At 32.8% G+C, this 72,089-nt stretch overlaps 1 protein-coding gene, 1 long non-coding RNA gene, 1 other non-coding gene and 1 pseudogene across 4 annotated transcripts; all 4 read left to right on the forward strand.

The window, feature by feature from the left end:
* The first annotated feature begins 26,786 nt into the window (after positions 1–26,786).
* LOC107023865 (protein NRT1/ PTR FAMILY 5.1) lies at positions 26,787–32,954 on the forward strand. Of its 2 annotated transcripts, none has more exons than XM_015224682.2 (4): positions 26,787–26,967; positions 27,656–27,873; positions 30,202–30,758; positions 31,950–32,954. In XM_015224682.2, exons 1-4 carry the CDS (start codon positions 26,862–26,864, stop codon positions 32,812–32,814), a joined length of 1,746 nt encoding a protein of 581 aa, XP_015080168.1. In that variant the 5' UTR covers positions 26,787–26,861; the 3' UTR covers positions 32,815–32,954. The 2 variants fall into 2 exon arrangements, with proteins under 2 accessions (XP_015080168.1, XP_015080169.1); XM_015224683.2 differs by lacking the exon at positions 26,787–26,967 and adding an exon at positions 27,026–27,264.
* LOC114077737 lies at positions 27,532–27,632 on the forward strand. The gene has a single exon (XR_003579105.1). It is a non-coding gene; the product is annotated as a U6 spliceosomal RNA (small nuclear RNA).
* Positions 32,955–33,631: 677 nt separating the features above from the next.
* On the forward strand, positions 33,632–35,929 carry LOC107021893. The gene is made up of 2 exons (XR_003578841.1): positions 33,632–33,701; positions 33,897–35,929. It is a non-coding gene; the product is annotated as an uncharacterized LOC107021893 (long non-coding RNA).
* Positions 35,930–43,192: 7,263 nt separating this feature from the next.
* On the forward strand, positions 43,193–43,500 carry LOC107022808 (annotated as a pseudogene).
* The last annotated feature ends 28,589 nt before the right edge of the window (positions 43,501–72,089 follow it).

Here is a 72,089-nt window from a genome sequence, read left to right on the forward strand (position 1 = left end):
AGTTGTTTTAGAGGTTTCATAGACAGTTACTATTAGTTCTTTAGTCTTTTCATTGTTGTTATCTTATGTTGAGACTTGAATTTGCCTTAATGGTCAGTTGAATGTTCATTTACAACTTTCTAGTTAATTATATAGATTTATCTTTGTTGAGTTAAGTCTTCAGTTGAGAAAGTAAGTCAGACTAAGGGTTCTCTTGGGGCAAACAATGGTTATTGAGTGTCAGTCTCGTCCAGGGTGTAGGTTCCGGCGTGACAGACTTGTCGTGTTGCGGAGAACGATGTTTTCAACAAAGAAGATCTCAAACACGCCTCCGCTTCATGCCCTTGGTGGCCAGATTGGGCCATTTCAACTTTATTATAAATAGGCTCCAATTTTATTTTATTAAATATTCTTTTTCTGGATTCGAAGAACGGCGACTTGGATAGATCATCATTTTTTAGGGTTCTTTCCTAAACTCTTTTACTTTTAATCTCTTTATGATAATTAAACATTGTTTGATTAAAAGTATTGTTATGAGTATCTAAATACCCTAGTTCTAGGGTTGCGGCTACCAGATGATTATAATCTATTGAGTTTTCATTGGATTAATATTGATTATCATGTGAATCTTTCTTAAGTTCTTATTTTTCGTATTTCGTACCTGATCACCATAGAAATAAACACATCTTACAAATTTAAATTAGGAGAGGAATTAGAGGATAGAACGTGGTAGGGGTGGGCATAAATATTGAAAAATCAAAAAACCGAACCAAACTGAAAAATTTTTGGTTCTTTGGTTTCGGTTCTTCGGTGTTTCGATTCGGTGTCGATTTTTTTAAAAAAACTTCGATTCTTCAGTTCAGAGTTTGATGCAAGGATTGTGAAACTATGGTGCACCAAAGAACTGAAGTTTTATTTACTAAATTTTGAAATATTTAAATTATATTGCTTAATTAATAATAGTTATACACTTTTAATTTTGACTCAAAATATTTACATGACCCATTTAAATTTTAAATTTTTAAATGAAAACACATATAATGTCAATAAAGTGTTGAACTATTGTTATTTATGAACAATTGTATATTGTGAGTCCTTATATTTTTGTTGTTCAAAAGTTCATCATGGAATCGTGCTTGCTAGGCTGCTTACTCTCTTCTTTATTCATTCAGCATTTCGGTATGAGAGAAAGCCTTTAGGCTTTAGCAAAATGGCAGCCATCTATGCTAAGAAACAGAAACAACTCCTTTGCCATCTTTGCTAAAAAATCATCTATGCCCTTTTTATTTTTATTAAATACATGATGAAACTCTTAATACTTTATCATATTTGCACTTTACTTTTATTCACACCAAACCGACTTAAAAACACTGAACTTGTAACAACCCTAAAAATGGATATGCTAAGGGCCCGTTTGGATGAGCTTAATAAAAGCAGCTTTAAAAAAGTACTTTTGAAAGTGCTGAAACTTATTTTTAAAATAAGCAGTTATGCGTTTGGATAAAAGTGCTGAAATTAAAAAAAAGTTAATGATGTGTTTGGCAAATAAGTGCTGATAAACAGCTTTTTAAATCAAAATGTCTGAAATACCCTTAAAAGTTGTTAACATAATAAAAGTTAATTAATTTATATTTTACAGCCATAAATAATTATATTTTACTATCATTCACATATTTCTTTCTCATCACAAATTATTTATAAGAGGAATATAAACTTATTATAGATTTTAAAGATATATAATTTGAATAGATCAAAGAACGATTTAACATTTTATTTTAATTTCATCCATAGGTAATAATAATTGTCTATCATTCACATATTTCTTTACTATCACAAATTATTTATAAGAGGAATATAAATTTTTATTTAAGTTATATGTGCAACTTATTTTACATTTTAATAATATATAATTTGAATAAATCACTTGAAAGATTTAAGATTATTTTATTTTCATTCATTAGTAATAGTAATTGTCTATCATCCACACGTGAAAAGGGAAAAATGAAGAAAGAGATGTTAGGGTTATGTGGGTAATTTAGAGATTGTATAAAAATATTATGGGCAAAAAGGTAAAAATGTGGTCAACTTAAAACTGCTTATAAGCTATAAAAAAAAAAGCACCCCTACCCCAGCTTTTAACTTTTGGCTTAAAATAAGTTTTTTTTAACTTAAAATAAGTTATTTTGAGTATTGCCAAACAGCTAAATAAGTCAAAAACCAGCTTTTAAGCTAAGCCAAACAGGCTCTAAGTAATGCTTACTGTGTCTAGAATGCCTACGATTAGACCGGGTTCACATGGAATTGATGCACGTAGAACCAGACCTCTAAACCCTTGCGACATCCAAGCCAACTAACTTGGGCAGTTAGTTGATCTAGGAAAGGTTGAGTCCAGCCAGGTAGGGCTCCTGGATATGAATATTCACTCGGAGGGTCTAGGGGTAAAATGATCTTTTTTCAGGCTAAGGGTAGTATCATAATTACACTAAATATGTAATTAATATTTAATTAAGAAGGTGGAGGGGTATTTTGGGGAGAGAGGGCCGAAATTGCCTTTTAGCAAAATCTGGCTCCACCCTGATTCGAACCTAGGTGGAAGCAATGATTCAAATTGTTTTATTTAAATTGGTAAATTAATATTTAAATAATTAATATTTATTAACTGATTTAAGAAAAAGGAAAATCATATTTTTAAAGGTTTGAAAGAGTCCTAGTTGACTAAGTCTAAACTACTCCACCTAATCCTAAACTACCTTTCACATTTTAACTCTCTCTCTCTCTCACGTCAATATCTCTCTTTTCTTTTTACGTTCTCTCTGCCTAAACACAAGAACTGATTAGCAACCAAAAGTTCTTAACACTTGAAGAACTTTCATGTTAAAAACATATACAAAACATAACCAAAAACGTTAGGAAAAAGGGAGGGGTTTTTCCGTCGAGTTGGTGTTGAAGCTTTCGAACTTAGACGTGATTTTGGAGAGGGTCTTTGGGCAGAAAGTTCAAGGTTTGAACGTCAAAATAAGTATGGGTTTTCTTACTCTTGGACCCTTTCCCAAGAGACCCTTAGGACTCATATGAATCTATTCCAAAAACTAGGGTTGTTCCCCGTTGCATGTCCCTTTCACTAGCTCCCATCGATTTGTAGGTTGGGTATGTTTGCTGGTAGAAATTAGGGATGTAATGTGTTTTAGTGATGATTACGTTCATGTATGTATGTTCGGAGTTATGTGAATATTAAGCATGTTGTCCGAAACTATGTGTTTATGTGTGTGCAATGTGTAGCCGTGACATATACTCTTGGTTTGAAGTTTTAAAATGACATGTTATGGTTGTATTCTTACGTACACAAACTTGTATAAATCGTGATGTTCATATGAAGTATAATGTGGCTGATTTGAATGGAAATTATTAGCTAAATGAATCCATGAAAATTCACCTAAAGATGTACTAAATGATCCATGAATTACCCTAAAAACTAACATGTAAACCTTGATGAAAATGAGCTGAAAAACGTACATAATTTCCAGCATCTTGTTGATGAGTTTCGGCAAAGCTAAATGGTGTATCATGCTATGTAAAATGAATTAAAAATAAGTGAGTCACTGAGAATTGAAACTGTGACCTCACCATGTTAAAAATCTTAGAAATAAAGTGATATAAAAAGAATGTGGCATGTGCGATTCGAACTCGTGTGCCTTGACCAAAACATGAAAAAGATGATGAAAAAATAAAAATGAGAGGTGTGTGGTTCAAACCGATAACCTCTTGGTCAGACTTAAGGAAGAATTAAAAGAAAAATAAAAGTTGAGACATGTGAGAATCGAACCCACGACATCTCGACTAAATAAAGGAAATTAAGCTGAAAAATAAAGTGGGGCTGTGGGGGTTCGATCCCACACCCTCTCGGTCAAACTAAAATGGTTTAAGGAAAAAGAGAATAAAAGAAAATGAGGTTGTGGGGTTTCGATACCACATTCTCTTGGTCCCAAATGAACGATAAATAAATAAATTAAGGGAAAATGAAGAGAAGGCGTTGGGGCTGGATCTTGGGTTTCCAAGCCGAGTGGATCAAACTAAAACAAATAAAAATGTAAGTGTAGTCCAAGTAATTCGAAATCGGATTCCCTTGACTAATTTCCGTATTGATACATAAGTCATACGTGAATAAATGTTGAAAATAATACTGCCTACATAGATCAAAATCGATGATCTTGGCATACATACAAGATGCATAAGTCTCGTATAATAAAATCTTAAGAAGATACGAATCACTTAAACGAAATATGAATGAAGCCTCATGGCTTGTATGTATAGACCCATAAGTCTAGCATACGTTTAAAAGTAAGTGAACCTAAGATGTATGTAATGAAAGGATATCACCCTAGAAGGGCTAAGTGAGAGTGTGAAACACACTAAATGGCCAAGTGCATTGGCATATGATGAAAAGAACATTCACAAAAAAAGGGTGAGTAATTATGAAAAGCAAATGGGCTAAAGTTAATGAATGTGGTGACAACATGATAAGAGGCTTATGTGAAATATGAGAGCAATCTCAAATGAGCCTAAGTAAATGTTACCAAAACGTACTCACCTATGAGAGTGTAAAGTTAATGAAAAGACCAATCTCTATGAACACTTTAATGAAAGTATTGAGATTAATGTATACTTAATACTAATGATGAGATGAGAAATCATCTAATGAGCTATGATGTCCTCATACTAGAAGCCAGCTTCCATGACGTATGAATTGAATGTAATGGAACTCTATAATGAGCACCAATAGGCTAGTTATGAGTGGTGATGCCTTCTTTCGGGAAGGGCGGAGGTTCACGTAACTCTTATGAGATGAGGCTGTCCGGCATGTCGGGTATGGGTCTCCTCATATCTCCTAGTCTTTGAACCTATACTGCCAATATACGGATCTATGTCAGTTAAGGTTAAAGTTCCCAAAGAAAGCATGAGGTCAGCCTCAAATGATGCACATAATGAAATGAATGATACCAAAAGGTGTTAGGATAGGATAATCAAGAGGTGAGCTAGACTCAAGTGATAACACTAGGTTATTCTTGATTATTGCACAGCAAACCCGATAAGAATCTTAAAACTACATCCTAGGTATGACTACTGGTTGCACTAGTATATGTTTGAATGAAATAGAGTACGTATGAATGAATGAAGCAGGCTCTGTGTTTGCTATAGAAGGCTCCCTAGTTGAGGTCCCATATATTGAGCCCTCATTTTGGGAAGTCTTAATGTCAAGTCCATCATTCAAAGGTCTCATGGCATATGATCGAATGATATGAAATATGTTATGTGCTATATGTGATATGTTATGTGCTATATGTAATATGTTTGTGTTGTGTGCAATATGATACTTATGATGATGCATGCATGACTTTCCTAATCCAAATTTGGCAAGTCCACTAACTTGACTTTTCATAAACCATGTTGTTAGGAAAGAGCTATTCATACTCATGCATGTCCTTGGTGTGTGCTTGCATATGACCATACTTAGTACAAGTGTGTACTAATCCCACACAATATCTACTTTTAGGTGCAGGCACAGGTGGACGTTAAAGCTTACAGTACAACGTTGCAGCTATCCAGACGTTAAGATTTCATCCGAATTTGGTAGGACCTCATGCTTTCAAGGATGTCTACTGTTATTTTCTAGATTAGATGTAGGCTTTAGCTAGTGGAGCATGTTCCACTAGTGTTTCATTTCCACTTTTATTTCAGACTTTGTATTGGTGCCGTTTTGGCAAAAATACGTTTAATGCAATTATGAACTATTTCTTTCATTTGATGATCTTAATATTAGATGGTTGATTGTGAACATTTATGAGTGTAAGTAGAATGACTTACATGAATGTTAAGTAACAAAAAGTTCAAATTTTCCGCTAAAATTAACCTAGATGAAGTAACAATGACGCATGTAGGCTTGTCTGCGACCTTTGAGAGCTCAACGACGGTCTTGTATGGGGTCTAGATTCCGCTCGTGACAGAACTAAACCGAACCGACGTAGAAAAAACCAAACCGAACTGATCTAGTATGGTACGAACTATGGCACACTTTTCTAAAACCAAACACCGAAGAACCAAACCAAAATTTAATTAAACCGAATCGAAGAACCGAACGCCCACCCCTAGAATATGGGGAATAATGAGCATGATTTTATTTTAACAATTAGGGTTAATTTATATGTAGGATAGGTATATACCTATAGACCATGCTTGGTCACTATACAGGGAGAAATCATATTGTTCTGTACTTGGTCCAGCCTAATCCCGCTCAACGATGTAGTTAGGTTATCATTTATCGTAGGTGATTAGAGGTCGGAATACCATAATCATATATTTAACCTTGTGATCATTGATCCCATAGTTGATTATCACTCATTTAAACAATATAATTGCATGAATCATTATAAGAGTTGCAGCCCTAAACTTTACCTAATCATTGTTTAAAACCCTTGAAATTGAATCGCACTTGTTTAATTATGTTTAAATTTTAGATTATAAAATAAATCACTCTTGAAATCTTGACTTGTTCTTAGCTAAAAATATTGGAACAATCAAGTTGTTCTAATCGTAAGCCTCTGTGGGTACGATATTCGACCCTTTATAATAGTCACTTTAATACTTGAACGACCACGTACACTTACGTGTGCGATTTGGGTGCAACACCTACACTAGGGCAGTTTAGGACAGGTACTAAAGAGATGAAATGCGGGTAATAATGGTGGGAGGAGACTCGAAAGCACTTCCTTGTGAAGACGTGACAACACTAGGGGTGAACTCTTACTCCATTTATATTTTACTTAGTGATGGATGTTTTGACACAATACTATCAAGATTAGTTATTGTGGTGTATGTTATTTGCAATGTTATAATACTAACTGATGAGTTGCACAATTCTAAGGTTTGAGGTTGAATCGAAACAACACAGAATATGTGGAGTGCAAATTCAATGATGTTATGCACAAGGTATGTGTGGAGGTGAGGCTTGATACAAAAAATATCCCCAAGAGAGATAAATTCATGTATCGCAAGTCTATAACATAAGGGAGTGGAGACAACAATGATGATATCACATACCATATTTGTACGTGTGGATAAAGTAGAGGCTTGCCTCTATAGTCTTGTGATAAGAAGGTACCATCAAAATTCAGATGTAAGTTCTACAGAGTGATGGATCAACCAACGTTTTTGTATGAGACATGTTCAAAAGATATATACTGCCAAAATGGGGATGATGAATTAGATGTGTGATTATAGTAACTAGGAGAAATAAAATTAGAAACAGGGATATCAATGATAAGGTGGGAGTGGCCTCCATAGTGGATAAGATGAGGGAAAGGAGACTAGTATATATGATTTGGACATGTGAAGAGGAGATGCATAAACGCATCAGTGAAGAGGTGTCAGAGGTTGGGTATAGAGGGTACGAGTAGAGGCAGAGATAAGTCGAAAAAGTATTAATTGATGTGATAAGACAAGATGTGGCGCAAATTCAGGTTATTGAGGGTATGACATTGCTTCACGTTACGGAGGATGTGAACCTAGATAAGAGAGTGTGAAGTGCATAAATTAGGTTAGAAAGTTTGAAGGTACTGTAGTGTATTTGCATAGGGTGGTCGGGGTTTGCGATGGTACTACATCTATTATTGTAGTTCTTATTTTTTTAAATTTTTATCATTGTTGATTCTTTATTTATGGAGTTTCGATTATCACATGGTTTTATTGTTGTTTGGGCTCCTCTTTGGTAGACTTTTTCATTGTTTTCTTGTTATTTGTTATATTTTTTTCATTGTTGATTATTTGTTATGGAGTTTCGACTATCACATCATTTTGTTGTTGTATGAGGTCCTCTTTGATTGATTTTTGCACTATTTTCTTGTTATTTTTTTCACTTTCTCCTTTTTCTTTATAATAGTATTTGTTACAATTGAGCCAAGGGTCTTTCGAAAATAGTTAATCTACCTCCACGAGATAGTGCTAAGGTCTACATGCATCCTACTATCCCAAACTTCACTTCTAAAATTTCACTGAATATGTTGTTATGTCGTGTGAAAAAAAGGTCATTCATAAAGAAGATAATTGTAAATTGTAATTTTGTGTTTAGTATCTTCAATTTTCTTATCCAAACATAAAAAGGAGCAAAATAGATATAACTAATATTGAAATTTGATCTTTAAAAACATTGTAGGGTAATAAATTTGAAAATAATTTATTGTAATGAAATGAAAGAGGGTAGAATGTCCCCCGAAATTGAACTAGCAACTTTCTTTAGGTGGTAGCTTTAAGGTGACTCAACAATACAACTATACTACTTGTCTTTTTCTTTAGAAAGATAGCATTGAAATCCTCCTAAATTATATTATGTTTGATATTTTCATATTTAAACTAATAAAATTATATTTAATAGCAAATTATTAATTCAAATTAAATGTTATAACCACAGTTTGGTTTAATTGTACCCCGTAGCAAACTATTGCTATTTCACCTCTCCTTGGTGATCTCGCTCACCACTCTCGGAAGTTTCTCCCTCGCCTCTCTCACTTTTATACAAACGCAAATGTATAAAATGTATTTATTTTTGTAGAAAGCGAGAGAAATTGTATATATACACATATTTTTGTCCCCTCTCTCCACTCTCCTAGATCTTGCTCGGCACTCTCCCAGATCTCATCAGTCTCTCCCTCGCCTCTCTCGCTTACACAAACAGAAATGTATAAATTGTGTTTCTATTTGTATATAGCCAGAGAATATTGTATATACACATGCAAATACATATATATCCGTCCTATACACTTATAATTATACAATACAAATATTCTCTGTCCAATTCTCTTTTGTCTTTCTCTAGTTCTTACTTTTTACAAACACAGATTATACAATAGATTTTTTGTATATGTATAGCGAATTATACAATTGCTTTCTTTTGTATATGTATGGAGAAATATACATATTTATGTTTGTTATGGAGTGTAATTATGCAAACTATAGTTATAGCATACAAACATGATTTTTATGTTTGCTATATATGGCAGTTGCTCTTTAAACTACCTACATTTTAGACATTTGCTTAGTAGGCATTTACATATGCAATTCTGTTTCATGATTTGTAATGGGAATCAGCGCTTAATTTAGACATGTAATTTTATTTCATAATTTCAAATTATGAGATGAAAATTTTAAATTATCAAAGAATTTGATTTGAAAATTTCATATCATGATTTCATTTTTTTCAAATATCAAAATTGAACCACAAGCTTATATTTTATTCAAAAATATCATTTTTAACCTACAAAATACCGATCATTTATTTCATATATGTAAACAAATTTTATATTCCTAGTTAATATTATTATTCTAACCAACTTTTAAACCATTTCTATTGTATATAACGATTACTTTCACTAACCAAATTTATAATTACTAATATTATTACTCTTAACCTTTGTACTATTTATATAGTATATAACCAGACAAATTGGCTTGAGCCATTGAACAAATAATACTCGTCTGTGCTGATCTAGTTATAGAATAGTATTATGCTAAGGCAGCATTGATCCTATATAAATATCAATTTTGATGGTGTAAATATACCACAAATACAAAATATTACAGCTGAAGATAAAACGACAAAATTAATAGGTAAATCTTTAGGCTGAGGTGTGGATATCGTGCTCTCTTTAGGGAGATTCAAGTCCACTATAGCATAATTTATACCGATCCAGCAGTATATCTCTTGACTTGTCTCCTCCAGCATATAACAGTCCAACAACGTCGTACAACTCAAGCGACTCTGAATTAGTTCAAGAGTCTAAAGCTCCACATAAAAAACCTTCCTTCAACATATACATATTCTCTTTTGTAAAGTGAATATAGTTGAAGATTTGAATATTTTCTTTGTCTCAACTCTCACTTTCACTACACTTACTCAATATAAACAATATATTAATTCTCATCTTTTCTTCCGCTGTCTCTCTTGTATATTTCTTACTCTACTCAACCCAACATAAGACCACACTATATATCGATGAGAAATTCTTCCTTGCAATGAATAGGAAGATAATGGGTAGTAAGTTGAATAAATGAATGGTCAATAGGTTGCATAAGCTACTAGAATAAAGAAAATATTGGGTGAAATGAAGTGTTGGTGGTTACAAAAGTTACTATAACTAATGACCACTTTCTTCCACAATGAATGAGAGTAAAGAGGCACAAATATAATCTCCATCATTGGACATAACATGATATACATAATGTAACATGTAATATATTTTTACTAATGTTAAAATATTACACCAACAGTCTCCTATTCGGAGATTTTTGTTAAAAGTATCGTATTGTCGAATATCACTAGAGGTAATTAAATAGCTAGTGTTCCTTTATTTCATAGTTTATCATCCTTCACTTGTTCTTCGAGCTATAATAAACATAGTTGATCAAATTTTCCTCGAGAACAGATATATTAATCCAACATTTTAATGTCTCGTGAGCAATTAAAAGCACGGGTGTTGTCGAAACAGGGGTAAGTGATGATCATGTCCATATCTGTGTTGTTCTTGTCAATAGAGTGCTAGCATGTGGTACTTCAATATCCTTTCTAGGTAAGGTGTTATCTCCATTTTGCTTTTTCTCATATCATTCTTTCAATGAATTATTTGGGGTCTATTGGTACAAAGATCAATAATGTAGGGATTAGTAACGCAGAAATCATTTTAATCAAGTGTTAAGTTAATTGTTTTTTATAGCTTTGTGTGGTTTAAAACTCTACAAAAAAAAATTCTGACCATTTATATCCTTGAGTTATTATGAAATTTTCTATTTCATGTAATCGGGTCAAGGTAGATAAATGATGGATAATGTTATTTTTAACTAGCTAGGAGAATAAAAATTTTACTGTCATGTTCACTATTTTCTCACTTATATTATTTGAGAGTAATAATTGTCATCTTAATAAATTGGAGTTGATATCTCAAAAGGTCACACAACTATAATAATTTATAGATAAAATTTATTGAACTTTGTTCTTTATCAATAAATTAAAAAAAAACTTTATCATAAATTAAAATAAAATAAAAATTAAAAATAAATATAGCAAAATGAATCAAAGTATTTTTATATTCGAGATTTTTTTTTGTGTGTGCGCGCGCGTGTGTACGTGTGTGCGCGCGCGTGCTCGTGTGTGTTAGCATATTAGTCAAATTATAATATTTTATATTAATAATAAGTAGGTTAAATAACTCATATTTTAGAAACAAAAAATTATACCTAAATAATAAAATTTGTAAGCTAATTTATTTAAATAAATTTATTAATATAAATATTAAATATAAAATCAAGAAAAATAAACAAAAGGAATAAAAGGATTTGAGTGGGTATTTTGTCTTTACTGAGATTAGTCTCGTGGTATTAGAGCTAATATCACCTAATGGAAGGTATTATTTATATGCCCTCTGAGACCATGTAGGGTGTATAACCATGGATTGATCATACATAGACCCAAAATTCCTACCAAACATAGTACTAAATAATACCACACATAATAGTTGGACTAATTCTCGTAATACGCCCTACCAAACGACCCCTTAGTGGTATATATGCTTATAATATTTGCAAAAGTTAGATTTAAAATATTAGCCTCCTCATGTGTGGGCTTGATTCTTTTTCAAAATATTTCGAGGAATGAATCTGTTACTCTCTCTCTATTTTAGAAAGAATGACATCTTTTTTATTTGGTCAGTTTTAAAAAGAATGTTTTCTTTCTTTTTTTTAGTAACATTTTAATTTCAATTTTTCATGTGACATGTTTTAGGCCATAAGATTAAAGGGCAATTTTGTACATTTTACATAACTTTAAATTAGAACCACAAAATTTAAGAGTCTTCTTTAGTTTCTTAAATTTCGTGTTAAATCAAACTAGACCATTCTTTTTGAAACAGGGAGTATGTTATATTACTCCATCCGTTTCAAAAAGGATGACCTAGTTTGACTTGGAATAGAATTTAAGAAAAGAAAAAAGACATTTTAATTTTGTGGTTCTAAATTAAAGTTATGTCAAATGTACCAAAATGTCATTTAATCTTGTGGTTTTAAACATGTCATGTGGAAAGTTAAAGTGTTATCATAGAAGGAAAAAATTTATTCTTTTTTAAACAAACTAAAAAGAAAATAGAGACATTCTTTTTTAAACGAAGGGAGTATATGTTTAGTATAGCAACATTTACGATATCAATAAAAAAATTGTTGAAACAAACAATGTTATTATCGAAAGATTTGATTATTGTACCAAATATCATATAAATATCTAATCAGCTTGCATCATGATGTGATCTTTTCCAATTCAACTGAAGCATCTTTGTCAGTTTCAAGTTCCAATCTTTTTTTGTGACCACAAAATCTTAGGCCCGGATTCTGTGTTTATTTCGTCAAGACTCACAATCATTGTGTATCACTCTTCTTTTTTCCTCTTTCAACCAATACAAACTTTAATTTTGCATAGGTGGTTGCAAGTTAGGAGTATAAAAGAGTAATCACGTGTGGTGCACTGGATGTGACTATTTCTTCTTTATTTAAGGATCTTAAGTTCAACTTCTGACCTTTGGGTTCGATTTGTTCTCTATAATAGTATTTCACTCGAAACCACCACATTAAGAACATATATATATATATATGTTGTAGTGGATGAGATTGTTTCTTTTTTAATCAGAGTTTGAGTCCTACCGTCATGACTGATGACATCAGTAAGTCATGACGGCAGGACTCAAACTCTGATTAAAAAAAACAATCTCATTCACTACACCACATATTTTATCAAAGTATCACGAGTGTAACTAATGTCAACAAGCGTGTTTCCTGTTCCTACATGCATATGCCCAGCCTACTACTCTTTCAACAAGATGTCAAATTCCAGTGCTGGAAATATCTTTTCGATGAGTTCTATTTTCTAGACAACTAATGCAAAGTTCTACGATTGTAACAAAACAAAAGCTTTGTTTGATCGATGACTTTGTTGATGCAAAAGGTAACTTAAATTTAGAGCAACCAAACAATAATTATGACTATTTTTTATGATAAAATCACCGTGTGTGAAATCGATCAATCCAATAAGCAAATACCACGTCATCAAAATACCATATCCACATTAAATAGAATTGCTGATAGCCTAAACATACTCTATAACGATGGAAATTTCTAGCATAATGTTCCTAACTATAGTTGCATGATGTGCTAAACACCTGCAACTATAGTTTATAGAGGGGACCTAGAATGGTTGTAGGTATCACTACGTACAACAAAAACAACTGTTAGCGGCATTAATATTGACACTAATAAAGAGTGTTAAAGTCTTTACCGGCATTAGTTAAGTGTCATTAGAACCAATGTCGCTAAAGGTTTTAGGGACATATACAAAGAGTAACAATTGCCGCTAAAAATACATATTTAGCGGCAATTAAAAATTAAATGCCGCTAATGATCATTTTTGTTGTAGTATATGGCCTATGGGATATGATACTTTTATAGTGTGACGGTATTTATTTGATCATTTTATTTTATGTAAAGCAAGTGTTTGTATTTTGATGTTTTGATGAATTAACGACTTATGGAGCAATGGGATCTCTGGCAGAGGGATTTGATTTTTCGAGCGGTAACCATGCATCCGAGATAAGTTTGCAGTTGTAAAGGTGGCAACCCTGTTGTGGTAGGTGGACACGATAATAGAGGGGCAGAGCTCTCATCCAATGGCGTGTTACTAGGTTAATCTAGTTGATCATATATATAGATTGCAGTTGTAGGTGATCTTTGCAAAGTCGAGTCCATCGCTAGAGTTAGTTGTATTGTGTTTGGTTGAAATCTATGTTAACTACAGGTAATTGATATAGTGGACAATAGGGTTACTGCTTTGAGTTTTTTAATAGAATTGTTACAAGGTGTAGGGTTAAGAGTTTAATTATTTGTGATTACTGAAATCTATATTCACATGTTCCTTGATGTTAGTGAAGTTGTTGAGCAATCTTGTAGCCATTGAGAGATGAGCTAGGTTTTCACGTAAATTTCAGTGTTCCTTTACTTCAAGTATTTAATGTTCTTCCGATTATTTATATAGTCAAGGGATCAGGTCTCTTTACTCGTGATCGTGATGGACTCATATAAGCTAACACCATTATTTTTACCATCGGGTGGATGAATTTTCTTCAACTTCCATTTTACGGTAAATATCATGAGGGATGGTAAAATAATCCCATGAAATATGACTTGCTCAACGGTTCGTTTATTTATTAGTCAATTCATTTTAACCAAATCATTTTTAATTTAAAGTTAGTTTAACCCGCTCATTTTGACAACCCTGCAAACTATTAAAAAAAAATTAGTTGAGGTTATGTTCTAATTACAAGTTTTCACTACCTTAGCTTATTGGGTATTATTATTACGATGTAAGGACTAATTAAGTCGTTCTAATTACCCAACAGAGAAGTCAAGTTGCAATATGTATACGAAACTGCTGGGGAGTGAGGGAGAGCAGAATAATGTTAAATGTCAAAAGTGAATTTATGATGTCTTACCTAAAAAGGTATGTATGGGGAGAGAAAGCTATGTCTCTCACTCAAGAAAAAATCTATATCTATCCTTTTCTTCAACTCCACCAAACAATGCTACTTAATTAGCTATTGGATCATTTCTATAAAAATAAAATTATACAATCACTTCACTATCAAGACACCCATAAAGTGTGATATTTTCTTTCGTTTTAATTTGTTATTCTTACTTGTTCTTTATAGTTCATTTAGTCAAGCTTTTAAAATAATTTTACATGATAATTGAATAAACATGTGCTATGTATTTACTATACACAACTATAATTTTAAAAAAAGTTATTTTTTTTTGTTAATAACTGTGAATATTACCATTGACAATCGAAATATTTACAACTCTAAAACAAAACACAGAAATGAGCACCCTAGTATTACAACCACCTTTCCGAATAGTATTGCAATCACCTAGGTCTCCCACAGAAAAAGAAACCAAAGCCTACAACTAGTTATACAATTGTTTTTTTAGATATTGGCTATGTAAGACTCTCTTAGAACTACTCAACCCATCTGTTCTATTCCTCATCTCTTGTTGAATCTTCCTAATAACAAAGATAGTATTTACACTTTTGTTCCTAAAAATTGTCCAGATCCTGGCTTGCCAAGTATGATATATCATAGCCCCCCACACTGCAGTAAGTAGCTCCTTCTTCATTTGACTCCAACGTTGTCTTTTCACCCACCTTATGCTCTGTGATACTCCTTGTTGCTTGTACTGAAACTTGTCCAATTTGATAACCCATTTCTAACCTTAGCTATCCAGGAACATTCGGCAAACAGATGAGTCGGGGTCTCCAGTTGACCCCTGGGACGCATACCACATATGAGATTGTTTACTGGAATGTTTATCCCATCTCGTAACTTATTAGATAAACATATATTGATTGATGCATTTGATACAAAGTGAATAAATAAAGAATTGATACACGTGATACTCATTGATAATACAATTGTATTCATTGATAAAAATTGTATTCGATAATACACTTGATACAATTGTATTCGTTGATACAAATTAATTGCTTTCATGTTAAAACTTGATAAAATGAATACATCATGTATTTATCCTCTCGCCCCTCTCTCTCCAATCTCGTGTGTGTCTCTTCTCTGTCTCTCTCTCTCAATCTTGTTCTTCTCCCTCCTCCTTCTAATATGTAATTATGATTCCTAGTTAAACAAATTATAGTTATAGATCTCTAATTAAATCCAAGCTATAGTCATTTTTCTGAAAGTTGCTCCTCTAAAAAAACGTTTTTTTAAAAAAAGAAATTGATGAAAGTAATTTTTATTTGACTAATAAATTTTAAAAGCATTGAGCATCGATTAATGTTAGACCAAGCTTTGTCAAAGTGTAATTTTTCTCAGTAATACTCTTGGGAAAAACTATTTTTTTAGCTTTTGAAAAAAAAAAAAAAACTTTCCCTGATCCCAAATACACTTATTTTCTATCACAAACTTGGTCAAGTAGCTATTAAACGTGATACGAAATTTCATACCAGCATAATTCACCTCTAAATCAGATACCAAAGGTTATATATATATATATATATATATATATATGTATATATATATATATATATATAATTTTTATAACTTACATCCGACAATAAAATATAGGAATTGAATTAGGATATGATAGTCGGAAAGAGTACCGATAATGTTGCTATTGCCCTCTTCGCGATGCAACAGTATCAATTTCGACAGCAACTTTAATTGGAGGTACCATTATATATATCACTAATGCCTTTGTCCCATTTTCTTTAAAGATGTTATAATGAATCCAAAAATCAATAGTCCTTTCATAGAAAACATCATGTCAATGTTTAAAATGTGAATGGTTAAATAAATTTGAATACCTAAAAGAATTGCAAAAATAGTACGAAGTAAATGCTTTTAATGGACTAGTTCAAATATTTCGGCACGTACCAAAAAAATGCACGTCATTAGTCCAGCTATATTTGGTTAGCAAGTCTCATAGTTTCGTTCTGGAATGACTCAGTTGATTTGGAGTACTCACCCGAAAGGCAGAGTTGAGGTGGTAGCCGCTGTAAAAAAAAAAAAGTCTCATAGTCTCAATTCTATGTGTGTTCAACGAATTCAACCAACACACATTGGCAATAATCTTTTTTTTCCCTTTGATTTTTTTGAATTTTATTCATAATTGGCAACCTTTAGATAATAGAGGCGGAGCCAAGATTAAAAGTTTAAGAGTTTTAAATTTTAGGACACCTTTTTAGAAGGTTCACAAGTTAACATACATATATATTAATGTAATATCCTAATACAAATACATAATCTATCAAAAAGTTATTGGGTTTGTCCGAACCCACAAATCTCTACTTAGCTCTGCCCCAACCTTTAATTGGCAAAAATAGTTAAATTGCTATTGGTTGTGAACTCTTTATATTTTTTTGTGCCACTCCTGAAGTTCTCCTAGAAAATAGATCATTGTCAATCTTGTCAAAGTTATTTGTCTGAAATGGACTAATTAGTTGAGACAAACTAAACAATAGTTAAGAGTTTAATTCGTTCAACTAATATCAATTGATCAGTGGCGTTTGACAATGACATTTTTTTACATTTTTTCCTTGGAATTCGACTTTGAAAAAATATGTTTGATCTTAAAATTTTGAAAATTTAATTTCAAAGTTGAATTTGAAAATTTTCATAAATTTAAAAAATACCCAAAAAATGTTTTCACCTTTTTCACGTGATGTTATTTGTGAGACATTGTTTTGTACTATGGCAAAGTTGCAAAGAACAGGTTACTTAGAATAGGTGTGAAAAAGTGTCAATAAGTTTTAGCGAAGAATTCGAGTCTGTATAGGAATATATATTTTCAAGAAATTCGAGTCTAAATGGGAATCGTATGTTAGTTCAACAAAGAAGTTATTACGTAACAAAGTTTTCTTATTTAATTAAGAAAATTTTTGTGGAAGGTTTTCTTATTTAATTAAGAAAATTTTGTGAAAGTTTTCTTATTTAATTAAGGAAAATTGAGTGTAAGTTTTCCTGGCAACTTATTTAAGGAAAACTAAGTATAAGTTTTTCTTGAGGCGGCAGCAAGTTTATAAGTGGTTGCGGCAAAGACAATAAAGAATCCAAGTTGAACTTAACAAGATTTTGTAGAGGCAAAGAAAAAGTTGATTCAGACAAGGAGTTATTGAATATGCGACGAAGACAAGTTTGAGTTGAATTAAGTGTTTCACACAAAAAGAGAAGTCCTACATGGAGTAGGATTTCTAGTTGAAATAGGTTTTGGATTCAAGTCCAAAATCTATAAAGGGCGATAGTTTCGTTTTAGAAAAATTGCGCACTTACATAGAGAGAAGATCAAAACACAATCAAGAGGTTTGAGAGAGTTTTGAGAGTTACTTGGGAGTGTTGCCAGTTTATGAGGAAAACGTTGTAAGATTGTAATTAAGAATTTTGATTACAATCTAGTTTGTGTGTAGGATTCGTCTAACAAGTTTGAGAAACTTGATGGACGGTAAAAGACTTAAATGTGGGGTTTTTTATCTTGGGTAGCTAGGAATCAGAGTTTATAATTTATTAGCTAGGAATTAGAGTTTATAATTCCTTAGTTTACATAGGTTTGTAATCTTGTGTTGAGATTGGAGTTTAATAAAGTGAAGTTAAATCCTACAGAGGTGTAGGTCGTGATTTTTACCCTTATGAGTTAGGGTTTTCCGCGATAAAATATTGTGTTATTATTTTATTTGCTTCACAAAACGTAACTGCTGTAATCTGCAAATGAACATATAAAATATACTTGTTCCTTAGGCGAATTTGAGGATCAGAATTCCAACATTACTCACAAAAATTGAAAAACAATTCCAAATTAGCATTCATGCATGGCCAACACAATTTGGTTCAAATTCCAAACATGATCAAACGGCTACGTAATTTCTTTAGGCATAAGACATAAACATAACCCTTAATTTGGTTTCAGCAGATAACTATACCCTCCAACTTTGAGTATGCACAAGTAGACATTTAAACTTGATAAATTGAATAAGTAGACACATGTGTCCATGACATAATACATGTATACAAACGCCACATTGAAAATAAAATTTCCATGTAGGGTGCCATGTAGAACGGATGTATCTATTTGTTCAATTTTATACAAGTTTAAGTGTCTAGTTGTGCACATCCAAAGTTAAAGGTCATAGTTGTCAACTGACGCCAAGTTAAGGATCATGTTTATGTATTACCAAACAAAAAAAAAACTAATAAAAGTTTTTTTCTTTTTCTTTATAATAGTTAATATATAATATATCAAACAATAAAATCATAAATCAAATATTCTTTTAACAAAGTTTCTCATGAGTTAGTTTAGTTTACATATCCTAAATACACATAAATTTCAAATAAACTGAATTCAATACATCAAGATGAATTGAGCTATTAAATGCACCGATTATAAATCAATCCAAGCTTAAACAAATTGAATGAGTCATATTGTCATAAAGTAATTTTGAGTCAGGAGCCTAAAGGGTGAAAAATGTTAATAAAAATTCTAAAACGGTATATAATTTATTTATTTTTAACTAAAACGGCAAAATCGCTCACTAAGTAGCGATTTTATCTGTCGAAAAAGTAAAATCGCTGCTACAAGAGCGATTTGTTAAATTTGACTTTTTTTAAAAAAAAAAAAAATTTAAACAAAATCGCCTCCGAAGGAGCGATTTTACTTTTTCGACAGATAAAATCGCTACTTAGTGAGCGATTTTGCCGTTTTAGTGTTAAAAAGAATTATATACTGTTTTAGAATTTTTGTTAATATTTTTCACCCTTTAGGCTCCGAACTCAAGTAATTTTATCACATCTAATAAGTGAGAAGGGGAAAATAGCTAACTAGGCGTTTGTTTGAATTAAACAAAGATGCGAAAAAGATCACCATCCATTATTGATGATTTTTGTACGTCTTGCTAGTTGGTTGAAGAGATATTGGTGGTCCATTCGAGTTAATGTATAGCTTTATGCTGGGGAAGTTTCTAACTAGTTCAGCTCGCACTTGATAAAAAAATGAATTTTTAATCTAATTATATAGTCTTAACAATTAGTTCATAAGATGATATTTACTCAATAATGTAATATACAAATACAATCAGTTTTGGACACCTAACTTTTCTAGTCGTTCGATACTAGACATTTAAAGGGCAGATGTTGTCCTTTGACTATCTGAACATAATTTTTGACAGAGTATGAATATGTATAAAAATTTGCAAAAGTTTTGATAAATATTACATAAAAAATTAAAATGATAAATTTAATATTATTACTATGAATAACAATATTGTTCCTCCGATATATTTCTTTTCCCTATTTATAATTCTTTGCATTATTTTGGTCCGTTGGAGTGTGAACAAAAGAAAGGTAAAGGGAAAATAGGCAGGTGACCTAGATTTTGGGTTAGGGAGATAGGAGGTCTAAAGTCAAACTTCACAGCGAGGCCTAAAGTCTTTTTTTTTTTGACTAACATATAAATATTGAATAACATATCGTTAAAACTTATTGTATATATATTTATTTTAACATGTTATAAATCCAAATTCCTGAATTACCAAATCTTATTCGGTCCCATATCATATATGGTTCACGTTTCGATTATTCACTTCTAAGCTACATGAGATATCAAGTGTCCAACATTAATAGTTGAAGGCATGAGTTACGTTATCGTCTTCTTATTTGTCTTGGACAAATTCTCATTTCATAAACTTATTACTTATGAGAGTGAATTAGTTGAATGGAGGATGTAGCCTTTCGACTACAGCTTTATTTGAATCAATGACTTTTTATATAGCAGGGAGTATAAATGTGTAAAACATTACTAAAATTTTATTCCATTTGTCCTATTTATGTAATACATTTAGGATTTCGAGATCCAAACAAATTTATTTTTTATCGAAAAATTGTCATATATCTTTTAAATATTTTTGAATTGTCAACTATTGTGATTTATAATAATATATTTTTTACATAGTTTACAAATATATTAACTTCCTTTCTAAAAAAATTAAAGATCGATTTAATGAGCAAATTCTCAATCAAACTTAAACTGTTTAATTGTCGAAAAATGAAATGTGTCACATAAATTGAGATAGAAGGAGTATATTAGATCAAAATTGTAACAATAAATATCTTAAATGAGAATGAATATTATATCATAAAAATAGGAGGACATGAATTGCACAAGCTTATTGTGATTTATAATAATATATTTTTTACATAGTTTACAAATATATAAACTTCCTTTCTAAAAAAATTAAAGATTGATTTAATGAGCAAATTCTCAATCAAACTTAAAATGTTTGATTGTCGAAAAATGAAATGTGTCACATAAATTGAGATAGAGGGAGTATATTAGATCAAAATTGTAATAATAAATATCTTAAATGAGAATGAATATTATATCATAAAAATAGAAGGACATGAATTGCACAAGCTCTTTCTATATCTATACTATGTAATATGTATGTATGTATATGGTGGGGCTTAAATATGAGGTTTCCCTCTTTGGCTTAGAAGAATTTACTCATTACTATCAATAATGTTGTGCAACTTTTATGTGTTGCTGTTTCCAGCTTCACGGGAAGATAAGGTGCATTTATATTATTAGGACTTAGGACCAATGATTTTCCATGTCACCAATTAGTAGTGGAGAAAATAGTAGTCTCCATTTTGAATGTACTTGCTTACTTTTCTTTTCTTTTTTTCTTCACATTAATTATATACTTGGATATTTCTCTGTCGTTTTTCATTAATAATTCATAGGATTAGAAGTAAGTTTATTAGTTACTCCTATGTGGTTATGCAAATAGAAAACATCAAATTCAATTGATGGTCTGCTTATATGGACTTGAATAATTTTCTTCTCATGAGTTAGTTTTTAAGGTTGAGTTATGCATATATATATATATATGTCATATCTTTACAATTATTTGCAATGGACATTGCTAGCGTTACTTGCCAAGTGAATGTTTGTCAAAAAGAAAAGTTATATTACAAATGTGCACAATAGCAAGAGCTAAGGAAGGGCCTCGAGAGTAGTGTGTCTTGTTGCTTGGTATTGCCTATTTGATTGTGAATTTGTGATCTACCACACACATGTATTCATTAACAACCACTAATATTAGTAGTTATTCCCTTGTTGGAGGGATATATTGTGGCATAACTAGTCATTGAGACGATATGATTGAGATTAAATCTTGTTAAATTGACAACAGGGTTATTCTTGTAGTGGAATAGATAAGATTTCTTCACCCTTAATCAAATGTCTGGAGTTTAAGTTTGAGAATATTGGAAAAACTACAACTTAATATGAAGATGTTCATCTTAACTAGGTCCTAAGCGAGGCGAAAGATCTAAATTAATTAAATCGGTAAATTTTGAAATCATACAAGGGAAAGGGTTATCCTCTTGTCTCTTCCTCCTCTTTTTTCTTCTTGCAGTAAATTATAAGCACACAACTAGAATTGAAAACAAAAGAAATTTATTGAGTTTTTTAAATATAGAATATTGAAGGCCCACTGTTTTATTGGCTAGAATTGGGTGGGTAATGTTGAATTGAGCTTATATAGTATGCTCCTATAATGATTTAAATAATGGTATAATTGAAAATATTTGAAGATAGCATTAACTTTTTTTTTTTTGAGTTTGAAATAAACCTATTGAAGAAAGACAAAGTCATCAACCTATTAATTATTAAGGCTTGAATTGTTTTTGACAATGGAGAATTGTTGAATTTGATATCAGAACGGTGAAGATTAAATTTGGAGTCATTTAAAATTGATTGGAATCATTTTTTTAAAGTAAAAAATGATGCCAAAATTTGTACAACCAACAATTATGATGATCAACAAGGATTTGGAGCCAAATTGTGACGATTCATTTGGATTAATTGCCAAATTATAGATCCATTACAAGCTTTGCGATCTTGACGAATTTTAAAATTTGTGATAAAACAAGTTTCATCAACTATTAACCATCGTGTCTAATTTGTTGTTATGTTCTAACCACGAATGAAATAATTTAACAGACATTAAAATTTGAAAGATCCACTTAATCAACATACTTTGTGGTGGTGCAGTTGCTGAACAGTTACAATCTTAATTAGAGATTTCGAATTTAAATTTTGGAGAAGAAAAATTTTTTGTTGAAAATATTATCATCAAATAAACCCTATAATGTACGATTTAAATTTAATACACAATTCAAAATTTAATTAAAGCTTTTATATGAAATATTCACCGAACGAGAAACAAATAAAACTCCACTATGTACAAGTCATCGCACAACTTCAACAAAGACGGAAATTAAAGTTTCTCAGCCAGTGGTTTGTAGTTATAATCTATATTATTATTAAGAAAAGGGAAAAGAACACTTATACTTAAAGAGTAAAATATTAATTGCTCTTAAATCAGTGATGCAAGTAAAATTTTTGTGTAAACTATATTGCCTTTTTAATTATCAATATATAACACAATTCACGTATATTATTATATCTTTTTCAAAAAGTAATAAAAAATTTAAGCTTTTGATAAATTTTTAGTTTGAAAATAATCTCATCATTAAATATAATAGTATTACATATTTATTTTATAATAGTGCTACATATTTATTTTTATATAAAATATCAAAAACCAAAAAAAGAAGGAAGAACACAAAGAAGAAAAACGAAGAAATTCTACATATTTATTTTATATGATAAAATACCAACCAAAATAAAAAAGCAAAGAGAACAGAAAAATGAAAAACGAAGAAATGCTACATATTTATTTTTATATAAAATACCAAAAAAAGAGAAAAAAAAAAGAATAACAATTAAAAAAAAAAAAAGAAGAAGGAAATCAAGGTTGGTCCAGGTTCAAACTCACGACCATCATAATAATTGAGGTACGTAACCAACTGACTTGTGCGACAGTTTATATTAATTTAAATATTATTATGATATTATTTAGGTATATTTTAATTTTTTAATATTTTAATTTTAAAAAAATATAAAAATATATTTTTACTAATTTAAAGTTTAATTTGATAAAATTGTGACTTTGATAATTTTCTATATATATCATGTCATATAGCACCAATGGAGTATCATAGATGATTAATTCATAGTAGTGATGTTGACATCATGCACAGAATAAGAAAGAAGAAAATGAGGTATTCAAGTAAATAATTTGGGTCATGAGTCCATTAAGAATAACTAATTTTGATTAAACCGAATTTGAATGTATAATTTCACAATTAAATCTATTTTGTGTAGTTTTTACTCGAAGAAAAAAACTATCATTTCATGTTCATACAATTAAGCTTTAATTTTTTGTTAACATACTATTCACTCGTAAAATGCGTATATTTTATTTAGCAGCTTAATTAATTCTATCTAAAGTATAATCTAGAATTTTGTGTAGTTTTCTCTTGAAGAAAAAAACTATCATTTCATGTTTCATGCAATTAAACTTTAATTTTTGTTCACCTACCACTCACTCGTAAAATATGTATATTTTATTTAGCAGCTTAATTAGTTTTATCTAAAATATAATTTAGGTTTTTTCACTTCGTTCGGTTATATTAGGATTTATGTAATTTTATCTAATTTTCTTAAATTTATCAAATAAAATTGACATAGAATTATGTTATTCTTAATAGTAAACTTGATTGATGTGATAATGTCGAAATGAAAAATAACTTGTTATAATTGATTAAAATAAATTGTTATTTTTGTAACTAGTAAAACAACTAATTCATATATTAAACTTTGTATAAGCTTACAACGTTGGATAGTTATATAGTTTGAAATAAGTTATTCATGTACAGTATTTACATATGTTTAGTTTATAATATACAATCTTACTGAACTAATATATAAAAAAAATTATGTATATCTTATGCGACGTAAAAGATAAATGGCTAATAGCCACGTAATATATATACTTATAATTAATTAATTACTAACATTTGCCTAATTTAATGCAGACGGTCAAAATAACTCTGATGTATATTGCTTAAAATCTTTATTTAATTATAATTCTACTTAATTAGACATCAAAAAGAGAAATGAGATCTATTGGTTTGTCGTATATACGTATATAATAATATTCAAGTATGGTTTACGCTGTTGTAGTGGGATTTAAAAGAGATATACCAATTAGAATGGAGATAAGTTGCTATATTTAATTTGTGTGGCCAACTACAACTATATACATGATGAAATTATTGTTGGGCTTCCTATGTATATTTTGATTCTTTTTGCATTTCCTCATTTTTCCCATCATACTTCTTGGTCAATAACTCATGATTGAATCTATGGAATCTGAGTGAATTAATGGTGGGGATATTCTTTTAGAGTAACATCATTTGGATTCAGAAATTTATGTCTGAGTGATCACTTTTCTTATTATTTATATATTTGAATACCAAAATTAAGGGAAAAGAAATGAATCGAACTCATAGATATTCAGATTGACTTTTTAAAAATAATTTATAAGCTAAAAGTCATATATTGACTCGTAAATACTTAAAATAAGTCTATTTAAATATCTTTTTACACATCTTTCCGATCATTTAATCTTAATTGTCTTGTTCCTACGTATGTAGGTGGTGTCGATGATGTTTCAATATTAATGATGAGTCCGGAGCTTAAAGGTATAAAATATTAACAAAATTTTCAAAACGGTATATAAAATTTTATTTTAACCAAAACGGCAAAATCGCTGGAACAACAGCGATTTACTCCACCGGAAAAAGCAAAATCGCTGCTACTGCAGCGATTTTACAAAATGTGAATTTTTTTTTTAAAAAAAATTCAAATCGCTACTTAGGCAGCGATTTTCAATTTTGTTTTTTTTAAAAAAAATTTTTTTTTTTTAAAAAAAAATTGAAAAAATGTAAATCGCTGCCCAAGGCAGCGATTTTCAAACAAGAATTTTTTTTTTTAAAATGAAAATCGCTGCCTAAGCAGCGATTTTCAAAAAAAAAAAAATAAAAATAAAATAAAATTGAAAATCGCTTTCTAGGTAGCGATTTGAATTTTTTTTTAAAAAAAATCACATTTTGTAAAATCGCTGCAGTAGCAACGATTTTGCTTTTTCCGATGGAGTAAATCGCTGTTGTTCCAGCAATTTTGCCCTTTTGGTTAATATAAAATGTTATATACCGTTTTGAAATTTTTATTAATATTTTATACCCTTTAGGCTCCGAACTCTATTAATGAATATTGTTTATGGGTTAATTTGCATAGATTGGATTTATTTATCCATATTGGTTCAATCCATGTCTCGTCCAAAGTAACAATTTACTAGTTGGTCAATATTTTAGCTTGTTCAAACCATCCATTTAACACCTCGTATCATAAATTTAATCTAAACACGAATTTTAAAATTGTGTTGAGCTAACTAAAAACATACCTATATAAGGTGTGGTAGAATACTCATGAATTATGACAGAGTATACCTAACGTGGTTGCATCTTTCACCTCATATCTCTAGGATGACATATCTTCCAACCAACTGTTTCAATTTTAAATGACTATCACAAATTAAACATGCATCTATCTTTACTTGCAACATTTTAAATAAGCTCATTATTCTATAAAGAATTGATAAACAATACTCAATATTAATTATAGAATAAAACTTTGTAGCTTGTCAAAAGTAAAATAAAGACCAGAGTTACCCTATAATGATCGTAAGACACTAAAGTTTGATGAGATCAACACTTGTTGGGTTGTTTGCCCCAAAATTGTCTCTATGCTCTTGGGACATTTATTTATTTTTTAATATTTTACTTGATGGTAAACTATACTTAAAATTACATTATTATATATATAGTGAACAAAAGTGATTTTAGTAGTATATTGCATTATTGTTTTAAAATGAAATAAAGTGACTTTGATAGAATATTCTCATGACTTTCTTATCCTAAAAACAACTTTAGTAGAATATCCTGATGGACCATTCAAAGAAATATGTAACGTAACTAAAAGAATTTTACATTAGAGGGATAATACAATATTAGTATAATACTAAGATATGACATATGAGCCTAACTCAATTCCAATAATGTTAGCTCATGCGAAGAGATTTGTCCAAGTCAGACCAAATTTCCATCTCTCTATCAATGTGGGACATCTTAACAAAAAATAATAGGGACAAGTATATATATATGGTCCATGTCATTGACATCTAGCTGTACAGTAGCACCATTATATTGCCTACATATAGCCACCTCCTTAACTTCATTTCTTCAACAATTCCTTAATAGTATATTTATGTAATGGAAGCTAACAATGATTACACACAAGATGGCACCGTTGATCTTCGTGGTCACCCTGTCTTAGCCAACAAAACTGGCAAATGGAAAGCTTGTTCTTTCCTTGTAGGTAATTAAACCTCCTTCTCTATCATTATTAATTATTAGCTATCTCATAAAAATATATATATGTTGTTAGTTCTTGTATCTCGACCGGTGCCATAGCCATAAAATAACACAACACTAAAAGTTTTTTTTCACCCGATGTTCGGAGTCCACATTGGAGGTCCGACTAGATTCAAATCGCGCTTTGCAAGGCCCATTCGGGGTGGAGCTCCCAACAAGATTTTATGCATACCCAAGGCTCGAAAACGAAAGCTCTGATTAAGGGTGAAACACTTTCATCAGTGTATCACAAGTCATGTTGGTCAGTCAAAGTTTTCTTTATGTAAAGGGGATTCAACATGTTACATATAATTTCTTCATCAATATTATACCGTATAATTTTCTGATATAGAGAATACTACTCCACCACTAATCTCGATTGGCTAATTAAGGACCAACTCAACTTGTCCAATGTTTCTTTATGAAAAACACATATGGAAGGATGACATATTGATTCTTAGAAAGAGGATAATGATATTAAGTAAAAGGTTTTGGAACATAAGATTTATTATAAGTCAAATCCATGTACTAGATTTTTCCCATCTGATAAAATTGGAACGATATAGAAAAGATTAGCATGGTTGTTACGCAATGATGACAGAATTGGTCCGATCCATGTATCAGATTTTAATTGTATGAATAATGAAGTGCAGGTTATGAAGCATTTGAGAGGATGGCTTTTTATGGAATAGCTTCAAACTTAGTGGTGTATTTAACAAGCCAACTACATGAAGACACAGTTTCATCAGTTAGAAATGTGAATAATTGGTCTGGATCTGTTTGGATTACACCACTTCTTGGTGCTTATGTTGCTGATACTTACTTGGGCCGCTTCTGGACCTTCACATTCTCTTCACTTATTTACGTCATGGTACGCAAACACATACCCCCTCTTTCATTTTATGTGACGTCCTTTAACTAGACACGTACAATGTGTAAAAGAATTTTTTAAAATAATTTATGATCTAAAATATTTTTTAGATATTTAATTTGTGTTGTTGAGAATTATTTCATTAAAAATAAAAGGAAAATTTTTAAAATTAAATTGTTTTTAATTATAATAAATTAACGAGATGAACTAGAAAGAAAAAAGTATCACACCAATGAAAATCATACTTATGAACTTAATATAATTAGATAATCTACCATAATGGAGTAGGATTTCGAAAAAATCTCCACCAGCTACTATAGATCCGCCCCTGGCTAAGCTACTATAGATCCGCCCCTGGCTATGAGTATCTCCTTTCGGTCACGTGAGTGATAGATACACTTTTTAATTTGTAAATCTTATAGTTAAGAAGCTACAAAAGGAACCTTTCAGACGATTTAGTCCAATTGCACATAATTAACTATATCGCACCACTAACGTCTATCTTTATTGGCCTACAATGCACTATAATTACCAATTAATTATTTAGACGATTTCTTTTACTTTTTTAAGTAGGGCCTGTAAACATTAATTCCATTTTTCCCTGGCTAGAAAATGACCTGTGTCTAAGTTAAGCCACATATATATTTGGTGGTTTGCCCTAGCCGTACACCACTAACTATTTTGTATATATATATATATATATATATATATATATATATAATTTTAGAATAATTTAATATGAGCGTTGAATGTATTTTAAATGCTCACTTGAATTTTAATTAATTGATAATGAGATATATGCTGCAATGATACAGCCAGTTGACAAAACAATGAGACGGATCCACTAATTCTCCTTGCTCTTAACAACCTTTTCTCTCCCTTTTAAGAGACTTTTAGACTAATATTGTGTTGTTATTTATCGTGATACAAATCTTAATTAAAAAAGAATTTTTTTTGAAATTTATGGTTTGAAACAAGTCACAAATGTTTGTGTGACTATAAATTAATTCGGAGAGAATTTTTCAATTGTAATCAAATTTCGAAATGTATTATTCTTTTAGGATCGACGAAAAAGAAAAGTATATCAAATAAATTAGAACGTGAATACTACCCTATTTAATTTGTAAACTGAGAACAGTACTATACATAAATAATAGTATAAGCTTTGGTTTCTAATATGAATTTCATATAACTAATGCAGTATTTGGTATCTGCTAATAACCTCTATATTAATTTTTTTTAATTCATTTTAAAAAAAAAATTGGGGTAGAAGAATGGAAATTGAGAGGGGTTTAGACATCTGTCAAGTAGTCAATCAATTAAGCTATTAAGATTTTTCATAATTTATTTATTTTAATATGCTCAGAAAGTGAAATAAGAAACTATATGTTATTATCTTAAAAATAAAGTATCTTTGTAGTAGACTATCTCGATACTATAGTCCACATATTATTGTTAATTGAATGAAAATCCTTGCATTTTTAATACTCAAATAATTCAAGTATAACTAGTATGTGAATCACATAGGAGGATTTAATTTTATAATTCTCTACAATTTTTTTTTTAATTATAAGTCTTTTTAAAGATAAATTAACATAAAATATCTAAAGTATTTTATTTTTTATTTAATTTATAAATTTCATAAAAGATCAGTTTCTCGAACATATTATGCGTAAGTGCTAGAACTTATTTGAAATTTAAATTAATTGCCACCTGTATTTTTGTGTTAATTTAGTGATCAATTTTAGAGGAGATTTATGAGCGCTCTGCTGGTATGAAAATGAGATAGCTTTTTACTTCATTTTCAGAGTTTCGGTTTCATCACCAGTCAAATTTTGTCCCTTTTTAGTGCGATAGTGACTTAATTCTTTTTTTTTTCCATTTTATTTCTTTTTGTCATTTGGTTAGTACTACTCAGTTTCATATTAATCTATCATCTTAAGAAAAATATATATCCTAAATTACTTATACTTATCAAAATAAAGTTAATTTAAAATTTTCCATTTTATAATCCAACAACTAATACCCTTTGAAATTGCAAAAATTTCTTTTTTCGAGAGTTCACTAATACTTTATATATATTCCAATGATATATATATATATTCATGGCTTGTGCTATTGAGCATTTGTTCACAAATTATCTTGATATATATCAATATGGATATAAAAGGTAAATTAATTGGTGAAATTAATGATCCTTAGTTATATACTTTAAGTAGCGTGTAAAATGAAAAATAATCAACGGAGAGAATTAATATTTTACTACACTTACTTATTTTCTGATTAATTATAAGAAAATGGACTGATGGAACTATAATTTTCCACCAGGGAATGGTTCTTTTGACAATGGCCGTATCAATTAAAATTTTGAAGCCAAGTTGTGAAAATGGAGTATGCAACAAAGCTTCAACATCTCAAATTGGTTTCTTCTATGCATCGTTGTACATAATAGCCATTGGTGCTGGTGGAACTAAGCCTAATATATCAACATTTGGTGCTGACCAATTCGACGATTTTAATCCACATGAAAAAAAACTTAAAGTTTCCTTCTTCAATTGGTGGATGTTTAGTACATTTGGTGGTGCTTTACTTGCCACAATTGGACTTGTTTACATTCAAGAAAACATGAGTTGGGGATTAGGTTATGGAATTCCAACTGTTGGATTAATATTTTCACTAATCATTTTCTATATTGGGACACCAACTTACAGGCATAAAGTTAGAAAGTCTCAACATCCTGCTAAGGATCTATTTCGTGTTCCTATTGTTGCATTTGCCAACAGGAAAATGGAACTACCTAATGACTCTTCACAACTTCATGAACTTGATATGCAATATTATTTCACTACGGGGAAACGACAAGTCCATCACACTCCAGTATTTAGGTAAGTTTTTATCGGAAGATATCGCCTTTAATAAAGTTACTATGTTTTTACATGATCAATAGCACTTGAGTATTTGTTTTTATGCTATGTGTAATACTCTCTCTTGTCCACTTTTATTTGTCATGGTTCCTTTTTTAGAGTCAAATCATAAAAATTTTGACTAATATTTTTTCATCATATTGATATGCAAAAGAATTGCAATTTATAATACTCTTTGTATAGTTTTTGAATATCTAAATTTTTTGCTTAAAATATCATATTAATATAATTTAATTTAACTTTAAAAATTAATTAAATTAACATTAAAAAAACGCAACATAACAAATAAAAATGAACAGAGAGACTATTATTTATACTGCTCTACTGTTGGTTCTTTAAGCATGGTTGCTTTCCTTTTTGTCAAGTTGCATAAGAACAGCTGCTATCAGTAGTTTCAACGTGGCAAACTGTTAATCGTCAATTTCAGTTTTAATTTATTTGTTGACTTTCATTTTTTGTCGGTTTCAAAAAGAATACGTCATCATATTATTCTGTAACTCTTTAATTTTCACTTTTTCACATAAACATATTTAAAATTATAAAATTAAAAGATACTCATTTTAGTTCATTTTGAATATATTTAGATTAAGACCATAATATTTTTGCCTTTCTTATTTTATTAAAATTTCGTGACAAGTCAAAATCAGACAAACAAATTAAAATAAATAACACATATAATTACTCTGATAGCTTAAGGATAAATGAGGGACCTAAGACACAACTAACCATCTTCGCTGTTACTATAATTACAATCAATTTGGACTTGGAATCTAGCCAACTGATCGATCCACATCATCATTATTCTAATCCTATGAGTTGCCTTTAAAACAGGCAAGGCACAAAATCCCCATAATTAGCTGCCTTAATGTGACATAGATTGATTAATATATTATTAGCATATACTAATGACAAATTAAACCATAGTCCCAAATCATGGCAAAGAGTCAAAAAAATGAGCACCATATATAATTGAGCATTTACCTGATGATGAAGTGTGTGACTATCTCAAAATCTCTTTCTGTTATGATAACATGATTAAGTGTGTGTGATTATCTTATCTAAAATCTTAAGATGTTAGAGAAAATACACTTTTATCATTTAATTGTATACTCAACACTATCAAATAAGCCAAAATAACTCTGTTTTGTTCAGGTTCTTGGACAAAGCGGCAATGAAACATGACAATGATACAGGTTCAAGGCTACCATGTACAGTGACTCAAGTGGAAGGAGCAAAGTTGATCACAGGAATGGCCATGATATGGCTTGTAACCTTAATCCCTAGCACCATATGGGCACAAATAAACACTCTGTTTGTGAAACAAGGAACCACTTTGGACAGACATTTGGGTTCAACATTTCAGATTCCAGCAGCATCATTAGGAAGCTTTGTGACTCTAACTATGCTATTATCTGTGCCAATGTACGATCGATATTTTGTGCCTTTTATGCGCAAGAAAACAGGAAATCCAAGAGGAATCACATTGCTCCAGAGGTTAGGAACAGGGTTCTTCATTCAAATTCTAGCCATCACGTTTGCTTACGCGATGGAAGTGAGAAGGATGCACGTCATTAAAATGCATCACATCAACGGGCCTAAAGAAATAGTCCCTATGACAATATTTTGTTTGTTGCCTCAGTATGTGCTATTGGGTGTTGCTGATGTGTTTAATGCCATAGGTTTGCTTGAATTTTTCTATGATCAGTCACCAGAAGATATGCAAAGCCTTGGAACGACGTTTTTCACTAGTGGGATTGGGCTTGGAAATTTCTTGAATAGCTTTTTGGTGACTGTGGTTGATAAAATTACAGGGAGTAATGGAGGGAAGAGCTGGATTGGAGACAATATGAATGATTCACACTTGGATTACTATTATGGTTTTCTCTTGGTCATGTCTGTCTTAAATTTGGGAGTTTTTCTGTGGGCATCCAATAGATATATCTATAAAAGGGAATCCAGGGAAATGAAGGATGAATTTCCAGAGTTGGAAGGCAAAGTCATAGACCTTCTTCCTTAGATTTGGAAGATTATTTAAGGATTAAATTATGTTATATACATTAGTTGATTTAGGATTAATCTCAATCTTTTTTTTTTAACTTCCTATTGTATAAGTCAATTACATACCATAGCAATTAATATAGTTATTTTTGCATGGTATGTCATGTTTAAATAGTTATCTCATAAATAAAAAAGCTTTAAGAATCTCATCTCCTCCACCCTTCCCAATTTTCATATTTTGATTTAATTAGAGTACTCTTGATACCTTTATAGTTGTTGCAGTTCTACTATCACTCTTCTTCTTGAAAACAACGTAGTTAGTTATTCCATACCTGCTCTATCTTAGCTTTTCCAATGTTATAGGGGGATCTCGATTGGTCATGTTTGTCTTCTTCTAGGCATCCGCTGCGTATCGATCGATTCAGTTTGATTTTGAAGTTTAATGGTTTGGCTTATTGATTATCGGTTTGTAAAGCTGTTAAATCGTTACATGACCATTAATATATTGGCTTATCAATCATTGGTTAATCGATTTTCGATCGTTATCGGTTCGGTTATCGATTTAACCGTTAAAATTTGATCAAAAAGAACATTGAAAATCAATTAGAAATAAAGTGACAAACCAAATAAACCGTGCATATGAATTCACAAGTTAGATCTTGCTAAAAAATAAACAGTTTTACGTTGTAGAATTACCAAGTGTTTAAGATAATCAGAAATAAAAATAGGAAACCAAACTCTAAGTCAAAGTAGTTCATATACAAAATGGTATAAGTATAATTATTTAATTCTGTTGAGTCAAGTAGTTAAGTATATCTCAATGACAACTGTCATTGATTTTATTCTGCTTAGTGTAACAGAATACTGTTAAGTTGTTAGGAAGATAGATGTAGTCAAAGATAGCAGGTGTGTATATATAATGTAATCTACATAGTGTAAAGTCAGTTAGTGAAATAATAATGCTCAGTTCCTAATTCATCTTCTCCAATTGCTCTCTATCTTCTAACTGCTTAATCTGAAGAAGTTCATGGAGTTTAACATTGTATTAGAGCTCTACGCTTTCTAACTCCATTATTAATCAATCATTTTTTTTGCAAACAGTTGGAGTGCATTCAGGTTCAATTGCGAAGATGTCGATTGAGAGTGATAACACAGGCAATGGCACGACTAAAAGTCTGGTAATCGATCAACATCACCCTCTGTTTTTTCAATAGTGTGATACGCCAGGAAGTTCATTGATCTCGATCAAATTAACTGGTCCAAAAACTGTGCTTATGGAGCAGCACCATGCGCATCATTTTGCTTGGTAAAAGCAAATTAGGCTTTGTCAATGGCCTATATCCATTCGAAAAGTTTGATTCATCGTTGCATCAACTTTGGGAAAAATGCAATGCTATTGTGCTCTCGTGGATCATGAATTTAATAAGCACGGAATTACTCTGCGGGATCATCTACACATCCAGTTCATACAAGGTATGGTTGGATCTATAAGAGAGATTCGACAAGGTTAATCACTCTAGAATATTTCATCTTCATAAGCTACTCTCCTATCTATTTCAAGGCACATCTTCAGTTTCAAGTTATTTCTCAAAGATGAAGGAGATCTGGGCTGAATTTGATGCCTTAATCCCTGTCCTTGCTGCAACTGCATTAAATTGAGGAAATACAGTGAGCACTTCGAATATTAATGCCTTCTACAGTTCCTCATGGGTCTCAATGAAGCCTACTCTCAAATATGTGGCCAAATTATGTTGATGACTCCTACACCATCTATAAACAAGGTGTATGCTATGATCATTTTTGAGGAGAGTAGAAGATCTATAAATTTTCCTATTCTATCTGATAATCCAGAAGGAATTACGTTATTCAGTAATAGTAAAGGTAACAGTCGTCTAGGACATGGTGGTGGTCGAGGTGGTGTCTCAGGAACAATTATCCAGGTGGAGGTCGTGGTGGATCTGGTACTCCAAACCATTACTCTGATAGTTATGCTAATAGACCTCGCAGATTTGATGTAGTGTGTGAATAATGCCATATTAGAGGTCATTCCAAAAATGCTTGCTACAAACTCATTGTTTATCCTTCTGATTACAAGCAGAAGAAGAAGTATAACAATTCTTTTGCAAGAGACAATCCATCTGCTGTGGACAAAATGGTAACAGGTTTGGTTCTATGACTGGCGGCAATTTTGGTGCTTCTCTCAATTTTGCAGGACCTTCAAAGATGCAGCAACATGATGAATCTAACCAGCCTGAGAAAGCTAATGAAATCCTCACTGGGCTACCACAATTCACCAAGGAACAATATCACAAGATCTTGTTGATGCTTGGCTCTAAACCTAAAGACACTCACTCATCTATGGCAGCAGGTATGTCACTGTGGTACACTTACTGAGAGAGAAACTCAATGGATAATTGACTCTAATTCATCCAGTCACATGGTTGAGTCATTACAGTTGTTAACCAACATTAGAAGTGTTTCACACGTTAAGGAGACTCAAGTACTTCTACCCACTGGAAATGTATCTAGTGTAAGTCATATAGGTTTCTCTTGTGTATTCTAAAACCATGATGTAGTCACCAATGTTCTCCATATCCCTGATTTCAAGTACAATCTATTATCTGTTTCCAAACTGACCAAAGAATTGCAGTGGGCAGTGCATATCTATCTCGATTTTTGTATTTTTCAGGACCTTTTCACTGGTCAGGTGAAGGGGATTGGTAGGGAGAAGGGTGACCTATACATTCTTACAAATCACTACAGTAAGAAGCATATTGCTGAGGAAGTTCCAAGAAGCAATTCAGTACAAACTTGTGCAGTTCAATCAGTGCAAACCAGTGAGATAGATGTTGGCCTTTGGCATAGAAGACTTGGTCATGTTTCTGCTGGAGTTATGAAGACACTAGGAGTTCTTGGGTCAGTACATTGTGAGTCTGTGTGCTCTTGCAGTGTTTGTCCTCTAGCTAAACAAACTAGACGTCCATTTCTTTTAAAAACTACTAGATCTAATTCATTTTTTGATCTCATTCACGGTGATGTATTGAATCCATTCCCACTTATAATGGCAAAAGATACTTCTTAACGCTTGTAGATGATCACTCCAAGTATATGTGGATTTTTCTTTTACCTACTAAGTCTGATGTAATTGCTGCTATTACTTCCTTCCTGCTCATGGTGAAGAATGTATATACTTTCTCTGTCAAGTTTCTCAGAACTGACAATGGATGTGAGTTTTTTAACTCTTCCATGAAACAGTTGCTACCATCCTTAGGGATTATCCACCAGAGTTCTTGTGTGTTCACTCCTCAGCAGAATGGAGTAGCTGATAGGCGACATAGAAAATATTGGAGGTTGCCACGGCCCTCAGATTTCAAGGAAAGGTTGCACTCAAATTTTGGGGAGAATGTGTTAATACTGTCACCTACATCATCAACAGGCTTCCCACTCCAGTACTTTAGGTTCAGTCCCCGTTTGAAATACTGCACAAGTTTTCCCCTTTCTTGGCTCATATGAGAACATTTGGTTGCCTGGGGTATGTTACACATGTCAAAAGTTGGACAAATTCTCTCCAAGATCTTATCCTGCTGTTTTCCTAGGTTATTCATCAACACAAAAGGGCTACATCATGTATGGTCTAAGTTCAAAGATATTTTGTGTTAGCAGAGATGTTGTATTCAAAGGAGGATATTTACCCTTTTAAGCATGTCACTGCCGAGCTACCTCCTTTATTTCCTGCTCTAGATATACCTCCATCCAATATTGCTCCTCCGAATAACTTAGTTGTACCTGTTGATACCTCCACACACACTCATGCCTCTTGTTCTTTCGATCCCTGATTCTCCAAATGTGTCTACAGTTGAACCTCCTCCAGTTGTGGTTAGGAAATCATCCAGAACATCTAAGCCTCCGGTATGTATGAATGATTATGTTACTCAGAAGCATGGTAATGCAAATTGTTGTTATCCTATATCACAGGTAGTGGGGTATAATCTAGTCTCTTCCTCATTCAATACTGCATTATTTTCTTATTCAGCTATTATAGCCCTGCTACTTATTATGAGTCTTTGCATGATCCTAAGTGGATTGCAGCCATGAAAACCGAGACTCAAGCTCTATAAGACAATCTACATGGAGCATAGTTCCCTTACCACCTGGTAATCATCCAATCGGATGCAAATGGATATTCAAGATAAAGTACACTGCCTCGATATCTATGGAGAGATATAAATCCAGATTGGTGGCAAAGGGGTTTAGTCAACAAGAGGGGTTATATTATACTGAGAGCTTTTTTCTTGTGGCCAAGATTGTCACAGTTAGGTCTGTGGTTTCTATAGCTGTTGCAAAAGAGTGGTCTATCTTGCATATGGATGTTCACAATGTGTTTCTTCATGGAGACTTATTGGAGGAGGTGTATATGGAGATTCCACCTGGGTTTGCCAGCTAGGGAGGAACACACAATGTCTGGAAACTCCATAAATCACTGAATGGCCTCAAGCAGGCTCCAAGACAGTGAAACAGGAAACTTATAGATGCATTGGTCCAGCTGGGCTTCTCTCAAGTCACTAGTACTACTCTCTATTCATTAAGGGGTCTGGTGGGGACTTAGTAATTGTCTTAGTGTATGTGGATGACCTTCTTATAACTGGTAGTAGAGATCAACTAATACAGTAGAACAGAAATGATTTGAAGCTTAAGTTCAAGATGAAGGACTTAGGAAAATTAAAGTTCTTCTTAGGTATTGAGTTTGCTAGGTCCAAAAGAGGCATTGTGACGATCCAAAGATAATATGCATTAGAGTTGGTATCCGAGATGTGATTAAGTGGCACCAAACCATTCACTTCACCCTTGGAAACAAACCTAAAACTTACATCTACTGAGTATGACACAATCATAAATGAGGAATCTATTGAAGAGAAGGACAAGTTACTGACTGATCCTAGTCAATATCAAAAGTTAGTAGGAAGATTACTCTACTTAACCATGACCAGGATTTACATTGCCTATGTGGTTCAAGTGTTGAGTCAGTTTATGCACAAGCCCAAACAGTCACATATGGAGTTTGCCCTAAGAGTGGTCAAGTACATTAAGGGAGCACCTGGACTTGGTCTGTTAATGCTAGTAGACGTTCCAACAAACTTGAAGCTTATTGTGATTCAGACTGGGGTGGATGTCTACAAATCAGGAGATCAGCTACAGGTTACCTGGTCAAGTTTGGGAATGCAGTGGTGTCATGGGAATCCAAGAAGCAAGGCTCAAGCTGAGTTCAGGAACATGTCATCTGTAGTTGCAGAGATAACATGGTTAATTGGCCTGTACAAGGAGCTAGGAATTGTAGTTGAAACTCCAATACATTTGTATTGTGACAGCAAGGCTGCGATTCAAATTGCAGCAAATCCTATATTTCATGAGAGAACAAGCACATCGATATTGACTGTCACCTTGTCAGGAAAAAAATTGTACAAGGTACTATCCATACTCATCATGTTTCCACAAAAGAACAACTAGCAGACTTGTTGACCAAGATCTTAGGAAGAAAACAACATGAGTATCTTATGTCCAAGCTGAGTTTGAAAGATATCTTCCAACCATTAGCTAAAGGGAGGGTGTTGAGTCAAGTAGTTAAGTATAACTCAATGACAACTGTCATTGATCTTATTCTGCTTAGTGTAACAGAATACTGTTAAGTTTTTAGGAAGATAATTGTAGTCAAAGATAGCAGGTGTGTGTGTATATATATATAATAATCTATATAGTGTAAAGTCAGTTAGTGAAATAATAATGCTCAAAATTAACCTAATGATACCTTTTATAATAAACTACTCAAAAAGCAATTTTTTTTTAAAAAAATGGAAAGACCCTAAAAAAAAGTTCAAAAATATGCTTGCTCACTTTTTTTTTTGAAAAAAAATAAAGAATGTGATGAGAGTCAAATCTTGACTACAATTGGTACCAACAGTTACGATTGAAGGTAAATCTCTCATTCCCTTTTTTTTCTTTTAAGATTAAATTCAAGGTTATTCCTACAGATTCAGGTGATGCCTCAAATATACTTAAGGGTCAACAAGATCTGTTCATCTTGCTTCAAACAAAGGTTTTGAATTGTACCAATCCTCATGTTTCAAGTGCACTCGCGACAAAGAATGATCCTATATCACACATATTTGAAACATTTAATTATAGGACATTTTTAAAAATGCACTCACTCTCACACTCTCAAGAATGTTCAATGCACTCAATTGTGATACCATACGCTTGACCCTTATGTAAATCGCCACTAATGTGAGAACATTTGAAATGAGATCATGTAGGGCTTGTCATTGGCTTGTAATGTAGGCTTAGGGATGGGTAGGATATTTATCTGGGATAAAAGTGACTGAATTCCTCCTTGAGCGTTACACAGAATTTGTACTCTTAATGATTGGTACGCCTTTGGCGTTAGATCCTCTTCATTGTTCTCCCCCCTTTCAACTTCTTTTGAATTTTCATTTTTTGACGCTTTTCCCTTCTTCTTTTTTTTTTCGTTTATTTCGACTTCTTTTGACTTCTCATTTTTTGGAGCTTTTTCCTTTTTCTTTTTTTCTCTCTTTGTTTTGACTTCTTTTGAGCCCTTATTTCTTGGAGCTTTTCTTATATTTCACCTCTTTATTATAATTTTTTCTCCTATTTGTTGGAGTATTTTCCTTCCCACCTTTCATTGACCCTGTAAGAGTATATTTTTTGTCTTTCTTTATTTCTTTCACCTTTTCTTTCTTCCTTTCTTTCTTTTTTGCTCTAAAAGTCTTTGCTTCCTTGATTTTGAGAGGCTCGATATCTTTGCTTGAAGAAATTTCAAACATGGATCTCCTCTTATAATTTGCACATTCTTGGTGCACTCAAGAAGGTTGGGCCAAGAGAGGATAGTGCTTGTAAGCACTCAAAAGTGTAGTGATTAAGATGTAGTTGTCCAAAGAAAGGTTTCAGACTCAAAGTGGGAAAACTAGGGATTAATATAATTTGGTAGGCTTTGAAAGGCATTATCGGGTCAAAAAAGGCCTACAATTCTTTCTCAAACCAAATATTACTTACGATTTCGCCTCGAAAAATATTCAGGTCAAGTTCTAGATTAAAAGTGTAATACAATTGAACTTTGATCAAAAGCTCACCACACAATGCATATGAAACATAGGGTTGGTTTTATTCTTATCTTGATTGCATGCAAGAAAATTTTGAAGTATCACAAAAGTACAGATAAGAGGTACCACAAGAATCTATAGTTTATCACAACGTCGGTCTTTTCCATCATATCGAATATATTTACATGCTCTTAACTGCATAGATTCCGACCGAGCTGAAGACATGACTCTTACATTATGTACAAGTTATTTTATTTTTTGAAAGAATGATTACCGAATCCAAGAAGAGCTGCCTATGTATCTCATTAATATGAGAATCAGGTGTGTGTAGTTCATGCATATTTGACTTTAAAAATGTTAACAAATTATTTTATTTTTACTTTTTTTTTTGGAAAAAATAATACCAAACCCAAGAAGGGTTGCCTACGTATCTCACCGAAATGAGAATCAGGTTCACGTAGTTCCTTTAGATAAGGCGTATAATAATTTAAAGTTTTAGACAAACTCAAAGAAATTTCCATGTCTAGCGCCACTAAAATTTGTAGTCATGAAGTGCTTTTCGACCTCCTTTTTTCCGTACTAATATGTTTTATATCCACTTAGCTATCAATCTTTGTATTGCCTGTAAAATGTGGTTTATCATCATATACTTTTTTAAAGTAATCACGTGTCTTCTCTGAATGTCTTTTCTCAATTTTCATAATATCCAGACATTGTTATGACCATTCCCGACTATATGGTCTTCCTGGAAAAAAAAAAGAGAAATTTGTGAAAGAAAGACCATAATAATAAAAAATAAAAATAAAGAAATATAACATCATAGTCAACAACTCCCCTGATTTGTCTTTTGACTTGATATTGATGTCTTGTGAAATACAAAGGATGAGATTTCGCGAGTCTTCTTGTCCGTTGCAATTTCGGAGGAACAATGATTTTCAAATTTTAACGTAAATCAGCCTCTAACTTAAAAGGAAGAAAAATTCAAAAGGTAAAAGTGTTAGCTTGTGTTCATAATGGGCAATGCAAATATTACAACAAGAATTAATTAATACATAAACACTATTTTTAATGAAAGACAAACTTAATTATATCACATAGCAAACAAACAATTATTACGCGTCCTATACAAATATGTGACCCTTTGATGCCAAGGGTGGGCCTATCGATCTAAAGAATGTATTACGCCATTTGACAACTTTTTATTGTACCCCCAAAACACTTAGTACAATTTTATGAATAATTCAAATATGATTACAAAATAAAAAAGAAAATAAAGGATACAAATAATCAGTCTCACGCAGGAGAATAGTCATAAACTAAGCCTCTGTGGAAGATACTTCTTCTTGAACTTGTTGTCATCTTCGATTGCCAACACTTTTGGATGGAATGATAGCTTGTGAAGAACCGAGTTTGAAAAAAACAGACTATTAAAATAACCCTCTAATCAGATGGACAATGGTTTGTCAAATGTCGTATATATCCTTCAAATTACACAAAATTATGATTGTCCGTTTAGGCCGGAGGCCATTATGGACTGAAAGTGGTCTTTCTAACGGACCCAACACGCCTTGGGTGTTTGAGTCATCTTAGGTCAATGCGTTAAATTCAGGGTTTAGTTTCGCTCTACGCTAGTTTGACTAAGAGTGACTTTTGAATGAACGGAAACCCAAGTGGACAACTTAGGCTGAAATTCACGTCAACTATTGGACTCATGACGAACCAATAAATTATTGATCATTTCAAAAAAGGGCTGAGCATAAAAAAGTTCGGTTGCGATCTCACAAAATCTTTCTTTAATATACTATACATAAACCGAAAAAAGCCATGAAATGCAATAACAATATACATACAATAAAATGAATAATGAATGAACAACAAATATAATATACAAATAATATCAAAAATATACAAAATACAAAGTATAACACAATAAACGAAGATTTTCCTCAATTTGAAAAAATAATTCATATTGGTTAGAACCTCTGCCTCCCCAGCGGAGTCGTCATTCTGTTTACATCCCTTCTCTATTCGAATAGAGCGAAATGTCGTGGTGACTCAAAAAATAATCAATTGATTCAATTATAAAAGAGTTTTAAGATATAAATGAGTTTTAAAGGAGTCGCCACCTAATTTTAGGAAAAAAATAGGAAATCAATTAAATATCTACAAAACCGAGAAATTCTAGGTAAGGCTTCAGGTTATTCCGAAGGGAAGGTGTTGGGCACCCTTCGAAATGTACAAATGTGGATCCTGTCTGAATTCATTTTTTTTCAAATCGAGGAGAAAATAAATAATATAAAGTTTAATAAACATGCAATATACAGAAATAATATGATAAAATAATAATATAGAAATCGGCCTAAGTTTGCTTATCGCCAATAATATACGCAATAATAAATAAAATTACAATTTGAATTTTGTTCGAATAGCTTCGATGGAAAGTAACTCGATGTACCTGTAAAAACACTTAGTAAAAGAGTTAGTACTAAATAGATATAAATAAAAAAATGAATAATCAAATAATAACTTAAAAATAAAAATTCGTTTTATTAACAGGAAAGGCGTTAGAAATCGACGATAATTTTTTTACGGCCAATTTCAACATATAAAATATATAAACTTAAACTAAAATTCCGTCTTTTTAAAATGGGGAGGCCTCGAAAATCGACTGAGAGATTTTTCATTGGCCAATTTAACAAATAAATAATATAAACTTCATTAAATTTCCATCTTTTAAAACGTGGAGGCCTCTAAACCCGACGGATATATTTTTCATTGGCCAATTTAACAATTAAATAATATAAACTTCATTAAATTTTCGTCTTTTAAAATGTGAATGCCTCTAAACCCTACAGAGAGATTTTTCATTGGCCATTTTTTGTAAAATATCTTATACTATTGTAACAAAATAAGTAGTCCAAAAAAAAAGTAATACTACTAGTGATTAACAAATCACAATGAACAAAATACGGAAAAATTACTACACAAAACCAACTCAAACAAAATTATTAACACTAATGACTAAAGCCTAACAAAACAAATAAAACATATATATTGAAAAAGATGAAAAGAACAAACAGTAATAGCAATAAATCTTATACTAACACAGTAACTACGCATAAACAGACAAGATCATATGAATAGGACCAAAAATAAAATAATATAAATTTATTGAAACAAGTTTCCACAAAAAATCATTAAATAAATGATATGTAAAATTATAATGAGAAAAAATAATGAGAAAACAACAAATAAAACTTTCAACAAATAATAAAGAAATAAAGAAAATATGGGTCACTGCCTAACTCTAAACAAAAACGACAATAACATAATAATTAAAATATAAAACTTAAGCAAAAGCAAATAAAAGCAAACTAAAAGAAAATGGATGCTTTCGATTCTGTTTTCGATCCCCTTAGAGAGTTTGCCAAATACAACGTTAGGCTTGTTAAGGGGTGCCACAAGGCAGATCGCAAAGAATTCAATAAAGTTGCCACTCGTACTGCAATCGATTTCGTTGTGATGAAATTTGTAGGATTTTTTGTCAAATGGATCTTCATTCCTATCAGCACATCATCGTTGGTGCTTCTTAATCGTCCATGTGAAGGAGAAACTAAATTGAGACATTAAGAAAAGGTTGTTCGTTCATACGTCTTGAGATCTGGGTTTGAGTTGTGGCCTTCTGAGCTTCATAGTCATTTTCAAAGAAGAAAAAAATAAGGATAAAGGAGACCATTAAAAATAATTCTTGTTCTTTTATGTTGTATCTGCTGTAGCCGTTGACAAATTTTGAGTTTGCCCAAATATATTTTTCAGTTGAAGTTCAAGGAAGAAGGAAAGTGATTCGTCATTTGGGAGATTAATTTTGGATTTTCATTTTTTTTCTATGTTTGGTGATTGTGGATTAAGGGAGGTGGAGGAAAAGTGAGAGAATTATTTATTTTGTTTTAAATTTTTGAACAGAAATTTATAATTTTAATCTTTTATTGGAGTGACATTTTTAGTTAATAATTTAAAGAATATTTAAGAAATAATTATGATATGGCATTAATATATATGATGAGGATATGACATGTCATTTTTGTTAGGGAGAGTGAATTACACACATGGTTGGACGGGCTTAAAAATCTCATTTTAACCGAGTGTAAGGGTCCAGTTGACAAAAGAATAAGTAAAAAGGTTATAGAATACAAATCCGTACAAGTATAAGGGTCCATCAGACCATTCCGCCTTTAGAAAACAAAAAAATCTTGTAGCACACACTCTTCACACGTCTAAAAGTTTATGCACTCATTGTGGAAACTCAAGTCATTTAAAGAATCAATGTAAAGCTCTATTTGAGGCTTTTCAAAAAAATGTCAAGTTCACCAAAAAGGAAAAGACTGATACGGCTAATTAAGAACTTGGTCCCAAATAAAAACGCTCCAGATAAAAGGTTTTCTTATTTCTCTTTATGGGCTAGAAGAGATTTTATTCATCCTTTTACTCACATAAAGGGGCCCAAGCTAATCTGGATTTCCAAGACTAATCTTTGACTAGTGTTTCAGGTGAAGGGGAGAGGGAAAACGTCAACTTCGTACATGAATAGTGATGGTCCAAACAGGCGCTAAAAATGGTAGAAAATTTCTTCTCACTCTTTGATATTCAAGGGGGCAGTTTAGTCCTTGAAAATGATGAGAAAAATGAAAGAGACGAGAAAAAAAAAGGTTGAAGAAAGTGACATTATATCAAACATCTTTGATGATGCAAATTTAGGGAAAATTGCATATGAACTTGGTTCACATCTTACAATCATTGATGCACCTGAAAGATGAATTACTGTACTAACCTATGGTCTTGGAGATATGGGGAATAATAGAGCAATGAGGACAGTTAGAGTATGGTACACCTTCAGGGGGAACTTCGTTGTGTGAACCTGATCCTTGTTATTAATTGGAAGTTATTGAAAATTTATAAGGGTTGGTTCTCTGTGAGGAGTATTATGATGCAGACATACTCATGAAGGCCTTGATATGAAGAACTTGAGAAAAATCAACCAAAGCCTGGGCCTATCGAAACAAGATGTTGCACATCATGATTTCCTTTAATAATTGGCTAGTAAACGAATAATCTTATGCTTGAGTAATTATACAATGAATATCTGCTAACTCAATCTCGTACTATAACATGTACACACTCCAGTTACATCTCAAATTATGTTGAAGGTCTGCGGATATTAACTCTACTCTTTGCTAACACCATTAAGTAAATCATGGAGGAACACAAAAAGGGGGAACCTGGTTTCTCTGTAATACTCAGGTATGTAGCATCCTTTTTCAATGCATGAATTTCCTGAGTTTGGGTCAAATATAAGCACTAATGAACCTGGTCGATCATAAAAAATTCAACTTTCTTAAAAATCACCAAGAACCCTCTTTGACAATAAGTATCGTTCATTCTCAAACTGCTCTAATAATGAGAATCTCAGTATTGAAGACACTAATGCTATAATTTTGGGGGAACCTTGCTTTACTACCCACATCTGAATCAGGTTCACAAACTCCAAATTGATATTTCATCCATTCCAAGTGTATAACCTGTCTATCTCTTAGGGGTAAATTGTTTCTTGCTTTTATTATTGATAAACATATCTCTTTGTGCACCAAAATGTGGTGAATCTCTTACTTGTAGTTGGTACTACTTCAAAATGTCATCAAGAAAAAGGCTATAAAAGAAATTCATGGAGGAATGAAAATGCTATAGAGTAGAGTTTTAAAACAAATAAATTAATGATGTACCTCATGTTTCTCTTGATGAAATTTCCCATTCTAAGAAAATTGATCAGAATGAAGGAGCAGGTGCACAATGGACATACTGAATTTTTTTTTATGACGGTAAACATCCCTTTCTTCCTCACTTTAGTAATCTTTGTCCCAATCCTCATCCTCAAATTTTTGACTCTTTGAATCTTTGATGTGCTTATGTCTGTCTCATACTCATGATATCATATGCTTTTGATCAAGGGCTTAAATTGGTACATATTTGTTTATTCTGTTTCTCATTGAAGATATTAATTGTGTATGAGTATAAGATGACCAATATCCTCGGATTAACTACTATATTGTTAGCAGAAGTGTACTTGAAAGTGTTGCCCAAGTGGCTATGAGTTAAAAATGATATTGCACTCATTGAATGTTATTCGAGTTCTTTGGTTATTGATTTTCAATGATGCCAAAAGGGGAATATAGGAACATATTATGCATAGTTTGTCATCACCAAAAAGGGAGAAATTTTTGGGGAATGAGAAAACATGAAATTTTTAGTTTTGATGGATGACAAAGAGTTGTAGTAAAATGTTGGAAAATAGGAGAACATATAAAGTAGTTTTGATGATTGATAAAGTGAAGGCATGGTTCAATACTTGTTGTCGTATGTGTACTCTATCTGCAGATGAAGATGACCTATACAATTATGAGAGACTGCGGCAAAGAAGAAAAAGTATTGCGGCAAAGAAGAAAAAAAGTGCAGAAATAAAGAAGGAAAATAAGGAAACAAATATGGAAAGAAATAAAGAAGGAAAGAAATAAAAAAGTAGCAATTCAAGTCAAAAAGGAAATAAATAAAGAAGTTACATTCAAGTCAAATAAGGAAAGAGGTAAATATAGACAAATTCAAGAAGGAAAAGGATTTATAATTCCTTTTCTTGTAAAAGTTGAAGACAAATCAAACTCTATAAAAGGATCAAGAAATTGAAGGAAAAAAGTGTCTTTGCAAATTACAAAAATCGAGAGAATTTCCAGCAAAGCCAGAACGATAGCCATTGCATATTCACGAAATACATCATCTTGAGAGCAGTATTTACCGGAGAAAAAATGCAGGTCTTCCTCACAGCAACGTAAGGACCAGGTCCACGAAATCTGTTCCACACTGAACAATTGAATGTTGAAGTCTGATCAAGTAAAGTCTAGGGTCATTAGTCGTTGTTGATTTGTTCTAGGTTTATTATTGAGTTGTAACAATTCCTGGATTGTGTAACAAGAAGTGGGTTTGACTTTTTGGAGTAGAGTCTTGAGAGAATTGGAACAAGAAGTGGGTTTGACTTCTTGGGAGAGAGGTTGTGAGAATTGTAAACAAGAAGTGGGTTTGACTTCTTGGGTAGTAAAAGTTAAGAAGACTTGAGAGTTTTTGTACACAAAGAAGTGAGTTTGACTTCTCGTTGAATGGAGATTTTTTGATTATAGTTAATCGAAAAGGGTGGAAGGTTAGAGTTACATTCATAAATTAACTGAGTTGTAAATCTTGAATTAATATAAAACTTCGGTGTGGTTTTTCCCTTTCTTGAGTTCAAAAGGTTTCCACGATAAATCTTTGTTTAATTGTGTTGCGACAAAATTACAAGAACCTGGTTCTTGTATCAGGGTAAGGTTTCTTCAAGGAGAAATGACACTAACCCCATGTTCTTTGACTTGGGAGGTCCTGGCGTTGTTCTTCATGACTCTGCACCTAATGACTCCACAAATATTCCCTTTTTAGATGAGGACCTGCCTATTCCAAGTGAGTTGCCTGTACAAGTTGAATTACAATTGCCTGTACCAACTGAATTACCTCCCATTCCACTACTTGATCCTGCTATCTCAATAGTATCATCTCAACCTCAGTTGAGAAAGTCTACTAGAGGGTCGAAGCCTCCAATTTGGCTTCAGCACTTTATTCATCCAGTGAAAAGGAAATGTTTCTTGTGCTTATTCTATATCCAAGTTTGTGAATTATTCCTCTCTTTCTTCTAAGTGTTAGTATTTTTTAGCTGCGGTTTCTTCTGAAGTTGAGCCTACATCTTATGAAGAAGCTTTAAAGGATCCTGGATGGATTTCTGCCATGCAATCATACAATGATGCATGCCTATTGGATGTAGATGGGTAACAAGATCAAATATTAGTCTAATGGGGGAGGTTGAGAGATTCAATGCTAGACTTGTGGCTAAGGTATTCAACCAACAAGATGGCTCGGATTATCAAGAAAATTTTTCTCCTGTAGTTAAGATGGTAACTGTGAGAGTTGTTATTGCTTTACCTGCTATGAACCAATGGCCTCTATTTCAAATGGATGTATATAATGCTTTCCTACAGGGTCATCTTTAAAAGGAGGTGTATATGCAGTTTCCTCCGGAATTTAGTAGCCAAGGGGGGCATTAGGCATGCAGACTCCTCAAATCCCTATATGATCTTAAACAGACATCTAGACAGTGGAACCTAAAGCTCACAAATGCCTTATTATCATCTGGTTTTGTTCAAAGTCAATATGACCACTTTTTGTTTATTTTGAAGGGACATTCTAATCAGGTGATCATTCTTGTCTATGTTGATGATTTGTTAATTACTGGAGATGACAAAGCATTCATACAAGAGGCAAAAGATGTGTTACATGCAACCTTCAAGATTAATGATCTTGGACTATTGAAGTATTTCCTAGGAATGAAATATGCAGACATCAGAAAGGAATTCTGTTGTGCCAACGGAAATATGCCTTAGAACTTATAGATGAGGTTCGTTTAGGTGGCTGCAAACCAGGAATTACACCTCTTGAACAAAATATAAAACTCACAAGCTTGGAGTATGATCAACAGTGTGGTCTCCAAGAAGATCCACGACTACAAGATGTGAGGGGTTATCAAAAGTTGATAGGAAAGCTGCTTTATTTGACACTAACTAGGCCTGACATTGCCTATAGCCTTCAAACTCTAAGACAGTTCATGAAGGCACCTAAGAAGTCTCATTTAGAGGCAGCATATACGGTGTAGTCAGATACATAAAAAATGAGCAGGAGTTGGAATTTTAATGCACAGAAGGCAAGGGTGTATTGACAACATTTTGTTATGCTGATTGGGCAAGTTGCTTTAACTCAAGAAGGTCTATAACTGGCTACATAGTGAAGTTTGGACAAACCCTGATATCATGGGAGTCTAGAAAACAAAATACAATAGCTAGAAGTTCAGCACAGAGTATAGGATCATGGCCTTGACAATATCTGAACTAATCTGGCTGGTTGGGTTGTTTAAATGTCTGGGAATTGAAATTCCCACACCTATTCAGTTGTTTACAGATAGTAAGTCAGCTATACAGATAGCAAGAAATCATGTGTTTCATGAGAGGACAAAGCACATAGATGTAGATTGTCACTTCATTAGAGAGAAGATACAACAAGGGCTGATACACCCAGAGCATGTTTCAACAACTGAGCAGGAAGCAGATTTGTTGACAAAAGGGCTTGGAGGCTATCAACACTATCATTTATTGTCCAAGCTAGGAGTCTTAAATGTGTTTATGTCACCTAGCTTGAAAGGGGATGTTGAGATGATCATAGAGAAAGGTTAATTAGACTATAAGCTAAAAATGTACAGTTGATATTCTTTAATAACAAAATGTCTACTAGTTAATTAGAATGTTAACTGATTAGTTAAATGTAGTTAGTCTATAAATAGTAGCTAGTACTCAACATGTAAATATCATTCTGCATTCATCCTTTTAAGTCAATATAACAAACAATTATTTACTCTCTCTGTGCTAGCTCTAGTATTGACCTAGAAAATCTCATATTCACTCTCCAACGGTGAATTTTGTTAGGACCGCAAATAAGCAGGTGTAACGCGGAAGCTAGCAATGCAAACCTCAAAAGACCACGAGTAAGAAGACAACGAGAAATATACCAAATGACACAAAAATTTAACGTGGTTCGGTCAATCGACCTATGTCCACAAAGGAGATGAGCAATCCACTATAAATACGAGAGTACAAATACAGAGGGAAACAACCTCAACCAAATTCACTCAGAATACATGGGAGGTTCACACAAGTGATAACGTATCAAGCTTGTGACCCACAATTTCTCCCCCTAACCAAAACTCTCAAAGCCATTAAGACTACATTGTGAATGCTGATTAAGTTAGAAGGAACGTGCCTCTATTTATAGAGTCCTAAACCTTTTCCTACAAGTAAAGGACTAGTCAATCCAAAACCTTTTCCTGAAAGGAAAACCTATTTATGGTAAGAAATTTAGGGCAAATAAAACCCAACAAATTTATCAAAAGGAAAATAATGTACGCTGACATCTTCTAATCATTTTTAGTTTTCATAAGAACCAGTGTCTAATATTTTTTATATTTTTCACGAACTTTTTGTAGAAAGTAATGAAATTATGCAGAACAACTTTTGTTGATAATCATGTTAATTGCTCATTTTTTTGTAAGATCCCTCAGTTTTTTGATAATATCTAGCAAAAAGATGAAAGTTGTTCACTTACAAATATTTGAAGGATGTTTTCTGCTAAAAATGATATTTTAAGAATGTCTTTAAGTTTGAGGTATAGTTAACTGATGTTTTCAGCTAAAAATGATACTTAAACGATGTAGTTTAAGTTTGCGGTATAGTTGAAGGATGTTTTTGACCATAAACTCAACTATTGAATGTCAAATAAATAAAATAAAATCTTTTTTTGCTAATAAATTAAAAATCCATTATTTATGTCAGATTCACGACAACTTCAATATGAAAAATGTTGTAGTCTTACCTCATTTAAGTAACAACACTTTGTGGTTTATGGAAGAAAATAATTGATTTTATGCCTAATTTGTGATTCATTTTCTTAATTAACTGAGGCAGTCATAGTACTTGCTAATATATGGTACTTAATTGACTGAAACACCTTTGTATATATATAATTTTTTTTTCTTAAACGATTGTTTCCTTTCCATCTTTGTGACTTGGTTTGATTATATGACATCTTTTATAGTTTTACTTTTATATTAGTTGGAGAGCTCGAATGTCTTGTGCATTTTTTGCAAGACCATACAGTACGTTGCTTTAATCTTGTTGCTATAAATGGGATTGTTGAATTTCTTATCTTTTATGATAGTAATTCATGAGTTTTGAATAATGAATTCTGGTATTTAATGTTGCAATTGAATCTGTCTCCTTTGTGTTGTTGGTTGTATCGCTAAATATGCCTTATAATACATGGGTTTAAATTCGTGTTTGTAGTAATATATGAATCTGAAATATGTATTGTATTAACAGAAATTTAGTTTGGATGTGGGTCGTCTTAAATAGTTGCCAGGGACTTTGGAGTGGTTGGAGGTTATTTAATTTATAAGAGTTTTCAAGCTTCGTTCAAGCATGCTTCTTATTATTTAGCTTGTAATATTTTGTAACAAACACACTAGAATAATAAGGATTCGGGGCTTCTATTGTGTGAGGTGGGGAAATTATATGCTGGCGTGTTTCTCACTTTCTTATTTTCCTTTTACTTATTCTTATTTAACTATTTAACTCAACTTCAATTGTTGAAGTTGTCTCTATTTCTCTTTCTCAAATCATTGTTCAACTCTGCTTTTTCATAATTTGGATCAGACATGTCATTTTCATTATATATATANAATTATGAGGTCTAATTTCAAATTTTCTAATTAAGCCAACACGTCCCTAGGTATCACCTACATATATAAATCAAATCTTTCATCTATCGTTTGACCTTAAATAAAAATGTTTTTTATGATGGAAGAGTACGATTGATTATATCGATATCGTTGATATCATTCCTATAGAGGAACAAATATTTGTAGCCTCCTTGAATTCTCTTACGTACGGATTGGTTTGAATTCTAAAGTTTTAAATAAATCAACTTTTATAATTACGTTTTATTTTTTTGGGTAGATCAGTTAACATTTCGATCTTTCTTATAAATCCATTGTATTATACATGTGGATTATCCATTGGATTTATCCAAACAAATTGGATTCATGAATTGTTGCTTCTACTATGATAAGAGATAACTATGTATCTATTAATTAGATGACTTTTGGGAGTGACATCTCAATACTACAAATAGAGATATCACTCACCATTTGAAACACACTTGAAAAGAAGAAAAGTCTTCTCCTTCGTCTACTTCTCTTGTCTTTTTCTCTTTATAATTATATTATTATGAGCTTGATTTTACAACACGTTATCAGCACGAGACTCTAGCCAGTTGAGATTGAGTGTTTGTTTTTCTTTAGCTCATATTTTGGTTGATCTCATTATGAGAATCAAGGTATTAGATTCACAAAATCAGGTATGTATTTTCTAAAATCTTTTTATAATTTAGAATACAATAGTGTTCGGTCACTGACATTGATTGGGAACCAAAGACATATACTACTATTGGTTGAATATGACATGCTAGACAAAATATCTTAAATGGAAGAAGGTATAAAGTTTTAATAGCATGAGTTTGAATATTATTTTGATTGTTTTGAAAAACTCAAAGGCTAAGTCATGTTGTATTTTGGTCTATCATACCATTGGTTGAGGGTAAGACGGTGGATTCAAGTTTCATCGCACCAAAAGGGTAAGACATCAGGTTAAAGTCTGGATGCACCATAATGAAAAAACGTTTAAGGGTAAGACGGTAGATTCATGTTCTATCGCACCAAGAGGGTAAGACATCAATCTGAGTTTTAATGCACCACAATGATACAGTATTGAGTTCGAGTCTCACAGATTATGACCTAACTTGCCTTGTATGGATAAGACATTGAGCTTGAGTCTCAATGCACCATATTGATGATAAAATGATGACTGAGGCAAAATAATATATTTTTAATGAAAAGTTTTGAAATTCATCATATTGAATTTGCTCCAATCCTTGAAAAGAATGTGGTAGCAACATATGATAACTTTAAAATCCGCCTGTTGACTTGCTCCATTCAATCATATGAATGTACTAGTAATGAATAAATACTTTTAAAGATGACAAATAATTAATGATATGAATAAGAGTGTGGAGGGACGAAATTATAATAGTCATCATTGCGGTAAATATAAAAGGAAGAACACTATGAGTTCTCCAAATAGTCCTTCAAAATGTGAAGACAATTTTTATCATCAAAATGATATGAAAGGTCATTGGACACGTGGATCATGTCGTGCGGCCTTATTTGGTAAGTTTTATAAATCTTCCATCAAAATAAAAGAATATAAAGTGGTGGTGCACTTTATCTTTCAAAGTGATGTTGAGGTGGATCATGTAAAAATATCAAATATAAAGGTAAGACATGTATAAATGGTTATGGTAAACTCATGAAGACATTATGACTTGTAAAAAGCATGTGAATGTTTGTCAATTCTTGAAAGTGAATGGGTCAAAATATGAAAGAAAAATATGTATAAGAGTATATTCGTGTATGGTTGGAAATATGCCACAAATCACCTCTACGGAAGGTTTGAGGGAAATAATAATTTTTATCTGGAAGGAATGATCAATGGTCGTGTACGTTTATACGTCATAAATATTGTGGTATGTTTATTATGAACTACGGAAAAAGCAAAAGAAAGAAATAATTTTTCCCTACAAAGTTTGTGACCATTTTTGTGTGGCAATACAACTTTATCATTGGTTGTGTACCTATGGTACAACAAAAGTACAACAAGAAACATGTGTTGCTCGTATGTTTTGACAATGAAAATAATAATATAATTTCATCCTTGAAGGATATCCTCACCATAGGGATGATGTCATTCAATAATAGTACACAAAATTAATAGCAAGCTTTAACGAGTTGTGTTATTACCAGAGGAATAATAAGTGAGTTGTAGTAAGTCTCAAAAGAATTTTTTTAAGTTTCGGATGAATTGATTGAGACTATAAATTATGACAAAATTTATTATCTTCAGATTACTACAACCGAAGTGATTTATAAATATTTATGTAAAAGGTTACTTATTGTTTTCTCTTGTGCGGATGAAATCACATGTAAAAGTAAATTATAAGTGTACTAAAATAAAGATCAGTTGGCATGACCTGTTGACCATTCTGGTTTAAATTTGATGGAAATCTAATTGACATTTCATATGGATTATATGATGAAGAAATAAAAGATTTTTCAAGAATTCTCTTGTGTTGCTTGTTCTCTTGATAAAATGATCACTGTACCAGCTAAGGTTGGGATTGTAATCCCCTTAAGTTTTTGGAACATATAAAAAGGTGAATATGAGTCCATTTACCTGCCATGTGGATCATTTGCAACTATATGATAGATGCATCTATGTGATGATCACATGTGCTTTGGTGTCAACTTACAAATTGGTGTTTCTAAGGTCTTTTGCTATAATTGTTAATTTTAAGAGCACAATTCCAAATTATGAAATTATATTGATAATGTTGGTTGATTTAGTAGAAATTATAAGCCTCCAATTATAGCTAAATCATGGTTATGAGAACAAAACTCCCAAATAAAATTTGGTTTGAGATAATTTTATTTAACATGTAGCAACACATGTATACATCAAGCCAACAAGGTTTCCCCATTAAATTTGGTTCAGGGTCAGGACCAAATAATTTTCATCTAAAATGTTGAATGTGCGGTTATGATTTTAATTGTTCCACCACGCACAAAGATGAATTACCAAATAAAGTTGAGACGAATTTTAGACTTTATAACATTAGGGGAAGAGATGATTGATAGCTGAAAATTATGTGTGAGGTTAATTATGAATTATCTAGATCCTCATTAAATAAATATATGAACATAAAGTTCAAGGGATAATTCATTGGCATAATGTAGACTAATCGATTTCAAATATAAAATTCCTTGAAGAAGGAGATGAGCAAATTATCAATATGGTCGTGATAATAAGGCAAGTGCTATAAGAGAGCACCACGACATAACACTTCATAAAACCTCAAAAAAGGTTCAAGTACCTAAAAATAATGAAAAATGAAGAGATCTTAATAAGTTATGTCTTGTTGGAATCGATATCAAATAACCGTGGATAATATCTTTGATATGAGGTATCATAGATTGTCCAAGTAAAATGCATAATTCAAGTATATTTTGTTTCACTTAGAGAAGTGATGTTTTGGATTGATAGTCCATAAACTAAGGTATAATGTCAGTGGGTAAAAAAATAAATTATTATGCGATGGTGTAATCGTAATATTTCAAGTACATTTTGTGCCTTGGGGCATAAAGGTTTGTCGCAAAATTCCTGAGATTATTGGAAATGTTTTCTCCTAAGGTGGATGCAATGAGGTTTGTTTGATCTGATAACATATGAAAAACTTGAATGCATATAATGAATAATTATCATGTTAGCTAGACAAAAATGAAGATTAAATAAAAATCCTTGAACTAATTGAGGTGTCTGAAGCATATAAGAGTTTGAAAGAAACTTTTTCAATAAAGTTTCAAGAATCCTTATATGGATTGAAATAGTCAAGGAAGAAAATGATACAAAAGAATGACCTTAATAGTCCTTGTATTTTAATGAAAAGGTCTTGGTAAGACAGAATTTTGTCTTGACCTGTAGGTTGATAATTTGACAAACAAAACATTTGTCTATCAGTGCACATACACAGGAAAGTGTTGATGCGATTTTAAATGGATTATTCACATTCATTGAGTACCCCAATGATTATGAGATTGGTTGAAATAAATACAGATTCACTTTGATCTCAAAAAGTAGAATGAAGAGCTTCTTGGTGGTGAAACTCCATATCCTAGTGTAATCAGGGCACTATTGTATTTTGCTAGCAATACTCGATCAGATATTTGTTTTGCAGTAAATTTACTAGCAAGATTCAGTTCCTCCCCAATAAAGAACATTGAATTGGTGCTAAACACATAGTTGAATATATTTGATGGACCATAGACATGAGTTTATCCTATTTTGAGAAAGTCAAGTCAAAGCTGGCTGGTTATGCAGATGTAGAATATTTATCTGAGCCGCATAAAGCTAGGTCTCAAACACGTTAGTTGTTTGCATGTGGAGGTACAATGATATCTTGACGATTAATGAAGCACATGTTGGTGATCACTTCTTCAAACAATGTAGAAATAAAAGCCCTCCATGAAACAAGTTGAGAGTGCGTCTGGTTGAGATTAATGACACACCATATTCAGAAAATGAGTGATTTTTCTTTGAAAAGGAATACACCAACCAATGTATGAAGACAATCAACTACAAATGAATGTGTCCACAAGATGATTATTGTTGTGAACAAGTTGAATAAGCAATTTACTTGCAATTACGAGGTCATGAAAAATAGAATGATATTCAAGATGTATTCGGCTAAGCTTAAAGCCTCGTCATATCCATGAAATCAGATAATGATATATCAGAATGGGTTCAACGATGCAACATCTTCGAAAATGCGATTTGATCACAAAGACACTGTGAATATCAACATATGAAGAGTTGGTATATAAGATTGGATAACATCATCATAAGAAATAAAGTGATGTTTTGATTAGGGGGAGTATGATACGCGTTGAACTCTTTTTTCCTTGACCAAGGTTTTGTCCGACTGGGTTTTCCTCGCAAGATTTTTAATGTGGCAACGAATATTGCATATCAAAAGATTTGTGTACTCTTTTTCCTTCACTAGAATTTTTTCCAACATGATTTTTTCTAGTAAGGTTTTAACGAGGCACATTATCTATGGATATCCAAGGGGGAGTGTTATAAATCCATTGTATTATACATGTGGACTGTCCATTAGATTTATCCAAACAAATTGGATTCATGTATTATTGCTTCCAATATGATAAGAACCGACAAGATAATTATGTATCTATTAATTAGATGACTTTTGGGAGTGATATCTCAACACTATAAATAGATATATTACTCACCATTTGAAACACACTTGCAAAGAAGAAAAGTCTTCTCCTCCATCTACTTCTCTTGTCTTTTTGTCTTTATGATTATATTATTATGAGCTTGCTTTTATAACAATCTTATTTTTGTATCTTTTGGTGTTAATTCTCTTATATCGCTTATCTATTTTATAATAAATATTGCCTTACAATTGCGATGTTTAAAAAAATTAGCCTTACATTTCATTTTTATTAAGAAATTAAGTTTAACTTTGTCTTATCATCTTATAACCCAAAAAATTAATTTGCCTGTCTCACGTTGTGTTTTAATTAATAAATTTTAGAAATCAAATATATTTAATATGAGACAACAATATATCCCTCTTTAGTTTGTAATCACATTAATCCCTTAAAAATTAACACAAATCGAATACATAACATGTAGCTCGAATATATTAAAGAGTATCTTGGATACATTACAACATTAATCGAATACATAATATGCAGTTAAGATATATAATATGTAGCTCGGATACTTTATAAAATAAACTGTATACATGATATGTAGCTCGGATACATTAAATGTTGGCTCGGATACATTAATATGTAGTTCAAATACATTAAAATAAGGAATTTTAGAGTTTTTTTAGAAATAGAAGGGGATATTGGAAATAAGAAAAATATAGGACGTGTATTTCAGTAATTTTTCTAATACTTAGTGACCTTTGGTTATTATTTTTTTAAATTTATTGCCTATGTGATAAAAATATAAGTTTATTTTAATGATCTAATCATCTATATCTGTCAATTGGATTTAAATAAATTTTTCTTATTTTATCGCATAATCTGTTTTTATCAATTAGATAATTAATGCTCTTTGGTTGTCTCTATTAATATTTATCGCGTTAAATAATAGCATGATAACTTGTTAAAATCACCTAGACTTATGATAGTATATTAAAAATCAACTTTTATGTGCTTATTTTTTAAGTAAAAGTTTCTTGTTCTTTATCACTTAGTTTTTCTTAAATTAATTAATTAGAGACCTTATTTACCAAATTGTAACCTCCACATAAATTGTATGATATATGAATGGACCCACATTTGTGGACCTCGAGGGGTGTTTAACACCTTTCTCTCAAGATAATTTGATCCCTTACTTGAATCTATGGTTTCACAGATCCTTTAGTTAAAAGTAGTTAGTTTAGATAGGTGCCCTAATGCGTCTTTAATTCGTTAGATAATAACTCTTCTTTTCAAACAAACCTAAAAAAATTGTTAGGTCTTGCAATAAACCCGTTTTGATAAAAAAAAGGGGGGTGCCACATAATGGTCTGGATAGAGTTAAAGTCCAATTGTTGATGGCGGCCTTTGCTTCCTTGTTTCCTCTGGGGTCCCTTTCTCCTCTTTGTTGATCATGACATTGCAGGTTTTCTTCCTCATTAATCAAAGACAAACTCTTCATGCCCTCTATAACATCACCGATGATACTACTCATGAACCCAAAAAATCGAAATGACTGGTGCAGCGGGTGAATGGGTTTTCTTAATGAGTAATAGTATTCTTCGGTAAGTTGTTGCCAATCAAGCCATTCTTCGGTATATATATTCTAAACAAAAGATGGTTGAATGACTAGTGGATTATATGAGTTCAACTATATTTTTGTAATCTGGCTCCCAAACCTTCACCAAGTTCAAAACCAAATCTGACCATCATGTTTATGATCTTCTGGCTATACCATGGTTGCACTTCAATATTGCTGACAAGCTCTGCCATATGAAACATCTCTTCGTGTAGATAATCTCACCCTTTGACCGCATGTATAAGATGTTCTCTTTCCTCGACGACTACCAGTTCATCTTGATCCCATTCAAATTTCAAGCACTAATGAAGAGTAGAATAAACTGCTCCTACTATGTAATCTAGGGGCAACCCAACAATAGATTGTATTAGGTTGGAATGTCCATGACTGACAAAAATAATGGAAAAAGTAGCAGGACCAATGAAAATGTACAATGTTACCTCTCCAATAGTACCCCTTTGAGAACCATCAAATGCTCTCACACTCATCGTCCAAGCTTGGACCTTCGAACTATCCATATCTAGTCTTATTAGCGTGCTCAGAAGACATCAGATGCTTAAACTAGAACCTGGATCAACCAAAGATTTGGTGACTACCTTATTTTGATATTGGGTAGAAATATACAAAGTTTTGTTGTGACGTTTATTTAAGTGATATGTCATCTTCATGAAAGGATATCATGTATGCTTCGAGTACTTAGCCAACTATTGGCCGACCTCCCATGAGTTTTTCTAGTAGGGACATACGCTTCACCTAGAACCTTCATAAGAGCACTCCGATGAGTTTCTGAAGATTGCATCAAAGACATAATGAATATTTGGAATAAAATTTTACTCAATTAATCAACAATAAAGTAGTCCTTGGCTGGAATTTCTTTCGGACACCTTGTTCTTCCAACTCTATAATCGGTGGCTTATATTTTCTTGAGCTACCTTGAACCAAGTTCTCAGAAGTGTATATTCTCCCAAATATAGTCACTCATTTCGCAACATCTAATTTTTTCCACCTTTGCTTTTACTTTCCAATAATCCAAAGGAACATTATGAGGATCATACTTGATAGGATGATAAGCTCTATGAACAATAAAGAGTGGCTTAGGCATGACGACATTAACCTCAAAAGGAGCACAACTTTGCACTACAACATGTGTTTAAGTGGCATTAGTCATCGTCTCTTCTGGATCGAGGAACTAAATAATCCCTCCAAATTCACCATATCACTAGTTTCTACCATATTAACCTGGTGGTTAGGAAGATGATTTCTTTCCACATCTGGCGCGAGATTCTTAAGTTGTATGACCTTTGCATCAATAAGCTTTTGAATCGTATCTTTGAAAAAGTTTTAAGATTTGGTGGTATGACCCTTCATTCCTGAATGATATGCCCAAACTTTGTTAGGGTCGTACCACATGGCATGTACATCTTTGGGTAAAGTAGGGATTGGGGTGACATAGTCAACTTCTTCTACCTTTTGTAAAGTTAAGTATGGGTTCAGCTAAAGGAGTTGAGGTTTTTATGGGTCTTCTTTCACAGAGATGTTTGTTTCTATAGATTGGTGGTTGAGTAGGTGGTGGGGATTGAAAGTATGCTGGTTCGGTACTGTAGATAGGATAGTTGGTTTATTAATAGTGGGGGAGGATTTTGATAGTATAAAGGCATAGGATAGGGAGATGCTAGATATTAACATGGAGGTGGGTTGTCATTTGATATTTAGAGGGGATTTTGATTCCCCGAGCTATCATCACAGAACATGTTTCCCTTTTCTTCTGATTCCCATCATTCCATCGGATTGCAAAGCTTTATTGGCGGCTTGGAAAGCTTTCAAGTTAATTATGGTTCCATTCTTAATACCGTCTTCAATTATTTCACCCAACTTGATGATGTTTGTAAAACATTTCTAAGCCATGAGCATCATTATACTATAGTACTATGGTTCTTGGGCATGCATGAAGTAATCCTCCATCTGAGAGTCCTCTTATCTTCCATAGGAGGTATAGCTCTAGTTGCCTCGAACCTCCATCTAATAGCATAATCCCGGAAGGATTTGCTAAGCTTTTTCTTCAGATTTTGGATATAGAAACAGTCAGGCGCATTTTTCGCGTTGAATCCAAACCTATCCATTATAAGGCTTCCCTAGTAAGAATCCTCATGAAAAACTTCATTTGTATTTTTTCATTCCTTCCCACTCCTACAAGTTTTTCACAATACCTGCAAAGTGGGCTTTGATATCTCTGATACCGTTGAATATCTCAAACTTTGGGGTTTTATACTTATGTAATTCCATGTCTAAGTGCATGCATACATTTTAATAGCTCAACCCTCCTAGCCTTTTGCTTCCCACTACGTGTTGAACTCTATTATAAAACTTATACAATCTCTCTAACATTACTTTTATTAGAATATCCTTTTGGGAGGATTCTGACTCATGGTTATAATGGGTTAAGGGAGTGGCTTCAACATATATAGGGTTAAGACTGTGATTTAGAGGATTATGACATTAAGGGGATCGTAGCGGGTACATTATGGTTTAAAATTGGTTTAGACATGTTTGACTTGCTTTGATGGTGGTAGTGATGAGGTGGGAATTGGGTATTTGGAAGAGGCATATATATGGAGCTTTGTTGCGTTTAGGTGTGAGGTGGTGGGAAATCATTTGAATGAGTGGATTTTTGTTGGATGATATTAGGTGGAGGATTATTCGATGAGGTTATTTGACTGGTGAGGGGTAGGTAATCCGTGCTTTCCCCAAAAGTGTACGTAGAGAAATGGATAATTTGGTCAAATCCCCCATGTTAACCAACTCTTCCTCTAAGTGAATAATTTGCGTTCAAGTCTCATATTCAGATCATTAGAGAGTTGTCCACCCTCAGATTTTTCAACCCTTTCATTGGTACTATTTTTATCAACTATTTTTCCTTTGTATTTGTAACTTGCTCTTTGAGGAGGATGAGAAGGAGGGGTCCCTTTTGATCTTGAATAGGCCAGAATGAAAGACAGATCAACCTAAGGGAATTGGAAAGCAATAAGAATTAGTAGAAAAATGATGTTAGGAGATTAGAATAATATATATTAGTAACATGTTGTTTGAAGTAAACGCCCAAAATGCAAATGATCTCGTTGAGTAGAGGTAAGACGACACATAAGTGATGCACAATGATTAATTCAAGGATCATTTTTCAACTTGGAGCTTAGAGTAAGCAATGAAGGAAAACAAACTTTATTTATTGAATAAGATTTAATTTATTACATCACGTTAAAAAAGATCAAAATTTGAAATAAATTAAAGGGGCAAAGGATAGATAACATGGGGAAGCAAAGCCCAAAAAAGAACTTCAATGAGGTTGGTCTCCAATGTTGGGCACAATCAACTCTCTCATCTCTAGAATGATATCATAGTCTTAGTTATGGAGATTGCGAGCCCATTTTCTCTCCCTTTCATCACTAAAACCAGGAAGACCCTCGTCGTTCAACTCTCTATGTTTTGCATAATCCAAGATATTCACATAACACTTGGGTCTACAAGAAATTTGTTGCTCTCGAACACCAATAATTGCTACCTTTTTCCACTTTCTTTGTATAAAGTCCACTTGTTTGATGTTGGGCCCAAAATGATACTCGTAATGACCCATATGAGATCGCAAGGGTATCAGTTAAATTTGCCCGAACTGATGAAGAACTCAGAGGGGCGCGTATGGTTGAACACCATTCAAACCAATAATCTCAATGAAGTAAAGCTCATTACCTCTTATGATTTCATGTCGGGATCTCAACCAACAATATTTCCATTGAATTTAAACACCTGAAATCCCTCTCAAATACATGAACCAGACTTCCGTTCCTATAGGGGCATGACAAAATTTCATCCTTTCGGAATGACTATGAATTTTCCCCCTACACTTTTCAAAATATCTACAAGTTCATCCCTTTTTTAAATATTTTAAACAACCCAGAGTTGTAATAAGAAATTGCATCCTTCGAAGTATATCTTACCCTTGGTGTATGCAGACAATGCCCTTATTATATCTGCTAGTATCATGTGCACTATAGTCTTTTTGTGTTGGAACGTGTTTCGAGCCATCAAGTGAACAATATAAATTAGGCTAGTGTGGATTTACCCCTTTAAAATAGGGAAAAATAATGAACCTATTAGTGCAATAGCAAAAAACATTAAGACTATATATTTCCCACTTGGCAGCGGATCAAGCAAATTCCATGTTAAAGCTTTCATGGCCCCTTCATCTCCAAAACGTGAATATAGGAATTCTATAGAAATCCATTCATCCTTTAAACGACTTAAATCCGTATTTTGGTGCATTCCCATTTGCTTAGAAATACATCAGAGATGGTTTTTGTGGTACAATCATCTCAAACTCCTAGTAACGAAGGTCGAGAAACCTGCCAACCTCCTCAATTGTCGGGGTTAGTTTAAAATCCTTAAATTGAAAACAACCTTTCGGGATCCAAAATTTTTAACAAAGCCTTGATCAAATGATGATCAGACTCGATGGAGATGAGGGAAGTAAGGGCGCCTGCTAATTCACACGCCTCTAGTTCTCAATTTCTGTCAATATCTTTCTACTAGTTCCTTAGGATACGACTCACTTCGATCACCATTTGTGTGTTGGGGAAATGAGGATAAGCCATGACTACAAACAAACAACAAACAAATTTTAAACTTCATTTTGACTTAATTTGTCTTTATATAATTATTATGATCAGTTTGACACGTAATATGACAAATCGCATGTTACGTGCCAATGTGATCATAAGAACTGAATTATGCCAAAAATAGAGTTTTGAATTTGTTTGTTGTTTGTTTATAGAGTAATGAGTTTTCCTCATTTCCCAAACACACAAATGGTGATCGGAGTGAGTCATATCCTATGGAACTGGTGAAAGGATATTGAGAGAAATAAAAAACTAGAGGCTTGTGAATTACTTGCATATTTACTTTTCACATCTTTGTTGAGTTTGATAATCATTTGATCAAGGATTTGTTAAAATTATGGGACCCCAAAAGGTTGGTTTTAAAATTTAGGAATTTTGAACTAACCGTGACAATTGAGGAGGTTGGCCATATTCGTGACCTATTTTACAAGGAGTGTCAGATGATTGTACCACATAAACCATCCCCGAGGTCTTTTCTAAATCAAATGGGAATGTCACGATCGGAGTCTAGAACCCAGATCATACCGACATCGTTGACCTCTCAGAGGTCGCAGACAGGCCTACATACGTCATTCTTACTTCATCTAAATTAATTTTAGCGGAAAATTTGAAACTTTTTGTTTCCTAACATGCTTACTAAACATTCTATTACATGTATAATTGTTCACCATCAATCATCTAACATTAAGATTATAATATGAAAGAAATAGTTCATAGCTTCATTAAATGTGTACTTGCCAAAACGACACCAATACAAAGTATGAAATGAAATGGGAAATGAAACACTAGTGGAACACGCTCCACTAGCTAAAGCCTACATCTAATCTAGATAATAACAGTTAACAACCTCGAAATCATGAGGGCCTACCAAGTCCGAGTGAAAGCTCCACGTCCGGATAGCTGCAACGTCAAAACTGTAAGCTCTAGCGTCCACCTGTGCCTGCACCTAAAAATATAGACTTGTATGGAATTAGTACACACTTGTACTAAGTATGGGTATATGCAAGCACACACCAAGGACATCCATGAGAAAGGATAGCTCTTTCCTAACAACATGATTAAGGAAAGTCAAGTCAATGGACTTGCCAAACTGAGATTAGGAAAGTGAGTGAACTTTCCAAATTTCAATTAGGAAAGTTTATGAGCTTTCCAAACTTGGATTAGTAAAGTTATGCCATGAGAGTAACATGCATCATCATACTTTAACATTTTGCACACAGCCACAACAACGCACATATAGCACATATCATAATTCATATAACACATAACGTTGTTCATATCGTTCATTAGTATGTCATGAGACCTTGGAATCATGGACTTGACATTAAGACTTCCCAAAAATGAGGGATCAACATATGGAACCCTACTAGGGAGTATGCTTTAGCAAACACAGAGTCTGCTTCATTCATTCATACGTACTTCATTTCATTTCATTCATGGGCCAGTGAAAACACCAGCTATACCTAGGATGTAGTTTAAGACTTTTATCGGGTTCATTGTGCAATGACCAAGAATGACCTAATGTCATTACTTGAATCTAACTCACCTCTTGATTATCTTATCCTAACACCTTTGGTATCTTTTGTTTCATTATGTGCATCATTTGAGGCTGGCCTTCTTCATTCATTAGGACTTTAACTTTAACCGACATAGATCCTGTGAGCATCATGAATCCAGTTGCATGAAATCCCACACCGAAAAGAGGTGGAATCGCCGGTCAAAGTGACCCAAAACATACTAGCGTACATGGGAATTGAATCCCGCCAGATCCCTATATTGGCAGTATAGGTTCGAAGACTAGGAGATATAAGGAGACCCATACCCGGCATGCCGAACAGTCTCATCTCATGAGTATTACGTGAACCTCCGCCCTTCCCGAAAGAAGGCATCACCGCTCATAGTTAGTTTATCGGTGCTCAGTATAAAGTTCCATTACATTCAACTCATACTTCATGGAAGCTGGCTTCTAGTATGAGGACATCATAGCTCATGATTTCTGATCTCATCATTAGTATTAAGTGCGTTAATCTCAATACTTTCATTAAAAGTGTTCATAGAGACTGGTCTCTTCATTAACTTTACACTCTCATAGGTGAGTACGTTTTGGTAACATTTACTTAGGCTCATTTGAGATTGCTCTCATCTTTTACATTAGCCTCATATCATGCTGTTACCACATTCATTATCAGTAGCACATTTGCTCTTTATAGTTACTCACCCCTTTTTACGTGAATGTTCATTTCATCATATGCCAATGCACTTGGCCATTTGGTGTGCTTCACACTCTTACTTATCCCTTCTAGGGTTTCATCATTTTGTTGTTCATTTCATCATTTCATCATTTTGTTGTTCATTTCATCATATGCCAATGCACTTGGCCATTTAGTGCATTTTACACTCGTACTTAACCCTTATAGGGTTTCATCATTTCATTGCATACATCTTAGGTTCACTTACTTTTAAACGTATGCTAGACTTATGGGTCTATACATGCGAGCCATGGGGCTTCATTCATAGTTTGTCTAAGTGATGCATATTTACCCAAGATTATGTGGTACAAGACTTATGCATCTTGTAGATATCCCAAGATATTGATTTCGATATTTAGAGGCAGCATTCATTAAATATTTACTTACGTATGACTTATGTGTCAATACGGAATTGGGCAAGGGAATCCGATTTCGAATCCCTTGGACAACACTTAATCTTATTTTAAACTTGATAATCACATTTTTCAGATTTGGGGGACCCTAGTTCGATCCCCATCAACCCCATAATATTTCCTTTCTTTTTTCTCCTCTCCTTTTTCGTTTAAGTCAAGGAGGTTGTGGGTTCAATCCCCCACAAGCTCATTATTTTTCTTTTATTTTATCTCTTAACTTTATCACCTATCCAAGAGGTTGTGGTTTCAATTCCCACTCTCCACATTTATTTTCTCCTTTATTTTTCTCCTAACTCTCTCATCCATTCAAGAGGTTGTGGGTTCAATCACCACTCACCACATCTATTTTCCTTGCATTTTTCTCACGAAATTTTTATGAAATTTTCATTTAATGAGGTCATGGTTTCAATCTCCAATGACCTCACACTTTGAAAACTTTTTAAACGAAGCTCAATTTTTTTAAAAGTTGGCCGAGCTGAAAATTATAGTCTCTTCCAATCCATTTTTGTTTTAATCTTTTGTTGATTTTTTTTGTAGCTTTCATGTAATGATGTATTGGGTTCAATCCTTAGTGATATCACTTATTTTACATTCATTTTTCACCTCATTTTGTACCATTTTGTTTGGCCGAACCCAACATACCAAATACTGGAAATTTGTGCACTATTTTCAGCTTCTTTTTATCATCATTTACACGTTAATTCTTAAGGCATTTCGTGGATCATTTGCTGCATATTTAAGTGTAATATTTTTATAAATATATTCAAACAAGAATTACCATTTCATCCAGCAACATTACAACACTTTTACACCTCATGATTTACACAAGCATTCACACATAAAATTCAACCATAAAAACATTTTCACATACTTTCGGTTGACATAACTTAACATGCTTACAATTCCAAACACATAATCAAGAACACATTATGAAGAAAATCAAACTTCATAATTAAACTACTAGAAACCATACCAACAACATGATTGCTAACCTATTTCACATTTAGATCAAAGGAATACTACGGACAAGGAGTTCAACAAGAACGGGAACAACCCTAGTTTTTGAGTAGATTCATCTGAGCCTTAAGGGTCTCTTAGGAAAGGGACCAAGAGTGAGAAAACCCATACCTTTTGTGATGTTCAAACCTCGACTTTCTGCCCAAAATCTTCTTCAAAAATCACGTCCATATCCCCTCAAAGTCAACACCAACTCGACGGACAAACTTCTCTTTGCCTACGTGATTGATTTCGTTTGTTTTCTTATATTTTCGTTGTGAGTTCTTCAAGTGTTAATAGCTTTAGTTTACCTACTGTTTTTTGAAATTATTTGGCAGAGATAATCGTGAGTGAGAGTGATAGAGACGTGAGAGAGAGATGAGCGTGGGAGAGAAGAGTTTTTTAGGATTAGGAGTCTACTTTAGGATTTAGTCAAATAAGGTTTTTATTTAATTATTAAAAATCTCATTTCCTTTTATTTTAAATCAGTTAATAAATAGTAATTATTAATTAATTACATTAATTCAATAACATAAACGAAAAATCACTTTAATTCATTGCTTCCACCTAGGTTCGAACCTGGGTGAAGCAAGACTTCACTTCAAAAGCCCAATTTCGGCACTCTCTCCCCAAAATACCCCTCCACCTTATTAATTATATATTAATTATATATTTACTGTAATTACGATACTACCCTTATCCTGGAAAAAGACTATTTTACCCCTAGACCCTCCAAACCTAAGATTTTCCCTTTTTAAGTCCGGTAAAGACTCCTCCAAGTAAATCTTCGTATTCGAGAGCCCTACATGGTTGGAACCAATCTTTCCAAGCTCAAATAACTCCCCAAGTTTGTTGTCTGGTATGTAGCAAGGGTTCCGAGGTCTGGTTCTACGCGCATCAATCCGTGTGAACCCTGGTCTTATCATAGGAATTCTTGACACATTAAGCATTTCTTATCTTATCCATTTTTAGGGTAGTTCCAGGGAATGAACCATAATACGAATTTAAATTGTTTAAAGGAGAGATGGATTTCTCTATAATTCTTATATTCTTATTTTGGAGACGAATGGGACATGAAGACCTTAATATGGTGTTTGCTTACTCCGTTTCAAAGTGGCAAAAATATCTTCTCAATGCGCTTGCTATTTCAGTACTAGGTTCATTAGTTTTCCCTATGAAAAAAGGAAAAATCCACACTAGCCTAAGTTATGTCGTTCAAACGATGGATCAAGGCAGGCTCCAACATAAGAAGACTATAGTGACCATGATACAATAAAAAATAATAAGGGCATTGTCTGCATGCACCAAGCGTAAGAGATACGTCAAAATGGTTCAATTTCTTATTGCAACTCTGGCTGTTGAACACTTTTACAAAAGGGACGAATTCGTAAACATTTTGAAAGGTGTAGGGAACAAAATTCTTAGTCATCCCGAATGGATGAATTTTTTCCTACCATATAGAAACGGAAGACTGGTTCCTGTATTCAAGAGGGTTTTTAAGTGTTCAAATTCAGTGGAAGTATTATTAATTGAGGCCTTGTTGTGGAATCATAAGAGGTAATGAACTTTAATTCATCGAGATTGTTGGTGTCAAAGGTGTTCAACCATACACGGCTGGCTCTCCAAGTTGTTTGTCAGTTCAAACAATTTAAAATTATACCCTTTCTATCTCATATGGGCCCAATATCACATTAGTGGACATTATACTGAGAAGGTGGTAACTATTGATGTTCGAGAGAAACAACCATTCTGTACATCCAAGTATTATATGTATATCTTTGAGGATCCAGAACATGGAGATTTGTGCGAAAAGGGTCAACCTGGTTTTGGTGGTAAAACAAGATAAAATGAGCTCTCAATGTCCTCAACTACAACTATGATATCAATCTAGAGATGAGACAAAATATTGTGCCAAACATTGGAGACCAACTTCATTGAAGTTTTTAATGGCACTGCTTTCCCTATGTTATCCCTTCCCCCTTTAGTTTATTTCCAATTTTGCTCTTTCTTAATTATGATGTAATAAATTGAATCGTCTTCAATAAATAAAGTTGTTTTCCTTTATTTTCTAACTCTAAGCTTCAAATTGGCAAATAAGTTTTGAATTAATCATTGCACATCACATATATGTCGTCTTAGGCTTACCTCTAGCTCAATGAAGTCCTTTGCATTTAGGGCATCTTTATCAATATGTTATTATTATAATATTAAACTAATCCCCAAACATCCTTTTTCATTTGATTCTAGTGTTTTCTCATTCCCTAAGGTTGATCTATTTTTCATTTTGGCCCATACAAGATCTAAAGGGACCTCTCCTCCTCACACTCCTCATATAGCAAGTTACAAAAACAAAGGAAAAATGGTTGATAACAATAGTGCCGATAAAGGGTTGAAACTTATGAGGGTGTAAAACTCTCTAATGATCTGGTTTCGAATCGTGAACGCAAAATTATGGAGTAAGAGAAAGGTGGCCAGCATGCGCGATTCGCCAAATTATCTATTTATCTCGGCACCCCTTTTGGGGAAAACATGGACAACCTACCCCTGACCAATCAAATAACCTTACCAAATAATCCTCCACCTAATATTTCCCAACCTAACTCTACTAATCCAAATGATTTCCCACCACCTCTCACACAAACACAACTAAGCTCCACTATATGACTCTTCCAATTACCCAATTCCCACCTCACCACTACCACAAGAAAATCAAGCCCAAACATGCTGAACTAATTTTAAACCATAATGCACCTACTACAAGCCCCTCATATGACCATTGTTATTTGCAGTTTTGATGATTTGACAAACTCAGGGACCTTGTAAAGGTACCAGGTTTCTTACTTGAGTATTGAAGATGAAACAAACTCAGGGACCTTGTAAAGGTACCAGGCTCCTAATGTGACGAGCCAGTTGACTGCCAGCTGGAGAAGGTACAAAAAGTAGGTGCACTCTTCCAAACGGCGTCAAAAAGTCAGACTTCTCAAACCAATGGCAAAGAGTTTAAGGAAAGTGACTTGTCCATATAAAAGTCACTTTCCTAAACATCATTTTCAGTTTTTATAACTTGATAAAGAATTTTTCAAGAACACTTGCAAAGGCTATCAGCAAACAAACGGCAGAATTATTCAAACAACAGCAGAAATCTCTGGGGCATTTAGTGTAGTTGCTTAAGAATATATTCTCTTGGTTTTACATTGTAAACAATTCTTGAAACTATAAAGGAATCAGTGGGTAGTATTGAAATTCTATGTTGTCTAGGTGGGATAGCTTAGTGGGTAGATTTATTTCTACTTAGGCTTGTTAAGCAATAGAGATTATTGCTTGAACGTGAGATTAAAAACTTCTTCTCACATTTGTTTTAATCGTGTTTCACTTTTGCTTGTGAAGATTAGTGAAATCGATTGAAAATCCAGTGAGACAGGCCGTGGTTTTACTCCCTTAAGCTAGGAGGTTTCCACGTAAAATCGTTGTGTTGTTTAAACTGCATTTACTTTCTGTTCATACTTATTAGTGTGTCAAGGGACCTGGTCCATTGACTGATAAGTGAAGGCACATATTCTATCAATTGGTATCAGAGCAGGCACTCTCTATTTGGTTAACACCAAGGAAGTGATATCTGCTCTAGAATGGCTGCTCCACTTAATCTAGAAGAAGTTCAGTGCTCAACAAGACCTCCTCGTTTCAATGGACATTTCTACAGTTGGTGGAAAGTTAGAATGCATGATTTCCTCATGGCTGAAGACAGTGAGCTATGGGATATCGTACTAGATGGACCATTTATTCCGATGATAGAAGAAAAGGATGGAGAGAAAACCAGGCTTGTTCCTAAGCCTAGACAAAAATATGATGAAGTTGATAGGAAGAAGATAGAAAAGGGTTATAAGGCAAAAACTCTTCTTGTCTGTGGGATAGGTCCTGATGAGTTCAATCGTGTCTCTGCATGTGAGTCTGCAAAGGAAATTTGGGATTATTTAAAAACTGCTCATGAAGGAACTGAACAAGTAAAAGAATCAAAGATTGATATGCTTACCTCTTTGTATGAAAACTTCAAGATGAAAGAAGGAGAAACCATTCATGAGATGTTTACAAAATTGTCGTCTATCACAAATGAGTTGAGAAGCCTTGGGGAACCTATCAGTATGAGCAAGCAAGTCAGGAAAGTGCTTCGAATTCTTCCAAAGTCCTGGGAAAGCAAGGTTGATGCTATCATTGAAGCTAAAGATCTGAAGGTGCTGACAATGGATGCTCTCATTGGAAATCTGAAGACTCATGAGATGAATCGAAATCATGATTTGTCAAAGAAGGAAGTCAAAAAGGATAAATCTTTGATTATGAAATTCAAATCTGATGAAGACTCCAGTGATGATGATATGGCTTATCTGATCAATAGGTTTCAAAAAATTGTTAAAAAGAACAAAGGTTTTAGAAGAGGAACAAGTGGTCCTCGAAATGCTACTCAAAATAATACTCGCTACAAGTGTGGAAAACCTGGGCACTTTATTAGAGAGTGTCCTTTACTCAAAACTGAAAACAAGGAATATCAAAAACCAAGAAGTGACAAAGAGAAGAGACGGGACCTGGTACTCAGCAAAAATGATCGCAAAGCTGCTGCTGACTATGTGGTCAAAAAGGCTCTTGCTGCATGGGGCGACTCTTCAAGTGACTCAGAAGATCCTTATGAACTAAATGATGTGTCTATGGTGGCGGTTTATGAAGAGGAAACAATATTCAATGAAATGTTTGCTTTCATGGCTCATACAGAAAATGAAGAAGAAGATGAAAAGGTAACTCTTCTTGATATGAAAAAGGATCTGAATAATTATTCTCTTAAAAAATTGAGAACATTAGCAAATGTTATGATTGATTCAGTAATTGAGTTAACCTCTAAAAGAGACATTATGAATGTTGAACTTGACAGTTTAACTGAAAACAAGGTTAAATTGGAGGAGAAAATGTTGAAAATTGAAGTAAAAATGGTGTCTCTAGAGTCTGACAACATTGAACTTAAAAACAGTTGACTCAGATAACTGGAGAAGCTAAAAAGCTAATTGGAAGGTCAAATGGTTTACAAGTTGAAACTGAAGAAAAACTGAAAACCACAGAGAAAAATCTGGGACTGGCTTTGGAGAAAATCAACAACTTAGAAAAGGATAATGTCATACTTAAGGAAGAACTTGAAAAATCTCTTAAGTGGACGAAATCATGAAGTTGCTGTCAAGTGCAACAAATCAGAGTAATTTCAATAAGAAAGTTCTAGGAAGTTTGAATATGACTCCTCCCTTTAACCCTCACAGTAAGTATGTTTTGTGTCGGACAATCTGCTTTGTCTTCACTGTGGTAAAAATGGGCATTTAAAGGGAGAGTGTGCTGGCTGGAGAAATTCTCATGAAAGACTCTCTAATTATACTGAAAGGCAAAGAGTATCAAAAGAGAGACCTGGTCCTCCAAAACATGTCTCAACTGATAGATTTTCAAAGAAAAAATCTGTTTCTGCTCCAAAGTCCTTTGTTAGAAAGATTCAAAAACTGCCCTATTGAACTAGATACAACCTGATCACTCCCTTATCTGCTTTCTGGGAACTCAAATTGAAATGGTTCCCAAGCTTAACAAGCGATTCTTGTTGCAGGTGAGTGAGAGGAGCAGCAGTCAATGTTGGTATATGGACA

The sequence above is a fragment of the Solanum pennellii genome, chromosome 6 (genome assembly GCF_001406875.1).
Source record: "Solanum pennellii chromosome 6, SPENNV200".
Lineage (NCBI taxonomy): Eukaryota > Viridiplantae > Streptophyta > Magnoliopsida > Solanales > Solanaceae > Solanum > Solanum pennellii.

Excerpts from the sequence above, each read along its gene's own strand:
- LOC107023865 (XM_015224682.2), top strand. The coding sequence starts at position 26,862 with ATGGAAGCTAACAATGATTACACACAAGATGGCACCGTTGATCTTCGT. Across the intron at positions 26,968-27,655 it reads AGCTTGTTCTTTCCTTGTAG|GTTATGAAGCATTTGAGAGG; the intron begins GTAATTAAACCT and ends AATGAAGTGCAG. Across the intron at positions 30,759-31,949 it reads CATCACACTCCAGTATTTAG|GTTCTTGGACAAAGCGGCAA; the intron begins GTAAGTTTTTAT and ends TGTTTTGTTCAG.